General features: G+C 38.3%; 2 protein-coding genes, 2 long non-coding RNA genes and 1 pseudogene across 8 annotated transcripts in view; 2 read left to right on the top strand and 3 right to left on the bottom strand.

Annotated features, from left to right (window-relative positions):
• Nucleotides 1-4,259: 4,259 nt before the first annotated feature.
• LOC126589558 (uncharacterized) lies at nt 4,260-11,083 on the top strand. Its single transcript, XR_007611860.1, has 5 exons — nt 4,260-4,364; nt 9,505-9,860; nt 9,991-10,054; nt 10,140-10,786; nt 11,005-11,083. It is a non-coding gene; the product is annotated as an uncharacterized LOC126589558 (long non-coding RNA).
• Nucleotides 11,084-15,839: 4,756 nt separating this feature from the next.
• Nucleotides 15,840-17,528, bottom strand: LOC126590234 (F-box/kelch-repeat protein At5g60570-like; the record flags this gene model as incomplete). The annotated part of the gene is made up of 2 exons (XM_050255740.1): nt 17,353-17,528; nt 15,840-17,129 (listed from the first exon to the last, which is right to left on the bottom strand). A coding segment is annotated over exon 2 (903 nt), but the record flags the coding sequence as incomplete, so codon positions are not given.
• Nucleotides 17,529-32,247: 14,719 nt separating this feature from the next.
• On the bottom strand, nt 32,248-39,167 carry LOC126589757 (serine/threonine-protein kinase GRIK2-like). 2 transcript variants are annotated; one of them, XM_050255143.1, is made up of 13 exons: nt 38,953-39,161; nt 38,307-38,510; nt 37,543-37,931; nt 37,372-37,446; nt 37,241-37,285; nt 36,884-36,958; nt 36,446-36,533; nt 35,457-35,581; nt 34,561-34,656; nt 34,020-34,086; nt 33,132-33,247; nt 32,945-33,023; nt 32,248-32,829 (listed from the first exon to the last, which is right to left on the bottom strand). In XM_050255143.1, exons 3-13 carry the CDS (start codon nt 37,864-37,866, stop codon nt 32,669-32,671), a joined length of 1,251 nt encoding a protein of 416 aa, XP_050111100.1. In that variant the 5' UTR covers nt 37,867-37,931; nt 38,307-38,510; nt 38,953-39,161; the 3' UTR covers nt 32,248-32,668. The 2 variants fall into 2 exon arrangements, with proteins under 2 accessions (XP_050111100.1, XP_050111101.1); XM_050255144.1 differs by lacking the exons at nt 35,457-35,581; nt 36,446-36,533 and having other exon boundaries at nt 38,953-39,167.
• Nucleotides 39,168-56,459: 17,292 nt separating this feature from the next.
• Nucleotides 56,460-57,607, top strand: LOC126590233 (pentatricopeptide repeat-containing protein At1g62680, mitochondrial-like; annotated as a pseudogene).
• Nucleotides 57,608-63,433: 5,826 nt separating this feature from the next.
• LOC126589609 (uncharacterized) overlaps nt 63,434-64,745 on the bottom strand; it is a 3,550-nt gene continuing 2,238 nt past the window's right edge. For 2 of the 4 annotated variants that reach the window (XR_007611880.1, XR_007611882.1), the window contains 4 exons: nt 64,688-64,745; nt 64,170-64,599; nt 63,995-64,075; nt 63,434-63,898 (listed from right to left, as the gene is read on the bottom strand). The exon at nt 64,688-64,745 is cut by the window's right edge and continues 836 nt beyond it. This is a non-coding gene — a long non-coding RNA (uncharacterized LOC126589609). The remainder of the gene's footprint in view (nt 63,899-63,994; nt 64,076-64,169; nt 64,600-64,687) is intronic. The other 2 variants (XR_007611883.1, XR_007611881.1) reach the window with 2 other exon arrangements.

Genomic DNA, 64,745 nt, shown 5'->3' with positions numbered 1-64,745 from the left:
CGTTGTACTTAGCTCATTGTATTTAGATAGGACATCTCATTTGCTATTGATTTATTGGTAAAGATGTAGCACAACACTTACTCGCAACCACTGAATCAATATTAAAGACGTACCCTGAAGGTACTACAAATTTGGGCAAATCAAATCCCAACACATCTCGAGCGGATCCAACCCCCTGATCCTCGGAATGATGCTTGCCTTGTTTGTTATGCTGACACTGGTTACTTATCAAACCCGCGCAAGGCAAAATCCCCAAATGGTTATGTCTTTACCGTTAGGGATATCGCAATATCTTGGATGTCCACAATATGACGTTAGTTGCGAAATCTTCAAGTCGTTCCAAGACTCACCTTACTTCACTATTCCATAAGTGAGACATGGTTAGGAGTTATTGTTGAGCATATTCGAAGTACTTATTGTGTTTTCATCCATCATTGAATCCCAACATTAATCCATGAAGATTATGCCACATGTATCAACCCGACCAAGCCATGATACATCAACGAAGTCAACACCAGGACATATTGCGTCTACATCTACATCAGCAAAGCTCAAGAGATTGAAGTCATGCAAGCCGATCCTAGACAATCTTGTCGACCTCGACACGATGTCATTGTCAAAGTCAACCTTCCAGAAGCTTGTCCGAGGAATTGGTATGCCTAACTATCATATCTAATACTTGTAGTTCTCATTAGGAAGTTCTGTCAAACTTAGGGGAAGAATCTAGAAGTATACTCACTTGATCTTAATGTACTATTTTTCCTTACGATTAAGAGCATCTTTCCCACTGGATTTTTGCTACCTAACTAGATTTTAACAAGGCACCCATCATGGGCTGATTATACCATTGTAAGCTATTCTACTTGCGTCCAAAAGACGTATAGTTTTGACTTAATGCAACTTTTCACTTTTCTTCTTAGTCTATGAGTTTTTCTCCCACCTTGGGTTTTACCATATCGAGGTTTTGTGAGTTTTACTTTTTTATACATTCTTCCATTGATCTGAGACTGAATACTTCATCAACTATACTTGCTTCATTACTGAAGACCTGATGTGCCATTTACTTAAGTATTTACACACTCAATGGGGAGTGTTGCAGTCCTATTAGGGTGCGTTTGTTACACCGGACTGTCTCGGACTAAATTAGCTTCAGGGACTAAGCTGGACTGGGTTAGACTAGATTAAGCTGGACTAACTTAGTGAAGCGTTTGGTGCAATGTCGGACTAAGAAGCAAAATAATTAACAAACTCTAAAATTATATTATTTAATCCCTATCTTTTTTAATATGTTTTTATAAATTATCAAATTATAATATTATACTATTTAATCTATATGTTTTTTAATACTTTTTTTTCTTTTATTTTCATTTTCTTTTTCTTTTTCCAGAATTCTCTTGTCTCCTTCCCCAAATCTCTCTACTTTCCCGTCCATCTCCTTCTCAATCTCTCAATCTCTCTCTCTCTCTCTCTCTCTCTCTCTCTCTCTCATCAATTCCATTCTTTTCACACATTCTCAGAAAGTCGGGTAAGGAAGTCGACAAGTATCCGACGAGTGAGGAAGTCGGGTAAAAAACCCACCTCACCTTCAATTCGATTACTAATCAGTTGGGTGAGGAAGTCGACAAGTATCCGACGAGCGAGAGATAAGGCAGTTTGGTAATTACTAGACAGCAATGGCGGCAAATCCTGTATCAAACAACAAACCACCATCATCTTCCAAGGCCCCAGATCCAGCCAACCCAGACTCTTCTTAGAGCTGGAGCCCAGCGATTTGAAACCCGTTGGGAAAGTTAGCGAGTGAAACAGACGAACAAAGAAGACAAGCGAAGCTGACGAACAAAGCCGGTCTTTGCAGTCCTGTTGTTTTCGGGGGGTCTCGGTAAGACCACCTAAGGAGGTTGCTAGTCGAGGCGAGTCCCTCGTAATACCATTAAAAGTAGTCCGTGTTCCAAACAAACACTGGACTATACTCCAATCCAGTCCAGTGAGACTTAGAGAAGCCAAACAAACAGGCCCTTAGATTAGGAATGTGATTGTGTAAATCCTAGTAGATCTAGAAATATCTCTTATATTTTTATTAGGAGTTGATTACCTATTACGAGTTGTAATCCTAAAAGGGTAAGGATTTTACCTATCCTACTACTATAAATAAAGGTACAATGGGGTAGAATAGAACACATCTCAATTACACATCCCTAAAAGGGTAAGGATTTTACCTATCCTACTACTATAAATAAGGGTACAATAGGGTAGAATAGAACACATCTCAATTACACATCTCTTTCTTCTTTCCCTGGCCTCCATAATTGTTCACTAAATTATGCATACAACAATCATTTCAATTTCCGTTATTTTAAAATTCATTAATCCTTATTAATCTTAGATTTATTCATTCAAACACATATACATTTAAGATATGGAATACTATATCTTATCCATATATCACTTCTCTTCCGTTTAGGGATTCTACATTGTGTTAGGATTGGGTCTTTATTTTTCGACACACATTCTCACTCCATAACTTTTTTCAAGAATCTAAACAACCTATTTTCAATTCATCATTCGTAGATTATTTTTGTAAAAAAAAATTAGATAAATCCACAACTATTAAGAGTGGTAAAGAAAATGAATAAATACGATTATGCAAAGAAACACTAAAATTATTAACATTTAATGCAAACGGGAATATAATTTTGGATATAGGTGATTTTTGGTAAGGGTTCAGACATATCGGTGAAATGCAAATATGAACTAAGCATGGAAGAAAACAACAGATGTCAAAGTAACTTGAAGAAAATGGATAAATTGAGATAGCGTAACAATGAAAATTTGAACAAAAATTATGTAAAAGTCAGCGTAAGGCAAGTTAGCAATGGTTTTTTATTTACCGGGAAAATAGATGTTGAATTATTTGCAACATTGAAGATTGAAAATCCAGATGAATATGGAAAATAAGATGTTGATCCAGGTAAAGAAGATATGTTAACCCAGGAAAGTCTCACCGAAGAAGTATGCCGGAAATGCAAAAATCACATCTCAGTACCTAGACAAAAATACATCTTGACCACAACGTAGAATACCTCAACCTACAAGCTAGTAAAAATATCAAGCACACATCAAAATTAAACAAATTGAAGAAAAAACTAAGTTCCCAATTACAGAAATGGCTACAACAACAACAACAACAACAACAACAAAGCATTTTCCCATTAAGTGGGGTCGGCTATATGAATCCTAGAACGTCATTGCGCTCGGTTTTGTGTCATGCCCTCCGTTAGATCCAAGTACTCTAAGTCTTTTCTTAGGGTCTCTTCCAAAGTTTTCATAGGTCTTCCTCTACCCCTTCGGCCCTGAACCTCTATCCCGTAGTCACATCTTCGAACCGGAGCGTCAGTAGGTCTTCTTTGCACATGTCCAAACCCATTTTGTGTACGTGTTGATGATTCACCGCCCAACATTATGTGCCATAGAGCATCGCCGGCCTTATTGCCGTCCTATAAAATTTTCCCTTGAGCTTCAATAGCCTACGGCAGTCACACAACATGCCGGATGCACTCTTCCACTTCCTCCATTCAGCTTGTATTCTATGATTGAGATCTATATCTAATTCTCCGTTCTTTTATAAGATAGATCCTAGGTAGCGAAAACGGTCGCTCTTTGGTAATTCCTGATCTCTGATCCTCACCCCTAACTCATTTTGGCCTCCATTTGCACTGAACTTGCACTCCATATATTTTGTCTTTGATCGGCTTAGGCGAAGACCTTTAGATTCCAACACTTCTCTCTAAAGGTTAAGCTTCACATTTACCCCTCCTGAGTTTCATCTATCAACACTATATCGTTTGCGAAAAGCATACACCAAGGAATATCATCTTGAATATGTCATGTTAACTCATCCATTACCAACGCAAAAAGGTAAGGACTTGAGGATTGTTGATGCACAAAATCAGTGAGGACTTTGGTACAACAGAAAGTATTAAGTTTGTGATCTTCGCTAGATTGCTCTGGTCATTAGTGTGGATAAGAATGTAAATGGATAGAAACAGGAAAGCAAACACAAGATATACGTGGTTCACCCAGATTGGCTACGTCCACGGAGTAGAGGAGTTCTCATTAATTGTGAAGGGTTTACACAAGTACATAGGTTCAAGCTCTCATTTAGTGAGTACAAGTGAATGATTTAGTACAAATGACATTAAGAATTATTGTGGGAGAATGATCTCGTAATCACGAAACTTCTAAGTATCGAAGTGTGGTATCGTCTTCACTTGCCTTATCTATCTCATAGGTAGATGTGGCATCTTCTCTGGAAGTACTCTTCCTCCATCCAGGGGTGGTATCTTTAACTGGTGGAGATGCACAAGGTAATGTATCAATTTCACTTGAAGCTTACTTGTAGTTTTAGGCTTGGTCAAGCGCGATACAAACCATGTAGTATGAGTCCCCTAAGTCGCCGAGCTAGGGGATCTGCTGAAAGAGGTGACAGACAAGGTAAGCAATCAGAGCTCCAAGCAATCAGTCCTAGATTGGAAGTTTGATTTCGAGTTCTGGCTGATTGTTCTCATTCTCCCTATCTTGCAGGCATCATGAAGGATAAAGAGAAGAAAAAAGAGGATAGATGATATGAGATACTTTTGCTTTTGAAGAAGAAACTTTCCACAGGCTTATTCTTGAACTGGGCTGGAGGGTTTTCTGGTTTCCTCCAGAGTATAAGGCCGACTGAAGAATTTGAGGGTCAAAACAAGTCCATCAAATCTAGAGTACGTTCGATCCTGCTGATATGTGATACTTTTGCTGTTGACAAAGTAGTGGATGTATCGGCACGTGTTCTGTTACTCTTGTCTCCACATGCTTCCTTATATCCTTCTCACTTTCCCTATCTGTTCCTCAGGCAGATGTGGTATATTCTCTAGAAGCATAAGATGTTGAAGATGAGTAGTCGAGAGCAATGCCAGGTAAGTAATCAGGTAAGGGGTTCCAGGCAGTCAGTTCCTGACTGGAAGCTTGATTCCAAGTGCTGACTGATTGCTCTATTTCTTCTTGTCTTGCAGGTAAGAACAAGGCCAAAGGAAAAGACAGGGAAAAAGCATGATATGGGATACTCTTGCTTTTAACCTTGATGATATGAGATATTTTTGCTCTGGTGTAGCTTGTTTACAGAGGTATTATCGGGGGGAAAGAAAGCTGAGTATTTTGAGAGGCTTCGTTGGGAGTGCCCTCTCAGATATGAGGAAGGGTTGAGCATTTTTGCAGGTCTGCCTGTCCGTTGAGGATGGAGGTCGACATATATAGGAGTCTCCCTAACAACAAGTAGTAATGTTATTCCTTTACCCTGCTTGGTCATAGTACGGTAGTGGGAGCTGCCAACTTCACGTGTGTCAGAGCATTTTGAAAAAGTGGTCTGTGGTATCTGGAAAGCTGATGTTGCGTGTGAAGATTACAGACAAGCTTTATCCAAGGAGATCTGGCTTTCGAAGTTGAGAAAGCGATGCCTCTTCGATTTTCGAACAAGCAATCCTGTCGGGGATCTGGCTCTCGAGATTCGGAGAACGGTGCCTCTTCGATTTTTGAGAAAGAAATCCTGCTGGGAGTCTGGCTCTCGAGATTCGGAGAGCGGTGTCTCTTCGATTTTTGAGAAAGTAATCATGTTGGGAGTCTGGCTCTCGAGATTCGGAGGACGGTGCCTCTTCGATTTTGGAGCAAGCAATCTTGTTAGGAGTGTTTTCTCGAATGTGAGTAAAGGTTGGGCATGTTTGCTAGTTTACCTTGCCACGGAGCACAGAGGTTGACACACAGGGACTTTTCAATTATCCAGCAATGGTGTTGTTCCTTTACCCTTGTGGGTAATAATATGGTAGCTAGACCTTCAAAATTTATGTGTCTAAACTTTGTTAGTGCTGTTTCTTTGCTATTCTTTTACCCTTCTTGGTCATAGCGATGTAGTGGGAGCTGCAAGTTTCACGTGTCTAAACTTTGTCAGAGATCTTTAGCAAAGTTATCTGTGGTACCTATGAGCTGATTGTGCGTGTGGAAAGTGAATGATTGAACAGTAAGATTCACGTGCTTTCTACTTCACCAGAAATCTTCAACAAAATGCCCGTAATTTTAGCAAAGCTGAGTGTGCATGTGACAGGTGCTGACAAGGTTGGAAAAAACAGGTGCCTCTTTGATTTCTGAGATCGGCCCTCGTGGTCTATGAGCAGCCCAGCTTTTGAGAAAGCAAGCGCCTCTTCGATTTCTGAGATCGGCCTTCATGGTCTTTGAGCAGCCCAGCTTTTAAGAAAGCAAACGCCTCTTCGATTTCTAAGATCAGCCCTTGTGGTCTCTGAGCAGCCTAGCTTTTGAGAAAGCGAACGCCTCTTCGATTTCTGGGCATGTGCCTCTTTGATTTCTGAAGCTCCGTTGAGTGCAGATTTTTATAGAGGCTGACATTAAGTTCCAGATCACACTTGAATCTCCACCAGTAGAAGCTCCCTTCCTGCACTTCTAAGATCTTGATTTGTCCGACCTCTTCTCTCTTCAACACGTTTGAAAATGTCTGGCCCCTCCGACCGTCGTTTTGACTTGAACCTTGTTGAAGAGGCAGCCACACCTTCTCCAGACAACATATGGCGCCCATCCTTCTTATCCCCTACTGGTCCTCTTACCGTTGGGGATTCCGTGATGAAGAATGATATGATCGCTGCAGTGGTGGCTAGGAACCTTCTCACTCCCAAAGATAACTACTTTCCAAACGGTCTGATGAGTTGGCTGTTAAGGATTCTCTGGCTCTGAGCGTTCAGTGTGCAGATTCTGTGTCTAATATGGCCCAACGCCTATTTGCTCAAACCCGCCAAGTTGAATCATTGGCGGCTGAAGTGATGAGTCTCAAACAGGAGATTAGAGAGCTCAAGCATGAGAATAAACAGTTGCACCGGCTCGCACATGACTATGCTACAAACATGAAGAGAAAGCTTGACCAGATGAAGGAATCTGATGGTCAGGTTTTACTTGATCATCAACGGTTTGTGGGTTTGTTCCAAAGGCATTTATTGCCTTCGTCTTCTGGGGCTGTACCGCGTAATGAAGCTCCAAATGATCAACCTCCGATGCCTCCTCCTTCTAGGGTTTTGTCTAGTACTGAGGCTCCGAATGATCCCCCTCCGGTGCCTTCTCTTTCTGGAGCTCTACCGACTGCTGAGACTTCTCCTAAGCAACCTTTGTGAAAGCTTCCTCTTGTTTGTTTATTTTGATTCATGTATATGTACATATTCGTAACTTATCGAAGATATCAATAAATAAGCTTTGCTTCATTTCAACGTATTGTGTTAAATACACCAAAGCCTTCTTCACTGAGTGGGGTCGGCTATATGAATCTTAGAACGTCATTGTGCTCGGTAACGAATTAAAATTAAATGTATGGAAATCATCAGTAGTTCAGGTTCATGGCCACATGTATTTCACATTGTAGGCTTCTAGAATAAATACTAAGATTTAAATCTACACAGAAAACTGCACAGAGAATATGTAGATAGAAACTAAAAATAACAGACGTGTGTGCGTGTCTGTGTTTGTGGGTGGGTGTGCCCGTGCCTGTGCCTGTGCAAACAAAGGGTGATATTATGTTCCCAAACTATCAATCTGGAATACTGCTGAAGCAGATTCTCATTTAGAAGCAAAATTTTTTGACTAGATAACTGCTGGCAAGGGAATATTACCCTCTAAACAAAACTGAATATGTATTGACACATTTCTGAAGCACATACAGTAAGGCTAATAATCAAGAAGCTGATAGATTTTGACCCAAAAAAAAAAAAATCAAGAAGCTGATAGGTAACATTTCATTATCTTGGTCGAGAAAACTGTATATTGTGACAAAAAGAACATTATCAACTATCAGGCATCGAATTTATAAAAACAAATCATTAGACAATAACGCTTTCAGTTTATTAAAATAAACAATTGGGCTGTAGACGAGAAACACAACTTGAAAAATAAATAGGAAGCAGCATACTACCCATGTGTCCCTACTTCGATCATTTTGGAGCAAATCTTATGCAGGATCATGGAAGTATGAAACATCTCCAGATGCAGGCATGTTAAGAGAACCAAATTCTGAGCCAGGGAAATGCTATCTCAGCAACAATTAATTCTAGTCAATCATATAGATGCACAAGGAACCAACCGGGAAGTTCCACGTCAGATTGCAGAAACCAGTACCTTCTTTTGTGTTAATCTAAAAAGAATCTTCAACAACCCATAACCGCACAGTTGTACACAAACACCCCAACATGCTCTTTCACACCGATAACTTTCCAATCCAAAGTGCCATTCTTGATCCCTGACTTTGGAGACCATGAGTTCAGAACAATACCTTCACCTTCAGGACCTCGTTGCCCACCCACGACAAGAAGTTCCTTTCCGCAAGCCTTGAAGGCCAGGCCCCAGCCATTTGAAGAGTCAGCCCTCACTGGAAGTCTTCCTAAAACACCCCAGGTGTTCTTCCCCTTGTCATACTTCTTCACCAACAACAACAACAACAACAACAACAAAGCCTTTTCCCACTAAGTGGGGTCGGCTATATGAATCCTAGAACGCCATTGCGCTCGGTTTTGTGTCATGTCCTCCGTTAGAACCAAGTACTCTAAGTCTTTTCTTAGAGTCTCTTCCAAAGTTTTCCTAGGTCTTCCTCTACCCCTTTGGCCCTGAACCTCTGTCCCGTAGTCACATCTTCGAACCGGAGCGTCAGTAGGCCTTCTTTGCACATGTCCAAATCACCGGAACCGATTTTCTCTCATCTTTCCTTCAATTTCGGCCACTCCTACTTTACCTCGAATATCCTCATTTCCAATCTTATCATTTCTTGTGTGCCCACACATCCCACGAAGCATCCTCGTCTCCGCCACACCCATTTTGTGTACGTGTTGATGCTTCACCGCCCAACATTCTGTGCCATACAACATCGCTGGCCTTATTGCCGTCCTATAAAATTTTCCCTTGAGCTTCAGTGGCCTACGACGGTTACACAACCCGCCGGATGCACTCTTACACTTCATCTATCCAACTTCTATTCTATGGTTGAGATCTCTCTAATTCTCCGTTCTCATGCACGATATATCCTAGGTAGCGAAAACGGTCGCTTTTTGTGATCTTCGCTAGATTGCTCCGATCATTAGTGTGGATAAGTATATAAATGGATATAGATAGGAAAGCAAACACAAGATGTACGTGGTTCACCCAGATTGGCTACGTCCACGGAATAGAGGAGTTCTCATTAATTGTGAAGGGTTTACACAAGTACATAGGTTCAAGCTTTCCTTTAGTGAGTACAGGTGAATGATTTAGTACAAATGACATTAGGAAATATTGTGGGAGAATGATCTCGTAATCACGAAACTTCTAAGTATCGGAATGTGGTATCGTCTTGACTTGCCTTATCTGTCTCACAGGTAGATGTGGCATCTTCTCTGGAAGTACTCTTCCTCCATCCAGGGGTGGTATCTGTAACTGGTGGAGATGCACAAGGTAATGTATCAATTTCACTTGAAGCTTACTTGTAGTTTCAGGCTTGGTCAAGCGCGATACAAACCATGTAGTAGGAGTCCCTCAAGTTGCCGAGCTAGGGGATTTGCTGAAAGAGGTGACAGACAAGGTAAGCAATCAGAGCTCCGGCTGATTGTTCACATTCTCCCTATCTTGCAGGCAGCATGAAGGATAAAGAGAAGAAAAATGAGAAGAGATGATATGGGATACTTTTGCTTTTGAATAAGTAACTTTCCACAGGCTTATTCTTGAACTGAGCTGGAGGGTTTTCTGGTTTCCTCCAGAGTATAAGGCCGACTGAAGAATTTGAGGGTCAAAACAAGTCCATCAAATCTAGAGTACGTTCGACCCTACTGATATGGGATACTTTTGCTTTGACAGAGTAATGGATGTATCGGCACGTATGCTGTTACGCTTGTCTCCACATGCTTCCTTGTATCCTTCTCACTTGCCCTATCTGTTCCTCAGGCAGATGCGGTATCTTCCCTGGAAGCATAAGATGTTGAAGATGAGTACTCGAGAGCAATGCCAGGTAAGTAAGTTCCAGGCAGTCAGTTCCTGGCTGGAAGCTTGATTCCAAGTGCTGACTGATTGCTCTCTTTCTCCTTGTCTTGCAGGTAAGAACAAGGCCAAAGGAAAAGACAGGGAAAAAGCATGATATGGGATACTCTTGCTTTTAACCCTGATGATATGAGATATTCTTGCTCTAGTATAACTTGTTTGCAGAGGTATTATCGGGGGGAAAGAAAGCTGAATATTTCGAAAGGCTTCGTTGAGAGTGCCCTCTCATATATGAGGAAGGGTTGAGCATTTTTGCAGGTCTGTCTGTCCGTTGGGGATGGAGGTTGACATATATAGGAGTCTCCTTAACAACAAGTAGTAATGCTATTCCTTTACCCTGTCAGAGCACTTTGAAAAAGTGGTCTGTGGTATGTGGAAAGCTGATGTTGCGTGTGAAGATTACAGACAGCTTTATCCAAGGAGATCCGGCTCTTGTAGTTGGGAAAGTGTTGCCTCTTCGGTTTTCGAACAAGCAATCCTATCAGGGATCTGGCTCTCGAGATTCGGAGAACGATGTCTCTTCGATTTTTGAGAAAGCAATCCTGCTGGGGGTCTGGCTCTCGAGATTCGGAGAGCGGTGTCTCTTCGATTTTTGAGAAGGTAATCATGTTGGGAGTCTGGCTCTCGAGATTCGGGGGGCGGTGCCTCTTCGATTTTGGAGCAAGCAATCTTGTTGGGAGTGTTTTCTCGAATGTGAGTAAAGGTTGGGCCTGTTTGCTAGTCTACCTTGCCACGAAGCACAGAGGTTGACACACAGGGACTTTCCAATTATCCAGCAATGGTACTGTTCCTTTACCCTCTCTTCGATTTTTGAGAAAGTAGTCATGTTGGGAGTCTGGCTTTCGAGATTCGGAGGACGGTGCCTCTTCGATTTTGGAGCAAGCAATCTTGTTGGGAGTGTTTTCTCGAATGTGAGTAAAGGTTGGGCATGTTTGCTAGTCTACCTTGCCACGAAGCACAGAGGTTGACACACAGGGACTTTCCAATTATCCAGCAGTGATACTGTTCCTTTACCCTTGTGGGTAATAATATGGGGTAGCTAGACCTTCAAAATTTATGTGTCTAAACTTTGGTAGTGTTGTTTCTTTGCTATTCTTTTACCCGTCTTGGTCAGAGCGATGTAGTGGAAGCTGCAAGCTTCACGTGCTCAACTTTGGCAGAGAACTTTGGCAAAGTTATCTGTGATACACATGAGCTACTATTGCGTGTGGGAAGTGGGTGATTGAACAGTAAGACTCATGTGCTTTCTACTTCACCAGAAGTCTTCGACAGAATGCCCATAATTTCCGCAAAGCTGAGTGTGCGTGTGACAGGTGCTGCCAAGGCTGGAAAAGTAGGTGCCTCTTCGATTTCTGATATCGGCCCTCGTGGTCTCTGAGCAGCCCAACTTTTGAGAAAGCAAGCGCCTCTTCGATTTCTGAGATCGGCCTTCGTGGTCTTTGAGCAGCCCAACTTTTGAGAAAGCAGACGCCTCTTCGATTTCTGAGATCGACCCTCGTGGTCTCTGAGCAGCCCAGCTTTTGAGAAAGCAAACGCCTCTTCGATTTCTGAGCAGGCGCCTCTTCGATTTCTGAAGCTCCGTCGAGTGCAGATTTTTATAGGGCTGGCATTAAGTTCCAAAGCACACTTGAATCTCCACCAGTAGAAGCTCCATTCTTACACTTCTAAGATCTTGATTTGTTCGACCTCTTCTCTCTTCAACACCTTTGAAAATGTCTGGCCCCTCCGACCGTCGTTTTGACTTGAACCTTGTTGAAGAGGCAGCCCCGCCTTCTCCAGACAACATATGGCGCCCATCCTTCGTCTCCCCTACTGGTCCTCTTACCGTTGGGGATTCCGTTATGAAGAATGATATGACCGCTGCGGTGGTGGCCAGGAACCTTCTCACTCCCAAAGATAACAGACTACTTTCCAAACGATCTGATGAGTTAGCTGTTAAGGATTCTCTGGCTCTCAGTGTTCAGTGTGCAGGTTCTGTGTCTAATATGGCCCAACGCCTATTTGCTCGAACCCGCCAAGTTGAATCATTGGCGACTGAAGTGATGAGTCTCAAACAGGAGATTAGAGGGCTCAAGCATGAGAATAAACAGTTGCACCGTCTCGCACATGACTATGCTACAAACATGAAGAGGAAGCTGGACCAGATGAAGGAATCTGATGGTCAGGTTTTACTTGATCATCAGAGATTTGTGGGTTTGTTCCAAAGGCATTTATTGCCTTCGTCTTCTGGGGCTGTACCGCGTAATGAAGCTCCAAATGATCAACCTCTGATGCCTCCTCCTTCTAGGGTTCTGTCCAGTACTGAGGCTCCGAATGATCCCCCTCCGGTGCCTTCTCTTTCTGGGGCTCTACCGACTGCTGCGACTTCTCCTAAGCAACCTTTGTGAAGGCTCTCTCTTGTTTGTTTATTTTGACTCATGTATATGTACATATTTGTAGCTTATCGGGGATATCAATAAATAAGCTTTCCTTCATTTCAACGTATTGTGTTAAATACACCAAAGCCTTCTTCTCTAAGTTCTTTGAATTTTCTTTTGTTGGAGCTTTGTGAGTGGAGCATGTAGGTTGAGGTAGTGTTCCCTTAATTTCCTGAGTGAGGAAAACTTCTCGGTTGGAGACTTGGAAAATCCAAGTCACTGAGTGGGATCGGCTACATGAATCTTAGAACGCCATTGTGCTCGGTCCTGTGTCATGTCCTTCGTTAGATCCAAGTACTCTAAGTCTTTTCTTAGAGTCTCTTCCAAAGTTTTCTTAGGTCTTCCTCTACCCCTTCGGCCCTGAACCTCTGTCCCATAGTCGCATCTTCTAATCGGAGCGTCAGTAGGCCTTCTTTGCACATGTCCAAACCACCGTAACCGATTTTCTCTCATCTTTCCTTCAATTTCGGCTACTCCTACTTTACCCCGGATATCCTCATTCCTAATCTTATCCTTTCTCGTGTGCCCACACATCCAACGAAGCATCCTCATCTCCGCTACACCCATTTTGTGTACGTGTTGATGCTTCACCGCCCAACATTCTGTGCCATACAGCATCGCCGGCCTTATTGCCGTCCTATAAAATTTTCCCTTGAGCTTCAGTGGCATACGGCGGTCACACAACACGCCGGATGCACTCTTCCACTTCATCCATCCAGCTTGTATTCTATGGTTGAGATCTCCATCTAATTCTCCGTTCTTTTGCAAGATAGATCCTAGGTAACGAAAACGATCGCTCTTTGGTATTTCTTGATCACCGATCCTCACCCCTAACTCGTTTTGGCCTCCATTTGCACTGAACTTGCACTCCATATATTCTGTCTTTGATCGGCTTAGGCGAAGACCTTTAGATTCCAACACTTCTTTCCAAAGGTTAAGCTTTGCATTTACCCCTTCCTGAGTTTCATCTATCAACACTATATCGTCTGCGAAAAGCATACACCAAGGAATATCATCTTGAATATGTCCTGTTAACTCATCCATTACCAACGCAAAAAGGTAAGGACTTAAGGATGAGCCTTGATGTAATCCTACAGTTATGGGAAAGCTTTCAGTTTGTCCTTCATGAGTTCTTACGGCAGTCTTTGCTCCTTCATACATATCCTTTATAGCTTGGATATATGCTACTCGTACTCCTTTCTTCTCTAAAATCCTCCAAAGAATGTCTCTTGGGACCCTATCGTACGCTTTCTCCAAATCTATAAAGACCATGTGTAAATCCTTTTTCCCATCTCTATATCTTTCCATCAATCTTCGTAAGAGATAGATTGCCTCCATGGTTGAGCGCCCTGGCATGAACCCGAATTGGTTGTCCGAAACCCGTGTCTCTTGCCTCAATCTATGCTCAATGACTCTCTCCCAAAGCTTCATTGTATGACTCATTAGCTTAATACCCCTATAGTTCATGCAATTTTGTACGTCGCCCTTATTCTTGTAGATAGGCACTAAAGTGCTTGTTCGCCACTCATTTGGCATCTTCTTCGTTTTCAAAATCCTATTGAAAAGGTCAGTGAGCCATGTTATACCTGTCTCTCCCAAAACTTTCCACACTTCGATTGGTATCTCGTCTGGGCCTATTGCTTTTCTTTGCTTCATCTTCTTCAAAGCTACAACCACTTCTTCCTTCCGGATTCGACGATAAAAAGAGTAGTTTCTACACTCTTCTGAGTTACTCAACTCCCCTAAAGAAGCACTCCTTTCATGTCCTTCATTGAAAAGATTATGAAAATAACCTCTCCATCTGTCTTTAACCGCATTCTCTGTAGCAAGAACTTTTCCATCCTCATCCTTGATGCACCTCACTTGGTTTAGGTCCTTTGTCTTCTTTTCCCTTGCTCTAGCTAGTTTATAGATATCCAACTCTCCTTCTTTGGTATCTAGTCGTTTATACATATCGTCGTAAGCCGCTAACTTAGCTTCTCTCACAGCTTTCTTCGCCTCTTGCTTCGCTTTTCTATACCTTTCACCATTTTCATCAGTCCTATCCTTGTATAAGGCTTTACAACATTCCTTCTTAGCCTTCACCTTTGTTTGTACCTCCTCATTCCACCACCAAGATTCCTTTTGGTGTGGGGCAAAGCCCTTGGACTCTCCTAATACCTCTTTTGCTACTTTTCGGATACAACTAGCCATGGAATCCCACATTTGGCTAGCTTCCCCCTCTCTATCCCACACACACTGGGTGATTACTTTCTCTTTGAAAATGGCTTGTTTTTCTTCTTTTAGATTCCACCATTTAGTCCTTGGGCACTTCCAAGTCTTGTTCTTTTGTCTCACTCTTTTGATATGTACATCCATCACCAACAAGCGATGTTGATTAGCCACTCTCTCTCCTGGTATAACTTTGCAATCCTTACAAGTTATACGATCCCCTTTCCTCATTAGAAGAAAATCTATTTGTGTTTTTGACGATCCACTCTTGTAGGTGATCACATGTTCTTCTCTCTTCTTAAAGAAGGTGTTGGCTAAGAAGAGATCAAATGCCATTGCAAAATCCAAGATAGCTTCTCCATCCTCGTTTCTCTCCCCAAAACCATGGCCACCATGAAAACCTCCATAGTTGCCTGTCTCCCTGCCCACGTGTCCATTTAAATCTCCTCCTATAAATAACTTATCCGTCTGAGCAATTCCTTGCACCAAGTCTCCAAGATCTTCCCAAAATTTCTCCTTCGACCTCGTATCCAACCCTACTTGAGGTGCGTACGCACTAATCACATTGATAAGTTCTTGTCCTATTACAATCTTGATTGCCATGATTCTATCTCCTACCCTCTTGACATCTACAACATCTTGTACCAAGGTCTTGTCCACGATGATGCCAACACCGTTTCTCGTTCTATGTGTGCCCGAATACCAAAGTTTAAACCCTGAGTTTTCTAGATCCTTTGCCTTACTACCAACCCACTTAGTTTCTTGTAGGCACATAATATTTATCCTTCTCCTCACCATAACTTCCACTACTTCCATAGATTTTCCCGTTAAGGTTCCTATATTCCACGTTCCTAAACGCATTTTGCTCTCTTGAACTCTACCCTTCTGTCCTAGCTTCTTCACCCTCCCCCGTCTAATAGGATCAAAGTACTTCTTTTGTGTGTCCCGGGTAAAGTTGATAGGAGCATATGCTCCCAAACAACTTTGAGTGGAGTCGTTCGAAAAGAAGTTTCTATGGCCCCCTTGCTCATTTAACACTGCATCCGGGTGCCGATGGAGATACAGCGACCCTTGCTCACTTATCACTGTGCTCGGGCCGCACAGCGCGCCACTTACGGGTGACGCCCTAGCTTTAGCGCTATTTTGTTCTGGATTATCAACAACTGCATACAATTGGTTATCAACAACTGCACAAAGAGGAGGAGCCTGTGCGGCTATATTGACAGATGGATACATACCCTCAATTTTCCTCCATTTCCCGGTCTCAAGATCATATTCCTCCCCACAAGTCAGTGAATCATTAGGACTTGACATCCCACCCATAACGTAGAATTTGCCATCCCAGAAAAAACCAGTGCACAATCTACGTGGTGTGTGCATGTTGGGTAGCATTTCCCACCTACCCGATACAGAATCATATATCTCCGCTGATTTCAAAACATTTCCGTTTCTATCACTCCCACCCGCAACAATAGCAATTGAACCAAGGCTACCAGACCCAAACAAACAGCGGGGCTGGTTCATTCCCTGACATTTTATCCAGCTACGATATATTGCACTATACTTCCAAATAGCAAAATCCAACAGTTCACGGCCGAAAACCAACAACTGACTTCCTACAGCCAAAGACTCCTTATCCGCATGATTGAAACACTCATCACAAGGCATCTTAGGCAATGTCATCCATTTCTTTCTCACTGGATCAAATGCCTCCCACCCTTTTAAATCACACACCAGATACACCCAATGCTCCACAATTCCCAACTGCTCCCTCAACCCATACAAATACCCACTTTTAATTAACTTATTAAACCTTGTATTAATACATGACAGCGAAGCATAATCCGATCTAGAAGCCCAAGCAAGGCAATTCAAAGCTACATCGTCAACAAGACCGGGGACAAATGAATCACTTGATCCATACCTACGACGACCATCACTCATTCTCCCCTTCAAATTCGAAATAACATTTGCTCTCTCATCTTTTTCTTCTTTCCCATAATGAGCCATCGGGGAAGGCATGTTTCTCATGTTAACAAAACTTCAGTATATCCCAACCAAAATTCCTAAACAAAAAACAATCTTTATAAAGGTTCCAAAAAAATCCCTACTACACAAATCTCGAATCAATCAACCCCCGATACCCAAAAAACAATTCCTTTCTTTGCAGGCAATTGATTTCCGTTGATTTAGTCCTTCCTATCAATCAAAGAGAAGTCAAAATTCCAAGGCAAACTCCATTCTCAATCTCTATATCGAAAACGAAATTCGAACAATCTCATTGCCATCCCCAATCGGATTCACAGCACAAACAAACATTGCAAACAAAATGGTTCAGAAATCTGCTTATTTCACCAAACGATCGAGAATTCCAACAACTCTTTCTCGGATGATTTCCATCAATCCAAACACAAAAATCTGCATATTTTTCACAAAATCAAGCACAAATTCAATACCAAAGACACAAATTTTACGAAAGAAAAAACACACATCATCAACAGCAAGCAAACAAAATCAATAAAACTATGCACAGAGCTAAGGTCCGATCCGAATCGGTAGTGGTTCGGATCTCGCCCAAAAGAGCTGAGAAAAACAACAGCTTCAAGGAATCAAGACGAAAATAAACGAAATGTTTGCGTACCTGGAAAGTGCGAAGAATCGGTTTCGGATCTCAACAGTCAGGTCGCCGGCGAGTTTGGCCGGAAATTTTCCGTCGGCATATTGCCGGAGTCCGGGAGGGAGAGAAAGAGATGAGGAGATGAGGAGATGAGGAGATGAGGAGAGCGAGAAAGAGGGTTGAAGTAAGTAATATATAGCTTGAGCAGAGGACAAAGGATTGGGTAGATTTCACTTTGAATATAAAAAGGCTTAAATGTCAAAATGTTACATATGTTTTATCATATCGGTCAATTTAGACCTCATGGTTTTAAGTTGGTGGAATTGATATCTGTTTACTTTCATTAACCAGTCTTAAACAATCCATTAAAACACCGGTAAATTGACATGTGCCTTTGCCCATGTGAGTATAAATATATAATTCCACCATATGCTCATTAAATCCAAGTAAGTTCAGATGATTGACGAAAATGCCTCAGTAATGTACTTTGTTTTCTATGTGAATGACAAACTTTGTCAAGAGTCTTCGCTGTATATTTTTTTTATACAATCATATTTTACTTTGAAATACAGTAATTTTTTCAAAGATAAATTTCATTACCAACACAACAAATATACATAATAGAAGGCTCGACTACAAGTTAAGCACAAAATAAGATATGAGCCCTCCAAGCAAAACAAAGCCGAAACAGCTTCAAGATCCTTGTTGTACATTCACATGCTTTCATGAATAACTCATTAAACCCAATAATACTTTAGGCATACCCAAACTGGAGTGTGACATGTTGCATCATCAAATGATTAAGAAGGTATCCATAACATAACCATAATGTCTCGAAACCTATTAAAAATAATGAAGCAAGGCCCGATCGTGTCATCATTTATTTTGACAATTGATAGCATTAGTAAATTAAATTGTTAAATGTTAAGAATGACGATGATCAATATAGGTCGAACTCGTATCAAAATACATAAAATTATTACTTTTAATCACTGCAGTAAAATGTCATACGAATCATATCAAATGCAAAACTATATTTTTGTATAGCATGATCCATTTCTGTACGACTTTGAAGACCATAATATTATTGTAATCCATAGCAAGGAGCCGCATGAACTTTTCTTAAAGTTACAAAGCACACGTTTCTCCGCCATTCCTCAAGATAATCGTCACATGTGGATAAAGTAATTGTTTTGCAGTTGGTCAAATCTGAATGGCAATATTTGGTCAAATTACGCATCGCAAGTCGGCAACTATAGCAAGCAGTCAATATGGCGGCGTTGAGTGGGTTTTGAAAATGATGGTAAACAGTAACTCGTCACTCAACCAGGAAAAGGATCCTCTTCAGATCCATTTCCCCAAATCCATATAATCATCTCATTCGAACTTTTGAAATTTGATCAAACGGCTAAAGTTATTATGACTTTTAAAAGGGCCCCTTATTTGTAGCCGTTGAATCAAATTTTAAGGATCCGGATTGATTGATTTGGTGGATTTGGTAGAAGGGATTCAAAGATGATCTTTTTTCCTCAACTAGCTAAACAACTACCACATGTACAAAAACTTTATAGTCACCCATGCTAATCTGTCACAAAGCGATAGATATAACATATTTGTATTATTGACTACAAAAGGTCACTGCCGAATAGTAGCGTCACATAAAGTCATCGCAAAAGCGAAACCACATAAAGTCATCGCGAAAATGAGACCACATAAAATCATTGTAGGTAAATGAGACTAAATAACACATCCCTTAATGCCAAAACCATATATAGCCATCGCAGCAACACAATCACAACACTCATTAGGCAAGACAACAAACGGCTACATTATGTGATCCACAAAATATGTTTCAAATAAATATTCCTCTCTCTAGGACAAGCCAATTAAGTACAATGAGCAGTTGTACTGTAACCAATGGAAAGCATACAAGTACAAGAAACTCATCAAAATGTAAAAAGACGGTGCCTTTTACGGTGCAAAGTACAGTTTCGAGGGTGCCAAAGCCACCATAACTTTTTTTTCTTGGTTGGTAAATAGGTCGGTCACAGAGGCAGATTCTCTGCGCTCCTACTTTCTATGCCCTTCTGTTTTGTGTAGTCACGGTTAAGAAACATTTTATATTATTTTTTTATAGAGATAATAAGACAAAAATAAATAGTAATATAAAATATTGACGTGGCTTAACCGTGACCACACAAACAGAAGAACACAGGAACTGTGAGGGCAGAGAATCTACCTCCGTCGGTCACCAACGAAATCCGCTTATTAATTTCTTACCATGTGAAGTTTCTGATTTTCCTTGATTGATTTGAGTGAAAAGAATACATTATAAAGATGTACAATGACCCTTCATATTCGAAGGTACATAGAATAGAACCAGGATTCTCTCCTGAGCATTTCCCTAGGGATCCTAGGGATCCCGCAATCTTGTCCGTTCATTTTATATCGTGCGGTCAGTTTTCGTTAGGTACTATTCATATTAGAATTTTAAAATTTAAATTTTAAATGATTTCTGACCGCACGATACACGATGAACGGACATGATTGCGGGATCCCTAGGATCCCTAGGGAATGCTCAAGAGAGAATCCTGGTTCCATAGAATACTTCCAATTGCTAAATACAATGAATAAGAATAATTAAAGAACCATACAATTAATTACAATCAAATAAACTGATAAATAGGAAAATTATCTCTAACTAACTGCCTTTACTAACACTTTTTTTTTTGGTAACTTTTTTCAATACTCACTCCAAATGTCAGTAGGTCGGGCTAGATATTTTTCTACCTCTTGCATAGGGATGGGCAAAATACCCATGGGTTTGGGTAACCGCGGTTACCCATCCATTTAAAGTTCACAGTTACGATTATAGGTAACCGTTTAGATGAATAAACGCTTATGGGAATAACAATTTATCCGTGAAATTTAAATGGGCAGTTATGGGTATTACCCATATTATAACGAGTATCCATTGGTTATGGGTATTACCCACGGTTATACGGGTTTCCATTTACCAATTTAATTTAATATATGTAAAAATTTAAAAAAAAAATTATCGCAAGGATTTTGAGGGGTTTTAGAAGTAGGCTTTCTCTCTCTCTCTCCCCTCTAGTCCGGACCCTTTCCTTACTAGCTCTACTGCAGGGATTTTGGGTATGCTAAAATTCTAAGTACAGGTTCATGGTGTAGGCTCCGCCCATGAACTCTTTCCTGCAAAGTGCAAATGCAATAACAACATATATATATATATATATATATATATATATATATATATATATATATATATATTAATACAAATTACACAATATAATTAATCAATTAAAATACACATAATCATCCAATTGATCTGGCCACCAAGTCTGTATGTGCTATCAATAGAACATCTGCGACTTGCCATCTTGATGGTTGATATGATGATATATCACTTTGTGAATATGATCTCGTAAACTATTATTTCAATTATTGGAATTGTATGAGGACTTAAATAATTAAAATATTAAAATGCATGATAAAATGTACTTATAACAATGCCTAATTGTCAGAAAACGAAAATTATGACAAATTTTTCTTTTGTAATTTTCAAGTTGTTAAAAAAAAACATGTAGACGGGGTGAAAAAAGGGTAAATGGGTTCAAAAACGGGTAAATGGTTATGGTTATGGTTAAATGGGTACATGGTTATGGTTATAGATAACCGTTTATAAACGGTTATGGTTATGGGTATAACCGTTTATACAATTGCCCAACGAGTAAATGGTTATGCGGGTATGAACATAAACGGTTATGGGTAAATAATCGTGGTTACTCACCCGCCATAACCGTTGCCCATCCCTTCTTGCATTCTCTTGTAAAACTTCCGTTTAAACAGTGCGAGAAGAGAATATTTCATCGTATATAATCGACACTCACTAGTATATAAGTAAGTAACATGCATCTTGCTACTCTATTAATTTTTATCCAATAACTTAAACTTGGTGCGTAATTTTATTAACATATTAACTACTTGTTTGCATGAAAGTGTTAAAACACATGACCTCGAGTAATTTATTAGCAAGCATATATTGCTTCTAATTATCAGAAAATAAAGATGAATTTGGAGCATGTAAGTAAACTATTAAAAGCATCTTTAATGGGGTCCTAAATGAGCTCTTAGCTAAAATATAGGGTAAGTAGGAAAATTTAATTTCCAATCATACTATCATGCTCCTGGAATTGCAAAACTTCTAAAAGCTTCTAAATCTAGAATTTTTTTTTTAAATCCTTCTTAAATTTTAGTTAGGAGTTCATTGGAGATATTCAATGATTTTGATATACAAAAACATTATGTGAATGTGAAAAAATAAAAGAAATATTCAAGGGAAAACTTTAGCAATGACTCATGAACTGTAGACCTTGTTCCACTTAACTTAACCCGACGAACATTCAATTTGGTTTTGAGCTAACTTAATTTATGCTAACGATATGTCACAATTTTTCATAATTCCATTAAGTGTTAAGTACATAACCAACTTTTAGAGGCATATGAATTCCACAATTTCTCATAAGAACTTAAAAGACTTAAGAGCTATCAAGACGAAATTGAAAATTTGAAGTTCAAAATGGAACAAAATTTATAATTCAGATAGCAGACCTGTACTTTGGTCAAGTGACTAAGAACTAGTTGACGAAATTATCCTATTATTTAATTGACAATAATTTTTTTTGGATGAAAATAAAATATAAAAATATAAAAAAAAAATTGAGACAAAATCCTCTTTGTATAATTTTCTTTGTATGATCAATATTTTGGAATTAGTATGTAATTCTTGTGGGTGGAGTGATGGACATGGAATGGGTCCATCGGAAAGTATCTGTATCGTATGCCCTAACGGTTCTTCTTCTCATTCTGCGCCTATATGTCAGAAAATCCCAGTGGTTTTCCTGGATCCGAAGGCTCTGACACAATCTGCATGTACCGATGCACGCCAGCAAGGCTCCACAGTATCTTCTGCCACGCATGCGGATGGTCCCACTCCATGTGGCTACTGCTTACTGGTGTACCTGCACCACACCAGATTTTACTTTTCATCTTTGATAGTTCTCAGAGAATTTCCATGTAGGCAAAAGAAATAGGAAAAATTGTACTATAATTGTTGACATGACAAATTATCTACTCAACTACCTCATTAAAAAAACATGTCACTTTAATAGAATATGAATTATTTTTGCTCATCATGCTATTTATCATCGTTTAATGAGTTCAAGTAATGAGATGTGTAATGGATAACATAAATCTCAAAATTTAAGCTAAACCAATAACGATAAGTAGGGATGAACATAGGCAACATTGCCTACTTTGGGGAAGTAGGCAACATTTGCCGACCTAGTTGACTACACCAATGAAACATGTTTTTGCTTACGTGGCTCATCAAAATGAGTTTGACTACCCATTTACCTACTCCATTGGAGATTCTTTATCTACGAGTGTAAGTTAGATAGGAATATCCGATTCCGATCGATTTGAGCCGAAAAAGTTTCAAACTATTCTATCTGATTTGAATCCAAAACCGAAACTTCAAAATATTTGAAAAAAAAATGACAGGAATTAGATAGCAATTGGAGTTATTTGAATATTCTGAATCACTTTGTACAACAAAAAAACGTGCCTAACTCTATTACATATACTCAATTATGTACTTATTGATTATTGATTGTAGGAGATGCGTCTTGCGTTGTTAAAATGATTATATTTTCTCAATTACAAATCTCTTAATATATATTAGATACAAAAATAAGCACTATAAAATATATATTATATTGAGACCAGAGGGAGTCATGAAGGTAGGATACTCTTGATTTTGGTATAGATCAAAGCCATACAACACCCATAATTTTGAAATTCCAAAAGTAATCCAATTCTTAAAATTATGAATTCGTCTTGAGTTTATAAAATTTTGAAATTCCAATTCCGAAATTGGAAATGATATTCATCATTTTCAAAACCTTTTTTTTTTTTTTTTAAAGAATGGGAAACATGTTTTTCCAAAACCGAAAATCATCCCTAGTTCTACATCATTGTGGTACGTTCGACAAAAAAAAAAAAAAAATACTTGCCTAACATCATGGTTGTTCAAATTCGCCTACATTCGAGATTTCAAGTTTGAATATCTCCCACGTATGATTCATATAGAAAATTAATTATATATATTCTTAAAGCAGTTCCACCCCTAAAAAAATAAGCCAGCACACAACCCATTTAATCCACTCAGTGAACAATGATAGACCCCAATGAACAGTAATAGGCTAAATGCATTTCCACCCCTAATACTAAATAGCCTAGTCAATTTTATTAAACTATTATTAATTTTTATTATAAAATAATAATTTGACTTTTATTTTCTAACTTGGTTTCTCTCTCTCTCTCTCTCTCTCTCTCTCTCTCTCTCTTGCTCGACTCAGTCTCTCGGTCCCTTTCTCCCTTGTCCGACTGCTGCATCTGCATTGCACATGCCTCTACCTCAAGTTCAAGGTAAGAAATTGCACCTTCCTGTTCGAATTAGGACTAGGGGTTGGGATTTCGAATTCAAAATCAAAGGTAAAGTTAAGTATTGTGATTTTGAATTCGAATTGGGATTAGGGATTCTAAATTGGCATTAATCAGTATATGTTATCAGTTTCAATTGGCATAGGTTTTGACATTTTTTCAGTCATTCATTCATCCCTTAATTCTGGGATCTTTTTGTTCATTCTCCTTTCCTGAATGCTTTCAGTTCAGTTTTCAAATGGCCCTTTCCCGAATGCTTTTGGTTCAGTTTTCAAATGGCCCTTTCATTAGAAATACAATCACATAACCAGCTTCCGTCCTTCTCCCTCCGTGGCTCTTTCCCTCCCGACACCCTTTCCCGCCTCGACGAGCTCCGCTCATGTAGGTCGGGCCATGGCTCTGTCGATTCTGGGTTGGCCTGGAGACCAGCTTGGCTGGGCTGGAGTGGATTGGCTAGGTACCAGGCCAATAATATGGCTGGGTGCAGTCTAAAGAGTGCCCGGTGGAACTGCTTTTATGTATTATGCATGTCCTTGTCTTCTTCTTCAACTCCTTTGTCATTCTTTATCTTTCTTGTTTTAGAAATTGTGGCTGATTGACGGGCCACGCCATGCAAAATTAGTAACAAAAGATTAATAATTCAAAAAGGCTAAATAGCCAAAATGGTTCTTGAGATTTGCATAACTCATCACTTTGGTCCCTAACATTTCAAATCGATAAAAGTGGTCCCTGAGATTGTCCACCATCCATCATTTTGATCATTCGTTAAAAACTCCATTAAGTGTCCCGGAGCTCTTGGTCGGAAGTTTGGACAATTTTCAAAGCTTCATAACGCAATCGTTTCTTAACCAAATTCGACCCATAATATATCAAAATGAAGATAGGAAAGTGTAGAATAGGATTATAACTTTTTAGAAGCCCAATGGCTGCCGGAGATAGCTGGAAAATAGCCTCAAAGTTGACTGGTCTGAAGGAAAACTGGAAAACTCGCCGAAAACTGAGTAAACTTTAAACGTTCATAACTACTTCAATACTCAACGAAATCAAGTGATTCAAAAACAAAAATCATACTTCTCGATGAGACGAAGAGAATGGTACCTTTTCCGATGGCTAACTCATCTTGGTTTGGCCTAAAAATGGCTTTCGGTCTATTTTGGCCCTCTGGCCCTCTGGACCCTTTGGTTGGAGATGGCCTTAGCATGCTGACTTTGAATGATTCCAGGTGGTTGAATAAAAATGGAAACAAACAAAACTTCTAATCAAATTAAAGGAGTCAAATTAAATGGCAGGCATGCAACCTCCAAAATCTTGTTGACTTTATCTCTTCCACTATAGAGAATGATTTTTATTGCACGAGTACACTGAAGAAAAATGGAAACAAACAAAACTTCTAATCAAATTAAAGGAGTCAAATTAAATGGCAGGCATGCAACCTCCAAAATCTTGTTGACTTTATCTCTTCCATTAAAGAGAATGATTTTTATCGCACGAGTACATTGAAGAAAGTTAATAGCTAAAAAATGATTTTTTTGGCCCAATCTCTCTTGCGAGGAGCCAAGCTCGAAGCTACTAAAGAATAAGGTAGCACACACTTTGTCGAAACGAAAGTGAACTGGCTTTGAGGGGTACAACAGCTGCAAACAGCCCTATTACACTTAGGCTGAGGAGCAAAGTTACGATCACGATACTATTCTGTTTCAATAATATAATATTTTTTTTCCTATGTGTTCGTGTTAATAAACAAAGGATATTACTAACAGTGTATTTGTACCCGCACCATACAAATTGCTCTTCGCTCATCAAATTTAGGCTATTATTGTTGTCATCAAGCATGAGCCATTCATATTTTATCATCAACTATATTTGTAACCAACTCCACGTGTTGTCGGTTTTGCTTTGCTTTCATGCTTTCCATTTTCCAAACGAAGAAAAAGAGACTGAGAGGATGAGGCGTGTGGAATAATTTGACATAAAAGGGAGGTAGAGTTAGAGAGACGTGGAGAATATGATGTGTTTGTTGGCTTAATATTTCAATAATTAATTAGCTTGCTAAGTCAAAAAAGCAAATTAAACCATAAAACAAGAAGTTCAGAGCTGCTAGTGGCATTCATTTTCTTTGTATTTATTGAAAAAAAAGAAGGAAATAGTTGGTGGAGAACATGAATCATATGGTTCTTTATTGTTATATTTTGTTGAAATTTAGAAATAGTTTTGTACATACATCTGAATAATCCTTGGTAGTAAAGTATAATAGCCTTTTAGCACGTTTGATGTCGTTTTTAGAAGGACTAAAAGCGTTTTCAAACAACTCAAAATGCTTTTTACAATATAAAATTAGAAATGGTTTTACTTTTTTTTTTTTTTTTTGAGAAACTGGAAACGATTAATAACCAGGGCAAAGATGCCAAAGAAACATAATGAAGCCTACCCCAAGGCAAGCAACAGAGAAACCCGGGTAGTGCAAGGGGTAGAAGGAAACAGACGCATCAAACAAACAACAAGTGTCACCCCTTCCATTACCAAAGCTAACTTAAGGAGGACAAGGAAGTCCATCATTACATAATACATGAGCCAAAGAAGATGGAGGCCTATCGACCCAAGTAAAATCACACATCTCCCTATTTCTTTGCGACGCTAAGATGTCCGCCGCCATATTGGCTGATCTTGGAGTCCAAGACCAGCAACAGTCTTGAAAGGAATCTCCAAGCAACTTACACTTCGTTAGCACTGTAAATGCCTCCCACCTGCCATTTGAAATCTTACCCTTAAGGCAAGAAATAGAATCATGGGAATCATATTCAATCACAACAAAGTTGAAACCAATAGCAGCTCACATCTCATAGCCATGACGGATCGCAACCGCTTCTGCAGCTGCCGCAGATTGAGCAACAATACTACTCCTCCTAGCAGCAATAAAGGTGCCAGAAGAGTCCCGAGCAACAACCTCCGAGAAACCCAAGTTTGTAGCTTTCTCCCAACTAGCATCAACATTGAGCTTGACAAACAGAGGAGGATGAGGAACCCAACGGGCTGGCACCTGGGCAGCAAGGTTGGCCTGTGATGAAGTCAGCACCGGGACCCTGGAGGCTTTATGGAATGCACGGGCAGTAGTATCAATGGCAGCGATCACATGTCTCGGGTTGATAGATTACTTCTGGAAAAGGAAATTGCATCTAGTTTTCCAAATTTGCCAACACGTGAATGCAACATATGATAACACTCTATCCGCCTCAACCTTCGAATTCAAAGTGGAGTTAGTAAGGGTGATAAGCCAATTCACCCAAGTTGTGATAGCATTGCGATTAAGTCTAAGATTCAACGTACCACCAAACCATATTGATTCCACCCATGGGCATAGAAGAAAGAGATGCTCAATGGTCTCCTCGTGAGTTTGACATATTGGACAAAAAGGTGAGGGCGCCACCATTCTCCTAAAAAGGCCTGCCGACGTAGCTAAAGCATTATGAACTGTCTTCCAAAAGAAACATCGAAGCTTAGGTGGGGTATGTAGCTTCCAAATAACTTTCCATAAATTTCCTGGAACAGACAAGGAGGAAGACGAACCCAAATTGACCATTTGAGCCGGCTTTGCATGAACATAGTGATAGCCCGATTTAACTGTATAAATCCCTCGACGATCATAAGGCCAAATCAACCTGTCCCTTAAACTAGGATCACCAATCTGAGTATCCACAATGGCGTCGTACTCCATCGCCGAGATGAAAGGTTTTAGAAAATCTATATCCTAGCCACCAATTGTAGGACACAATAATGCCGCCACCCGAGCATTCCTGCTAACCTGAACACCGCCTCAAGGAAGAAGGTGTCCATCTGGGAGAGTGGGGAGCCACCTATCAATCCAAACCCGAACCTTTTTCCCATTGAAAATCTGCCAATGGGATTCTTTCAGCAGTAGATCTCTTCCTGAAAAAAGGCTTGACCAAGCCCACGAAGCTCTTCCACCACACTTAGCTTCAAGGAAAGAGCAATGAGGGAAAGAGCGGGCTTTCAGAACTCGAGCCCAAAGAGAGTATGGATCATGAATCAACCTCCAACATTGCTTAGCAAGGAGGGCATCGTTGAAATCCCTGAAGCAATGAAATCCTAAACCCCCATCGGCCTTCGGTAAGCCCATAGTGTTTCTAGAAATCTAATAAATACGCCTTTCATCTCCTTTGTGACCCCACCAGAATTTTGAAATGATAAAGTCAAGATCATTACACACATTAGCGGGAAATTTAAATATATTCATCAAGTAGGCCGGAATAGCCTGAACCACCGCTTTGATCAAAACTTCATTTCCAGCTGGTGATAATGTTGATTGCTTCCATCCTTGAACTCTTCCCAAAACCCTTTCTTTCACATAAGCCAATCCCCCCTTCTTAGATCTTCCCCAGATGGCGGGCACTCCTAGATAGATCCCAGGGTTCTCCACCGCAGGCATCCCCAAAATACCTTCTAGATCCACTCTTAGAGCACTAGGAAGATTTGCACCAAAGAACACATTGGACATTTGCATATTAACTTGCTGCCTAGAAGCCAGACAATACTCCTTGATTAGATTCACAATATTGGAGCAGTTCTTCTTATCAGCCTTTAAAAAAATTAGAGTGTCATCCGCAAAGAAGATGTGAGAAATACTCGGCCCCTGGGGATTAAATTGAACACCATTGATCTTGTTTGTATCACTCGCCCTTTGAATCAGTAAGGATAAGACTTCACTTACCAACAGGAACAAATAAGGTGAAAGTGGATCACCTTGTCTGAGGCCACGAAAGGGAACAAATTTCGACCCAGGTTGGCCATTGAGCATGATAGCAAAGTTTACAGTTGAAATACACCCCAATACAAGGCTGTGCCACTTAGGATCAAACCCCATCTTCTCCATAATTACCATAAAAAAATCCCACTCCACCCTATCATACGCCTTGTGCATGTCAAGTTTAATCCCAAGTTCGAATTTCCTCTTAGCTTTCCGAGTTTTGAGAAAATGGAATAGCTCATACGCAATTCCAATATTGTCCTGGATTTGTCTTCCAGCTACGAATACATTATGCGAAGGAGAGATCAAATCCGAAAGCAGGGGCTTGATGCGGTTTGCCATGATTTTTGACAGAATCTTGTAAGAATAATTGCACAGAGTGATTGGTCGGAAATGAGAAACTGTATCCGGGTTTGGGACTTTTGGGATTAGAACAACAAGTGTAGCGTTGATTTTGAGGGGGTTGCCATTTCTGTTCATTATTTCCTCAATCACACCATTAATCTCCCCCGCCACATTCTCCCAGAAAGAGTGATAGAAAATGCCCTGGAAACCATCAGGGCCAGGGGCTTTTAATCCACCCATTTGCATCGCTGCATCTTTTATTTCCTCCACAGTTATCGGAGCTACAAGGGATGCATTCATCTCAATAGTCACCCTTGGATTAACACAATACAAAATAGACCCTCACTCCCAAGCCCCCACCGAAGTGAATAGGTTAATAAAATGGCTATCAATGGTTTCCCTCAACTTCCTTGGACAGTCAATCCATACATCATTCACATCCTTAATTTTTATCACTTTATTTCTCCTTCGCCTCTGTAAGGTGGATTGGTGAAAGAAAGTCGTGTTAGCGTCTCCATCTTGAAGCCATTTCACTCTAGATCTTTGCTGCCAAAAGCTCTCTTCTTGGCTCCATAGTTTGTCCACTTTGAATTGCGAAGAAACCGATCTTTTGATAGCCGAACCCTTTTTTATACGTTGTTTTACCCCAGAAGGAAATTAGCCCCGAGCTTTTGACCGACCAGCCCATTTTTATGTGTTGGCTATGCTCCTTCCTCAAGAAGGAAAAGTGGTGCGTCCTAGCAAAATCGATTCCTATAAAAGCACTTCTAAGCAGAAGTATTTCTTAGAAGAGCATTCCCAATACGACCTTCATTTGAATTGTTAAATTCCCAATTAGGGTGAGGATATAAAGGGAACAAATTCAAATGCCACTCAACATGGTAACTCCTACTGTCCAAGGGTAATGCTAGGTAGATCAAAGTTGTAAACCAAATAATGTGTCAGTAATAAGAAATAATCATCTTAATCAAAACTTAAGTAATAATTCAATCATCAACATCCACATAATTTGATTTAAAAATTTGGTCTACTAACATTGCTCACTGCCCAAACAATGAAGGTTCAACCCTCTTTCTTTCAAGTTTAGCAGTTGGAAACCAAATCCAATCCTGAAAATTTGTTTCTCCAGTGGGCTATAACTCCAGGCTACATCACTAGTTAAAGAACACTCCTAATACAACAAATAATAAAAATCGATAGCATGAGTGAATTTCATTTATAAGCCTTTCCTCAAAATGCATACAAAAAAATACAACAAAAACAAGAAACAAACATACAATGCAAATATATATGTACAACAAAAGCAAGAAATTGTTTCTACACTACACACTAATCTAATCAGTTTGTAGTGGAGAAAAAAAATTGAACATAGTATTTAGTTACAAGTTGTTTAATCAAAATCAACTACCTTATATTATCTTCTTAAAATATTGTAATGAGAGAAAATTCTATTCCTTCTTTGTATATATGAAGGAAAGTGATATTTACATATTGGTTTTTACGTCCACACAACTTTATTAATTTTTTATCATTGATCTTTTTCAATTTATTCGATTCGATGACCGAAAATTAAGAAGGGAGTGTGAAATACATTGGCAATGAATTTCATTGACCCACAAGGTTATACTTCCCTAACAAAGTAGGGTAAGGTGGTAGGTGCGCCTTTGGTTCTGATGATGAATGGGAAACTGTTGTTTTCAAGAATCACCATGAGTCTACGCGAACGTTGACCTATGGTCATTTGTGGACAGAGAGTCCACCTCGTTGTTTCTCTATGAATTATATAAGTGGTTAATTAAACCCCAATATTTTTCTACCGAACAATTAATAACCACAATAGTTTAGTGTCACAATTACACCATATCTCATCCAAACTATAGCTAATGACCCTAAACTATTGATGCGAGATCATTATCGCGTTGTGATAAATTAGTCAAGAGTTCATGAATTACATAAAGTTTTGAGATTGTTGGGATTACGATTAATTTGATTTTTTTTCTTTCTATTTAGTTTAGGATTTCTTTCCTGCGATACGGATCGTAGGATCATACCTTGGCGAGAGGGATGTGAAGCCCGTGCAATCCTGAGAAGAAGTTATGGGAGAGAGTCTTTGTTTTTATGTTTTGCCGAGTACAAAATTGACGGCACAGTTGTTTTTGCCGTTCGTTCTATCGATTTGAGCGAATTGTTATCTTCATCGCCCTGCAAAGGTAGTTTACGCGTAGCATGGTTTGTTCATGGCACCAATCTTCCGGTCCACATGGGTTGCGGTGTTTATGGCAACCACATTGTTATTGCCGGCGGTGCGAGAAGCAGATACGATCCCGTAAAAGGCCAAATGAGATATCATCCATGCAAAGATGTCTGGTATATTGATACACGTAAGTTCGGCACACAAATGGAGCCAACCTTAGTACAAGGGAAGTTCCAGCCTTTTCGCTCTTTCTTATCGTCCCATTAGCCTTGCTGGTGTCCACTTCGTCCCCTCTTTTGAGGTTTTCTCGACAGAAATTCGACGCTGGTCTGGTTAGATCCGCCGGAACCGTCAGTTTTGAAGCCGTACTATCCAGGCCCAGAAGAGCGTGGCAGTCCTATTGCATTCAACCATGCAATCTTTGTCTCGTCTTTATATTCTAAAATGTTTTACTTCGACATGGCGGATGACAAAAACGAATGGAAAATGTGCTCCGATCACCTTCCCCCCTCACACAAGTAGAAAATCTTTGATTTTGCCCTCTACTAATGCAACGCCATGTTGGACAAACTGCAGCTGCCACCAGATGTCTTACCTCCTAATTTCTGTGCATCAACAAGAAGTCATAATTTTGTCCGTCTAGAAGGACAATGGTGGCTACAAAATTCGAGTTTTCCTTGTGCGACGATTTGTTGCGTGCCACATACCACGTGTTGCAGGCCCTATCTCTATTAAGGAGGTTGTACAAATGTGGCAAGTATAGCAATACTTTTCCAAAGACAGTTCTAAACTTCAAATACTTTTAAATTACACAGCACTTTTCTAAAGAAAGCGCTTCAGGCACATTGGTTGTAGTGTTTACGGCAACCAGATTGTTTGTGTAACAAAAATTAGCTTTGCTTCAGGCACTAGCTGGTACAAAGAAAAGCGCTTTTGAGCAAAAGTACTTCCTACAATAGATTCCAAAGTGGCCATTCATTTGACTTGTCAGATTCTGGATGAGCTTATGCCGAGATAGGAATGGTCCACTATTCAGACCAGGTAAGTTGTTCTATAAAACTAAGTGTAGCAGAGGAAACGAAGCAACACAAAATACACAACAGAGAAAAAGGTTCTGTTTCTCCTTTAGGTAGTCCAAAAACGATAAGTTTCCAAGGGCCGGATGCAGTATAACTTACAACACCATTCTCTCACGAAAGTCATGACAATTCCAAAAAGCCAGTATACCGGAACAATTTTTGCAACTGGAAAACCAAAATTGGAAAGCCGAAACATCTTGCCTCCTTTTTCGGTCAAGGCAAGGCGTGTTCCAGGCTTCCAGAAAAGTTTCGTTGAGAGTTGGTTTTGTCACGATTTACCTCCCTTGCAGTTGCAGATAGTTTCTTTGAGACTTGTTTTTGCCACGATTAACCTCCCTTGCAGTTGCAGATCATATAGCAAGCCCAAAGAGAGAAAATAAAAGGAGCAAAACCTAAGTTTTCTACTGTACAATAAACAAATCCAACCTAAACACTCTAGCCGGTATTGGTTATGCTACACTCATCTTTCATCCCATTAGATTCCTCTCGCAAACTCTTACCCTTGCACCAACATGAATACTGAGGTATCGGCCCATCATCTCCAATAACCCAAGTATGCTCTGCGACAGCCTCCAGTGTCAACCTCATGTTTGGGTCTACATAAGATACAAATGGGGGGGGGGGGGGAAGATGTGGAAGAATTAAGGATGACAGAGTTGCAAAAAAACTGAAAAGCACCAACCGCAAATCAAAATATTGCTTGTCACCAACCTTTGCAAAGAAGACCCTCAAGTAAATCTTTTAACAGTGGGGTCATATCATCTGGAAGTACTAAAGGGTTATTAACAATCTGCAAGGAGAAAGTTCCAATCAGATAAGTTATAGGGAACACCATAAACACCGACTAAAAACTTATGACATACTTAGGTTTTGCATAGGAATACTGGTGTCTTCATACCTTGTCATATGTATCCTGAAGTGTGTCTCCAAGGAATGGGTATTGTCCCAATACCATACAGTACAAAGTAACCCCTACTGCCCATGTGTCAGCAGCTCTACCGCGATAGGTTAGCCCTGTTGATCAGAAAATAATTGTAAGGTAATAATCTTCCTGAGTTACAAAACTATAGATTTTCTATCATCTTTCTTTACTTTAGCAGTTGGATATCAGATCAAAACCTGGAAATCTTCTTAAACTTAGACTCGAGATAATGGAAAAATTCATGGCCAACTGACTTGAGTATAGTTGAAAAATCAATAATAGCATAGGCATACTCATATTACTTTATATGATTAATTAGCCTTCTAAGACCACAAAATAAAAAATTTATATATTATTTTCTTATGAAATAACACTGAACAAGGTTTGGACTCAAGTCTTACTTGAGGAAGTTATAACATTAACCACTAGTATATCCCCTAAGGAATAAAAATTAGATGTGTGTATGTAGTATAAACTGAGATTCATATCAAATTTAGACTTTTTTGTTTTGTTTTTATGGATCTGAACTCAATTACAATTTGCAGATACATATTCAAGTCCACATTTAAATCTAGTAGGCACTGATCAAGCTATAGGTCAAATTAGGTCAACTGAGAACTTGCAGTCAAAGCAGATGGGTACTTTTTATATGCCATTTTTCTTTATTCACTGCAGATGAATATATACTCGTTTTTTTAATTAACTGCATGCTCACGCTAGATAGATTGAATCCAGGAGCTTCCACCAGTTTTCTTGAGGAGAAGGATGTGCCCTTAGGCCCAAAAAAGCCACTGGAAGACCTACTTGCATATTTTTATATCTTGCAAAGAAAATTTGACCTATCTTATAGCAAGAAAATCTAACCTAAACAACATTCAGGTGCAGTAAAAACAGGAGTTCCTGGAGATCGCCGCAGCTCGTCATGATCATCCTGCATGAAGCCAACACAACACTTAATTGTAACTGTGAACTGTTATTACTCCAAATAACATGGCTTAAACAAAAGTAAAAAAAGAACTAAACAGATAAAATCAGAAAAGTAATTTATTGCTCTAACCCTATGTTTGGATAAGGGACTTCAAAGTTCCATGGAACTTAGGCTAAGTACCTTCAAAGGTGTCATTATGAAAGTCCTTTGTTTAGTGCATAGTTTTGTAGTGCTTATGTAGTTCATTGGTAATCTTCTTATACCGCATTTTTACCAATTGACTTAAAATTTCCTTCGCTTTGAAAGTCCCCCACACAAACATAGGATTACAAGGTAGCAATACATCCACAACAACAATAAACTCAAGTCAATGACAATTATACAGAAAAATAACTCTTATGGTCTCCTTCAGCAGATTTGAAATAAAGAAAAATCCTAAGAGTGTCTAAACTGTACAACATTCAGAAGTTCCATTACCTCAAAAACCTGACTGACACTAAAATCCCCTATCTTCACCGTACCATCGCGACTAACCAACAGATTATCAGGTTTGATATCGCCATGCACTATATTCTGTTGTCAAAGGAACCACAAGAAAATCACAACAGTAAAAATGGAAAACCAATGTGCATTAAAGTGAGATACATATCATATGTGGTGGAAAAAAACTACAGTGCTGTATGCGTAGTCCTGTTTTTCTGGGATAATCTAAATTGTTGTCATGCATTCGCACACAATGGAACATCAATCATAGTTATAAAATAAGTATTCAACAGTTTTAACAATCAAATAGGACAATGCACAAGAACTACCTAAGAGGGACCACCCCAAACACAATATACAAAAACAAGTACCCTAATGTAAAGAGCAAAAAGCAATGTTCTGCGACTCAGAGAACTCAATTAACAGATTTAACAATCAAATAGGATAATGCACAAGAACTACCTAAGAGGGATTACCCCAAACACGATATACAAAACACAAGTACCCTAATGTTAAGAGTAAAAAAAGCAATGTTCTGTGACTCAGAGAACTCAACTAACATCCCCATTTATAGTGTACATGTGTGTGAAAAAAGAGTTGTAATGTTCTTTCTATTTGGCTTCAGCTGTTTCTATAACCAATGCAAGCTAGTAAGCGCACATACGTTGACACTAAAAAGGATTGAATTCTGTGCCTGCTATATTAAGATGGTTTTATTATTCACATGAAAATTAAATAAAATCCTCCACGTGTTAACCACCAGAAATATGGCCAAATGGATAAACAAGGATTAAACTTATTTCCTTTACAATATGTATCCCCATCAAAAGCAGAAAAAAGAGAAGGGCTCGGCCAAGCATATATACAAAACTGAATTTTAAAGGTCATACATGAGCATGGAGGTACATTAGCCCTGAAACTATATCCCGCAAGTACTTCCTTGCAGTATGTTCTCCTATGCCACCTGGTGGACCAGAGCCCTCACAAACCCATTTGCCTTCAACATATTCAAGAACTGATAACAGAATATGAAAAAGAAAAAGAACAACTTGCAGTTAAGCATGGGCCTAAACAAATGGTACTGGTTAACATTTAACATTAAAGCATAGCGATTATTAATTAGTCTAAAGTCCCCTCGCCATTTTTTTCCGATGGAAATATGATTTCTTTTCCTTTTTAGTTATGTCCGTTGTCTAATAGAGTTTGTAAGGTTTAATGTCACCTTCAGCGATGCACATGCTTATTTATATGGGCTGATTGTATCAACTTGGAAAATTACCAAGAAAACCATTGTCATTGTCTATCTTGTTATCTTCTCAAAATTTAACATATGATGACCTTTTGACCTTTCATTTTATTTTATTTTGCCATAAAATTTGTAATTTTTCAAAATATGAGGAATAACATATCTGTTATGTGATCATGAAAGTAATCCTAATGTGAAAATATATTGCATTAGGATAATCTCACAAACACAAGATGTTCACTTTCTTTTTCCAGATAATTTTTTACATACCATGTGTCTTATTCAATACATCTCCACGTATGTTGTCCAAAAATACAAACTTTGTAAAAATATTGATACTTCAATGTTCGAAATAACAATAATAATGCTGATGAGAAAAATTAAGACATGACAATGGTGTCCTTTAATTTTGGCAACTGGGTCATATATTGTTGATTTTTTTGTACTTGTATGGTGAATTTCCGTAGCGACTCAGACGTATAAAAATTAAAAACCACCAGAGTTTCCAGAAAAATCTTGTAAGGGACGACATTCTGAAATCATTTTTCTTTTTGAGATAAGTTTGGAACAGCAAACATCATTGCAGGATCAAGCAAATAAGTTTATTGAGAGAGAGAGAGAGGCAGTTAGTACCCATGTAGAAATGATCTATTTCTGGGTCGTCAATCACCTCAATGAGATTAACTATGTTAGGATGGTGCAACATTTTCATAATATGAACCTATACGTAAAGGAATACAGTATTAGTGAGCATTTATCAATAGAGTGAATAAAAATCGAACCCTAAGTTATCTTTCATTAATATAAAAGCAAAAGAGCAATCAAACCCAAAAGTATAACAAATGTTAGGCTCTAGTAGAGTAGAATATGCAGCATTGTTGGACAACTACAACAACATAAATATAAATTACGGACCCAAGATATGCACACAAATAAACTTATATGACACCTGAACAAGAAGAAATAAAAGAATCTAGAAAATACAATAGTCATAATCTACAAGGCAACTGTTTAAGAGTTCCCATTATGAACCTAGAAATGTACTCACACAAGAAGACATAAAAGGCATACCTCGCGAAGAACATCTGTCATAGCTGTCTCTGAAGGTGCAACTCGAAGCTTTAATAAATGAGATTTATGAAAGGCCTGCAAAAATTCAACTTATTTAACCTCTATAATAAAAAAATAAATAGCTCATATCATATAGTAACACAACCAAATCTCTACCTTGAACATACCAAGAAAATACTAAACGCTATCTTAGCCTTTATCTAAGTACTTTAGTTTTACAAAGTTATCATCAATCAAAACTGTTTTTCATCTACTGCACAGAAATTTCCTAGGAGCAGGAAAAGCACTTTTCATGACTAGAGTTATCTCTTTCATCCAAAATACTGAAGCCAGTAATTTAAGACAAAGAAAAACTACCTTAATTGCATAATGCTGTCCATCTACAAGGCTTCGATACAGAACCTGTTGCACATGTCAACACAAAAAGAGTGAAGAAACATTTCCAGTAAGAAGTAGGGAGAAAAACCACTATCAGTGACAAAAATTACCACTTTTCCATAGCTTCCTGCACCAATCTTACACTCACGAACGTACTCATTGACCATCTTATTCCCATTTTCATCCTGAAATTGCATGCAAAAATGTATAACTGGTACGAGAAGTGAATTCAAACCTAAACCTATGGTACCTTGTACCCCAAAAGAACATAAAATATTTACCTCTGTGCGAACAACTTTGCAGGTTTCCTTCACAGGGCTTGGCCTACAAATCATTCCATTCAGTTCTCTGATGTGTAGAATCTCCTCAGAACGATTACCGCAGCATTGTGGCTCACTTTCATCAGCGTGAGTAGTTCTTGTAACCTCACCATTATATGAACCATCATCATCATCATCTTCTATATCATCATCCAACAACAGCTCCTGGGAACAGTGATTATTAAATCCATAATTAGGCATTGGTTTCCGCTTGGGTTTTCTGATGAAGCCAAAGCAACTGCAGCAGCCCATCATTCTAGCAAGAGAGGAACTCTTAAGGAACATTAGAAACTCAATATTTGTAGTAATAACTATAGCTCCCACCAACAAACGAAATGTTTTCCAGAAGCCTGCACAAGAACATATCAAATAATTATACAAATCATAGATTTCACGACTGACATATATATGTAACGCGTCCACGCACACACACACATATATGTAGTAACTTTAACATATTAGCCTTCACAAAATTCAATTAGAACTGAAACAGAAAGTCAGAAAGAAAGGTTCTTGTTTGACCATCAAGTTGTTTCTGCAAAATCATATCAAGCAACAGCCAAACCAAACCATTCCGTTAGAATTTCTTGTTCTTCATTTTACTTTTCAGATAAGTACATTCCAAATTCTTCTTCATGTTAAACTAAATACTAATTCCAACCGGGCGAAAATCTACCGTACCAATCACAATTTAACAACTTGGGTTTGTGGCAGTGAATCCAAACCTGAGTTTACAGAGGGAGAGGAGAGGGCGTCAATAGCCCAATTGACCTCTGCTATTCAAGTGGATGCCATTCAGCCAAATGAAAGAAAAAGCTCGCGATATTGAAGCCATCACGATTCAAACCCAGCATCGCGATGACTCCAGTTTATATATCCTCCAATGCAGGCTGTAACCCACACCTCCCCCAACCAAAAATACGTTGACCCTGTCCGAAATTACACAAAGACACAGAATTTCAATAATTTAACATCAAAATTGAAAATAAATCTAACAATAAAATAAAAAATTAAGAACATAGCACACCCCATTAAACAAATACAGCAGAAATTTACAAAAGGACAAGTTTGCGTGGAACTCTCAGACTACAATCATCAAGCAACAACGACATCGATATACTTTAAAATAAACAAAGAATACAAATAAAAAAACCCAATTCTACCATTTATTTTTCAAGTGAAAATATGGGTGTGATTGATGGAAAATCCAAACTTTTAAAATCTCAATACTTTTCACTCCATCAGAAATCAACCTAATTTGGAAAATCAAAAAATTCAGAAACCCCACAACGAAACAGAAAGAAGAAGCAAAATTTGGGATTAAAAACCCTAAATTTGGAATCAAGGGGGATGAGATTGGAATAGATTTACCTGAGAAAGAGAGGACTCCGGAACGGAAACCCTAGTTATGGTGTAATCGCAAGAACTGAATTCTCCCCAGGGTAAGGGGTGGGGGTTTGGAGGAGCGAATTTGAAAAAAAAACCTGAGGGCAGGAGAGCAAATTGGGGAAAATTTATTTGTAAGAAAGATGGGGTTATTTGGGAGTGTGCATATATAGGAGGGGCAGGAGTGGGAATATGAAAGTGCTTTTGCGGGAAACGCGTAGGGGCTGTAAAAATGGTTGCTTGGCTTATGGTTCATCGGGGCAGAGAGAAAAAATTGGAAAAATATGGAATGGTAGGTGGGCAGGTGAGTGACCGTTACATGTCATTTTCCTGAAGTTTTGATTCGGAAGGCGGCTCACGTAGTATGGATAGATTGTCATTATAGCATTTCAGTTGAAGTCATGCAGAGGAAAAAATTTACGCATAACAATGTATGATTAGACTAAAACTTCACATGAGAGTCCATTTCATAGAAGTCTTCCTTTGAGCTAAAAAAGAAGAGACGCACTTTGATGGAGTAAACCCTTTCTAGTGAAAAAGTTTAGAAGAGGCCACAATTTGATCCTATCCTGCAATTCATTGATATAGATTGTGTGGAACAATCTATCGATCTCAATCCGTTTCTATCAACAAATGACTTAATTATAACAGTAATTGCTGAATTTATCCCTAGTTTAGTTTTAGTCTTGAACTCTCATTTAGTTTTTTAGTCCTTAAACTTAACAATGTGTTGTATATTGGTCTTTTCACCATTGCCGTCCATTTTTTCATTATATTTAGGGACATATTAGGAACTTCATCCAACATAACAATGCATTTATTAAACTAACACACACCACATGAGAGTGAGTTTGTTTCATAGAAGTCTTTTTCTTTTTAGCCAAAAAAAGAAGAGACACACCATGATGGAGTAAACCATTTTCAATGAAAAAGTTTAGAGGAGGCCACAATTTTTTTATCATATCCTGCAATTCATTTGATGTAGATTGTGTTGGAACACTCAATCAATAAATGGCTTAATTATAACAATGGTCGCTGAATTTTATTCATAGTTTAGTTTTTGAACTCTTATTTAGTTTTTAGTCCTTAAATTTAACAATGTGTTGTACGATTGGTCTTTTTTTACTATTGCCGTCCATTTTTCCATTATATTTAGGGGCATATTAGGAACTTCATCCCACAAAACAATGCATTTATTAAACCAACACACGCCACATGAGATAGTTCGATTTATAGAAGTCTTTTTCTTTTAAGCCAAAAAAGAAGAGACACACCTTGATGGAGTAAACCATTTTTAGTGAAAAGGTTTAGAGGAGGCCACAAATTTTTTTATCATATCCTGCAATTCATTTGATGTAGATTGTGTTGGAACAATCAATCAATCTCAATCCGTTTCCATCAATAAATGGCTTAATTATAACAATGGTCGCTGAATTTATCCCTAGTTTAGTTTTAGTCTTGAACTCTCATTTAGTTTTTTAGTCCTTAAACTTAACAATGTGTCGTATGATTGGTCTTTTTTCACCATTGCCGTCCATTTTTCCATTATATTTAGGGGCATATTAGGAACTTCATCCCACATAGCAATGCATTTATTAAACTAACATTCACTACATGAGAGAGTTCATTTCATAGAAGTCTTTTTCTTTTAAGCCAAAAAAAAAAAAGAAAAAAAAAAGAGACACACCTTGATGGAGTAAACCATTTTTAGTGAAAAAGTTTAGAGGAGACCACAATTTGATCCTATCTAGCAATTCATTAATTTGATTTAGATTGTGCGTAACAATTGATCGATCACAATCCATTTCATCAATATCAAATGGTTTAATTATAATAATGGTAGCTGAATTTATCCATAGTTTAGTTTTAATCCTTGAACTCACATTTAGTTTTTTAGTCCTTGAGAAATGAGAAGAAAAAAACACCCAGAAAAAACCAGATATTTTTTGTAAGAAAATTGAATACATAGAAATTTGTTTTTCATAGTTCAATATGTGATTTGTTAGTTGTTCAAGTCTAGCCCCAGTTCGATCTCCTACCAACTTTGAAATCACATTGCCTAGTATTTACAAGTTGCTAAAGTCCAACCATTTTCGTACTTTTATAGTTCAAAGTTCATTTTGTTTTAAGTTTTAGATATTAATTTATAAATTTTTATTTGCTTTTTAGCTTCTTTTTAATTCTTTTTTTTTAAGTTTTATGTTGAAGTTCCTAATATACCTCTAGATTTAACAAAAAAAAAAAACGATGAGGTTAGTGAAAATGACCAATGGTGCAACACATTGTTAAATTTGAGAACTAAAAAAAAAAACGAATATGAAAGTTTATAGACTAAAGTTAAACTAGAGGTAAAGTTTATAGACCATTACTAAAATTAACCTATATCAAATTTATTTCACACTTTGATAAGATATATCCTGATAAAACGAAAAGTTACGACAAATATATGAAATGTGTGTAATGCATTCGTGTTTCACGTAAATAATGTGAAATCTATTAGTGCTCACGAGTAATAAATTCCTAGCTTAGTTTTTGAACTCTTATTTAGTTTTTAGTCCATCAATTTAACAATGTGTTGTACAATTGGTCTTTTTTACTATTGCCGTCCATTTTTCCATTATATTTAGGGGCATATTAGGAACTTCATCCAACATAACAATGCATTTATTAAACTAACACACACCACATGAGAGTGAGTTTGTTTCATAGAATTCTTTTTCTTTTTAGCCAAAAAAAGAAGAGACACACCATGATGGAGTAAACCATTTTCAGTGAAAAAAGTTTAGAGGAGGCCACAATTTTTTTTATCATATCCTGCAATTCATTTGATGTAGATTGTGTTGGAACAATCAATCAATAAATGACTTAATTATAACAATGGTCGCTGAATTTTATTCCTAGTTTAGTTTTTGAACTCTTATTTAGTTTTTAGTCCTTAAATTTAAGATTGTGTTGTACGATTGGTCTTTTTTACTATTGCCGTCCATTTTTCCATTATATTTAGGGGCATATTAGGAACTTCATCCCACATAACAATGCATTTATTAAACCAACACACACCACATGAGATAGTTCGTTTTATGGAAGTCTTTTTCTTTTAAGCCAAAAAAGAAGGGACACACCTTGATGGAGTAAACCATTTTCGGTGAAAAAGTTTAGAGGAGGCCACAATTTTTTTGATCATATCTTGCAATTCATTTGATGTAGATTGTGTTGGAACAATCAATCAATCTCAATCCGTTTCCATCAATAAATGGCTTAATTATAACAGTGGTCGCTGAATTTATCCCTAGTTTAGTTTTAGTCTTGAACTCTCATTTAGTTTTTTAGTCCTTAAACTTAACAATGTGTTGTATATTGGTCTTTTTCACCATTGCCGTCCATTTTTCCATTATATTTAGGGACATATTAGGAACTTCATCCAACATAACAATGCATTTACTAAACCAACACACGCCACATGAGAGAGTTCGTTTCATAGAAGTTTTTTTCTTTTAAGCCAAAAAAGAAGAGACACACCTTGATGGAGTAAACCATTTTTAGTGAAAAAGTTTAGAGGAGGCCACAATTTGATCCTATCCTACAATTCATTTGACGTAGATTGTGTGGAACAATTGATCGATTGATCTCAATCCATTTCCATCAATATATGGCTTAATTATAACAATGGTCGCTATATTTTATCCCTAGTTTAGTTTTAGTTTTTGAACTCTCATTTAGTTTTTAGTCCTTAAACTTAACAATGTGTTGTATGATTGGTCTTTTTCACCGTTGCCGTCTATTTTTCCATTATATTTAGGGGCATATTAGGAACTTCATCCCACATAGCAATGCATTTATTTAACCAACACATGCTACATGAGAGAGTTCATTTCATAGAAGTCTTTTTCTTTTAAGCCAAAAAAAAAAAAAAAGACACCTTGATGGAGTAAACCATTTTTAGTGAAAAAGTTTAGAGGAGACCACAATTTGATCCTATCCAGCAATTCATTTGATGTAGATTGTGCGTAACAATTGATCGATCACAATCCATCTCATCAATAGCAAATGGTTTAATTATAATAATGGTAGCTGAATTTATCCATAGTTTAGTTTTAATCCTTGAACTCACATTTAGTTTTTTAGTCCTTGAGAAATGAGAAGAAAAAAAACCTTGAAAAAACCAGATATTTTTCGTAAGAAAATTGAATACATAGAAATTTGTTTTTCATAGTTCAATATGTGATTTGTTAGTTGTTCAAGTCTAGCCCCAGTTCGATCTCCTACCAACTTTGAAATCACATTGCCTAATATTTACAAGTTGCTAAAGTCCAACCATTTTCATTTTGTACTTTTATAGTTCAAAGTTCATTTTGTTTTAAGTTTTAGATATTAATTTATAAATTTTTATTTGCTTTTTAGCTTCTTTTTAATTCTTTTTTTTTAAGTTTTAAGTTGAAGTTCCTAATATACCTCTAGATTTAACAAAAAAAAATTTGATGAGGTTAGTGAAAATGACCAATGGTGCAATACATTGTTAAATTTGAGAACTAAAAAAAAAAACGAATATGAAAGTTTATAGACTAAAGTTAAACTAGAGGTCTTAGGTTCGATTCTCACCAAAGACGAATTTAAATCACATTATTGCTAGTCCATTGTGAGGCTAAAGCCCACCCCTCCCTCTTAGTGTAGATAATATCGTTTGTTAAAAAAATCAGACACTTTCATTAAGAATGTTTTCAGTCATTTGAAAAACACTTCTAAACACATCCTAATACTCTCATGCTTACTTCAAATTCTCACCAAGGCTTACACATTATCTTTCTTCCTTTTTCATATTTTCATAATGCTACTACAATATTCAAACTTAAAACATAATATTTCCTGTTATAGGCATAATTTACTGAACAATTATGGAGGCCTTAGAGAGAGAGGGGGTGCGGCAATAGAGAGAAGAATAGAAAGATGTGTAATTGTGGGTGTGTATTATTTCACCCCATTGTGCCTTTATTTATAGTAGTAGGAAGGGTAAAACCTTTCCCTTTAGGATTACAACATTTAATAGGTAATCTAAAACTAATAGGAATATAAGATACATTCCCATATTTCCTAGGATTTACACAATCACATTTTTATTCTAAATAGGACAGCAACACTCCCCCTTGAGTGTGTAAATATTCAAGTAAATGGCGCATCAAGTCTTCATTGATGAAGTAAGTACAGTTGATGAAGTCGTCGGCACAATAGGCAAATGCGAGTCTCAAATCAACGGAAGAATGCATAAAAAGTAAAACTCACAAAACCTCGCTATAGTAAAACCCAAGATGGGAGAAAAACCTATAGTCTAAGGAGAAAAGTAAGAAGTTGCATTAAGTCAAAACTATACATCTTTTGGACGCAAGTAAAAGAGCTCTCAAGGGTATGATCAGCCCAGGATGGGTGCCTCATTAAAACCTAGTTAGGTAGCAAAAACCCAGTGGGAAAAATGCTCCTAATCGTAGGGAAAAAGAGTACATTAAGATCAAGTGAGTATACTTATGGATACTCCCCTCGAGTTTGACATAACTTCCAAATGAGAAGTACAAGCATTGCATATGAGTAATTAGGCATACCAATTCCTCGGACAAGCTTCTGGAAGGTTGACTTCGGTAGTGACATCGTGTAGAGGTCGGCAAGGTTGTCTGAGATCGGTTTGCATGACTTCAATCTCCTGATACTTTGTTGATGTAGATGTAGACGCAATATGTCTTGGTGTTGACTTTGTTGATGTATCATGGCTTGGTCGGGTTGATACATGTGGCATAATCTTCATGGATCGTCGTTGGGACTCAACGATGGATGAAAATATAGTAAGTACTTCGAATATGCTCAACAAGAACTCCTAACCATGTCTCACTTGTGGCATAGTGAAGTAAGGTGAATCTTGGAACAATTCGAAGATTTCGCAACTAGGGTCATATCGTGGACCTCCAAGATATTCCGATATCCCTAACGGTAAAGACTTAACCATTCGGGGATTTTGCCTTGTGCGGGTTTGATAAGTAACCAGCGTCAGCATAACAAACAAAGCAAGCATCATTTCGAGGATCAGGGGGGTTAGATCCGGTCAAGATGCGTTGGGATTTGCCCACGTAATACCTTCAGGGTACGTTTTTAATACCAATTCAGTGGTTGCATGTAGGCGCGGTGCTGCATCTTTACCAAGATCAACAGCGAAGGAGATGTCCTATCTAAATACAATGAGCTAAGTACAACGCAGCGCAAAGTTGAACTTTTAGATATGGAATTTCGGATTCCATAAACTCTTCAAGAGTCTCATTTGCATATAACGAATGGACGATCATGGGTATACTCAAAGGTGACACATTCCGGGTGTAGTTCAACTGGTAGACCAAAATACCGTAAGAACAATGCTTCAACTTCAGGTCAAGGCATAAACGAGTTTTCCCAAGATCCTTTATCTCAAATTTCATCTTCAGGTGTGAGGCAGTTTTCTCAAGCTCTTCCAGAGTCTTAGTGAAATTCGTGTTAACGACATAAACTGTAACTCTAGCAATTTGGAATAAGACTTCATAGTTTAACACGCAAGGGCATAATTCATATCCTTGACTGCTCAAATAATCACTTAGGCGGGTATACCACATCCGTCGGATTTTTCAATCCATAAGTAAACGCCTCAAAACGAGTTAAGATGGTGTTCCGTGGTTTAGAACTATTTGAACTAGTCCATGTAATTCTTTGGGAACTTACACGTAAATCTCCATATTTATATCCCCATGGAGAAATACTAAACACATTTCATAATGTTGCTATCAATCACAGGACGTTTTGAGAGAAACCTTGCGCTGTAAGGCGTGCATTATATCGCACTATTTCATTCATCTCATAACGTTTCCTTTCCCACTTGTAACTCAACAGGATTACCTTGGGCAGTGTAGGAACGACAGGTCCAATACACACTTTAGTAAGGAATTTGACCTGGATTGTAACTTTAGTTGTCCAATCAGTTCTACGTTGTCACTTAATCAACGAAACACGGTTCGATATCGTCGCTTTTCATTTATGTCGGTAGCTACCATATAAGTGAAAACATCATCAATGATAATCTCATTTCAATTCCCTTTTCTCATCCAAACTAGTATACTGGACCAAGAACTTCAAGTCTCGGGAGTAATCCGAATTAATCTCATGAGATGGAAATGATTTGAGACAGCGATCGAGTTTAGATTCATTGTTGTGCCGTGTCTTCCTCTTCCAGGGAAGTGAATCCTACGAACCGAATGATATGTCGTGCTCCAGGCCAAGACATATTGATTGGCTATCCGCCGGTGTACCGGACCGTCCAACAGGGGCGTCCAAACCATCTAACATGGGCGTCACACCCTCCAGGGATGTTGACTCGACGTCTGTTAAGTACGTCTATCATTGTAGGCATGTTTGCAGCTGGTATATGATCTCGTCACTTTAGCTAGATCAGAGGAATGCGTTTGGAGCAACATTCTGAAATCTAGAATTCGTCGCACTTGCTTATCACACTTGTGCGGTATGGGGATCGAGATGAGACATAGTGGGCAACGTCTATGCAAATTCGCATCGTTCTACAGGAACGTTGACGTTCTTATCTCCCCCTAACGGTGGGAATACTGTCTCATTAAAGTGACAACCCGTAAATAAGCGGTAAAGAGATCGTGTGCAAGGGCTCGAAGGGAGCTAGTGTGAAGGAGAATCATGTTCGACAAAAGATACACATCCTTCTTTGAGGACCCATGGCGGTACGTTGCGGCGGCGCAACTTGGCACATGGAATGTGCACCCAAATGCGTAAATACGAAAGTCGTCAGGTTCGTACCCAGTAACCAACTGTAACGTCATATAAGTTGGGTGGCAATGGGCATCAAGGCGGACCAACATAGCTGCGTGCAAGATTGCATAGCCTTAGGCAAAGATCAAAAACTTGGTACGTTTACCAAAATTCGGGCGATCATTTAAATTACGCTTTATGATCGCTAGGCTAGGCTATTTAGGGTGAACATGGGAATGCAATGTTCAATTAAAAACCCAAAATGACATGCAATACTTTATCGAAAATCGTCGATATAAACTCTCTGGCATTATCCAGTGTGCCAGACCTTAAGGGATAAGTAGGGTGGTGAACCTTTAATCGGCCAAGAGGTTTAGCAGTAATGTGTGTGGACAAACATGTGACCAGTTTGTCGATTCATCAACCAAAACCATAAATATTTATATGGTCCGCATTTTGGTTGGATTAGTCCACATATATTCCCTTGAATCCACTGCGAAAATGGAGTCGTGTCGTATATTTGTAAGAAATGATATAGAAAATCAATTTCCCTAATGAGCAGGATTGGCAAAGTGTGCTTGTAGGCACAAAATCCTTACTTCAGATAAGGAGATGCGTTGTAGCATCATTGTTTGACCTAAGTGTCCCAAAAGGTCGTGCTAAAGCAAGTAAACTGCTCAATCACCAGGCTATAGGCCGGCCACATGTGGTGTATCCCTAGTTGGGAGACAACCCATTGGCCCCAAATCAAAGCTTCAGGCTCATTTTTGGAGGTGGTGCAAAGATATTTCACTCTATTTTCTTCAGTGGTTTCATTTATGATCATTGTCATCTCGAATATCCTTAAAAACTCAACGTCAAGAAGAATTTAAGGTCCCTTAAATGATAATTCAGTATCATTCATACAACGAGGAGCGTGCCAATGCTCTTAATCAGGTTGGATAGACCTGAAGTCATTGTTAGAGATGTGATTTAGGTGTAAAGTTAGTGTGTGTAGTACGCATTCATCCAGACAACTAACTTTCCCACATTCCTACCTAATCACGTGTTTAATTGAATCGATCACATGTATTAAGAAACATGATTCAATTAACTCATATTTGAGGACAATATCAATAAGATTATCCATAAGTAAAACATACACCAAACTTGAATCCAAGAACATGGAAAAATGTTCACAAAGTAAATTTACTAAGGGGATTCGGCCAATAAGGCCATCCATGTCGAAATTTTGCTCTGCCAACGATGTTCGGTGGAGCAAAATCAATCTCACATATTGACTACTAGAATGGTACTCTTCAACAACATTGGTAGGGGCACGAACAGGTGCATAACCAATGATCTATTCCATCAAGACGGGAGTAGATTCTTGCAAGGTTGAGGTTCGAGAATATTATCCCTTATTCTTGAAGTTTTAGGTATTATGTACGAATGATCATGCTTCGGGCATGATGCCACACCTTGGCAGACCCTGATTATATTATATGTTTGTGAACACAAACTCGAAATTGTATTGTGAAAGAATATGCCATTCAGTGTATCCATGCCGAAGCAGTGTATCACCATTTGGTTAGGTTTTGACCGAACTAGGTCGAGCCATTCGGTAGACTTCAGCCGAACTTGGTCCATACCTTTCTCTCACGTTTGTGGTAGTAATCAGATCCGAAAATTTGGTAAATTTCCACTTTCTACATTGCTGCTTCATGAGCGAGTTAGAAACATGGAATGACGAGAAAAGTATTCTCCAGTCAAGATTCGATCGGATTTATAAAATTCAGAATTGTACTCATTCATGGACGTAATCATGGTTTGCTTCGGGCAATTTCTTTCATGATTAGACGGTCTATAGAAGCGAGCCAAAGTGCCATGGAATCCTCTTTCGGGAAGTATTTCCATTTGTAATGCTTTGAGCATAAGTCTTCGAATGAAGATTATGGCGGAGGCTTCTTTAGCTCTTCCTTGCCTATTGTTGGCATCAATGGTTTCTCAGCTTCTTGATAGTCAAGTGGAGATTCACGTCTTGTACCCCATCTAAAGTGGTTTCTATTAGAAAACGTCCAAATCAGGAAAATCAAACTTGTGACGGTTCGACAATCCACTGAATTTGAGGGAACAAGATTGTGATTGGTGTTATGGGAATGAATCATCGATAAGCATCAAAGTTAGAACATTCGAGTTCTAAGACATGGTTTTCATGAAGAACGTCGGGTTTTCATGGGTGTATTGTTTTATGAAATCTTCGGGTTTCAAAGGCACTAAATTTGAAACTACAGGTTCAATTTAGTTTATGAACGTTTAGTTCATAAAGGAGAGGTTCCTGCAAGAAACTCAGAATGTAATATGCTAACTTAGTGTAGTGGATTTGAGTTGTCTTTGGGAACTCAAGTGTGAGAGCATTGTTACTACGAAAGTGTGTGACGGTTCAAAGAAGAGAAATAAATTATTGAATCGTTAATGTCCAAAAGTGATCTTCAGGTCAATAATTTTGGATTCATTATCAAATTAATGGATTGCAGGTCACTTTTAATTAATTCAATGGATCGGGACCATTCGGGGTCGATCGTAGAAGCAAAATAATATTAAAATAATATTATTGGATCGAAAATAGAGCCCCAAAAATAATTGGGCTTAATGCCGAGGGTTAAGAGGCATGGGTTGGGTGCCTTAAGCATAAGGCGATGCCTAAATGTTCCTTTGGTGGTGGCTGCAGGCCACGGGTGAGGAATAGGAGACCCTAGCCGCAGCTGGGTCATGTTTTGGGCCACAAGGGAGTGCACGGACAGGTCTAGCGCAAGTTGGCCTGTGGGTTGTCACGGGGATCCCAGCGAAGGCTGGTTGCGTGAAAGCAGCCCTATAGTGACTGCAGGTCACGGGCTTGGGTATGGGTGGCGCAGTGATAAGCCCAGCATATGCTGGCTATATGTATGCGGGCCAGAGCAACAAAACCCAGTAACCAAAAAGGTTGCAGCGTGTGTATGGGAGGACAGCCCAGATAATTAGGCAGGTTGGATGGCTGCGGGCCAAGGCCAGTGTGCATAGGCTCAGGGCTGCAAGCCCTACCGAGGTAAAATCCAGGCCTAGGCATGGTGATTATTTGCACAATGATGGTGTGGTGGTGTGCCGCACCATGTCCTGATTCCCCCATTTTTTTTTTCAAATCCTTTAGGGTTTAGGAAAACCCGAAACATGCTTCTAATTTAATTGAATACTTTGACTCACAAATTCCACATAGCAATTATTGCGTAATGTATGAAACAAATATATATATTGACCAATATATGAACATATACAATATATATATCGGAAGGTAAATATAAATGTAGGGGGTTCATGCATCATGGGGAATGTTTTCATGCTTCATGGGTTGTTTCAAACATCTTCCTTTATTTTAACCGTACCTGAGTAGCAGAAAACAACAAAAGCCTTTGAATTTGTAGAAGATCCTTCTTGAAAGCCGGAATTCTCCAATGCGTTGTATCACGTTCAACATAGAAAAATTAAATTGAATCAATAGCATGTAGATCAATTTAATAAAATAATAAATTAATCATGAAAAGAATGATTAAAACGTAATACTCCCCAAATTGAAGATCAAACTCTCTTGTTAGCGTAGCGTCAAGAGCGTGCTGATAACATGTTGTAGGCATAATTTACTGAACAATTATGGAGGCTTTAAAGAGAGAGGGGGTGCGGCAATAGAGAGATGTGTAATTGTGGGTGTGTATTATCTCACCCCATTGTGCCTTTATTTATAGTAGTAGGAAGGGTAAAACCTTTCCCTTTAGGATTACAACATTTAATAGGTAATATAATCCTAATAGGAATATGTTGACCCTAAAAACCACCAAGCCTACGTGGCGCGCAGGCTGAGTAATTAGTAAGCTAACTACGTCATTCGGTTGTGTGCGGGGCGTGCCAACTCGTCGGCCGAGCTCGGCCGAGGATTAAAATTTGTTAATGTTGCGTTGGGTGCGTTGCTGACTTCTGAATCTCACGACTGCGGTCGAGGAAGGAACACTCTCGGCCTTCGGGTTCTAGAGCCTAAAGACAAGGATGCTAGTTCTGGGAAGTTCAATATCAAATTCGACTTTCAATGTGCCGAATGTAATAACTTGTAACACCTCAATTCGCCGAGAAGGATAATGAGATGACCTCGACTAATAAGGATTCGGAAATCCTTCTCGATCGAGACTTGGATAGATAACCAACCGTCCTCGCCGCAGTGTTGTTGATGCCAAAGGAAGATGCTGCGAGATCGGCTGATTCTACGGCGACAGAGCTATCTATGTCGACTGAAGATATCACCGGTTGCTTTCACAGTGCTATTGATGCCAATGGAAGATGTGTCAGCGAAAAGAGAAAATAAAAAATCTCAAGTTGTTGAGAGAGTTTGCGCAGAGCAGTTGTGTGTTGAATTGGAGCCCTTTGAATGTTGCCTGCGACTCTGTATTTATAGTGACGAATACGCACTGGTTGATAAGGTGAGAAAGACTCCCAAACTATTAAAACTCATTTTATCTCATCGAATCCAAGATAACCTGCATGCTTGGATAACGTCCATCTAATCAACCATCAATTACATACATACATACATAATACATACATATATATATATAAAACAAAGTTTGCACCTTTCCAATGAGTTCGCAAACCTAATGTCGCCAATTATATATATATATATATATATATATATATATATATATGGCTGGTAGCCTTTGACACGACATGCATGCCATGTCCATCATCAATTCACTTCATCTGACAACATCCATAAACCTAGCCCTCTTAGGTCTCCTATCTCATCCTCACCTCATCAACAATAGCCATCATCATTCTGATCAAATGAATTTTAAATCCATTTTACTTCCAAGTGTTGTCAGACATCCCAAATCAATTCGAATTGTACTGCTTATTCGGGACATGAATCGCATTCTATTTATCTGGTTTAAGAAGATACCGAGATAATTCATATTAAAAGATAATTATAATATTATCCTTTAATAACCAAATTATCTCCACTTTCTCATCTGACGGTTGAGAATCATGCCCACTCAACGGCCTTGATCGCTTGGGCCGATGGTGTAAAATCGGGTCCAAACAGAATATAAGATACATTCCCATATTTATTAGGATTTACACAATCACATTCTTATTCTAAATAAGACTGCAACATTTCCTTATTTTTTGTTCAATTTTTCTTTAATAGTCCGCATTATTCAATAATACAAAAAATAAATAGTCATAATAGAATTAAAGAAATAATTTTATTTTCTTACTTGTCAATATAATGGATAAAAAGCCGGGCGATCCAATAGAGAGGACTACTAAAAGACAAACCTCTTTGTCCCAACAATCCCACAGGCACTAGGTTAAAGCATGGATTTCCAAGAACTACTAGAAAAAATAAATAAATAAATTGGCGTGATGAATGACATTATTATTCAAGTGGGCTTGGATAAAAGTATTAAAAGGGCCCACTCAAAAAACTAAGGCATCCTGAAAATGCAATCAAATTAATCAACAAAATTCCACTTATCTGATAGGTAAATTAATATCAGTTTGATGAGGATAAGATTAGGTTTGACAAATTAAGGTTGAAGAAGTATATGCTAACGCTAATATATGGTCGAATTGATAAGTCTTTGAATAATTATTTAATTGTTTCTTTTTAAATCGAAAGTAACTATCATGGTGGAAAGTGACCAATGAATTATTAAAATCCAATTTTCCATATTTTAATATGAAAATGTTAGAGAGATTACAATTTTATATCACCTTGAAGTACTATTTCACGTGGTAAGTGATGTGAATATGCCCCGTAAATTACTAAATTTATGAACGTTAGTTATGTGCAGTTGTAACTTGTTAAGATTATATGCATGATACCCTTTATTATTTGTTTAAATTGTTTTACAAGTTGGTAGATATATTACAATTGTTTTGGTTTTACAGTAGGCTCCCTTTCTGCAGTTTGGTTTAACAACTGTGTCGTGCCCATATTCGTAAATAAAAACTATTTTTGAGCTAGAGTGTGAATGACATTTTAGACTCTTTGAATAACTATCTATAATAAGCAGAGGGGGAGTTGGAGTGTGCAAAAGGTGCAGTGGCATAAGGTCCCGAATTTTTTAGGGGCCTCAAAACTTTTCATCATCCTTCATTTATACTACATATGTGTATAAATTTCTAATAAAAAAGTTTTAAATTGAAAAGAAAATTATCAATCATCTGATTTTATCTATATTACAATTTGATTAAGTTGAACTTATACTTAATATATAAATTTTCTACTTTTATCTGGCAATAAAAAATTTGTGTATTATTTTCTTCCACTTTTCTATTAAGCAATAAAAAATTAACTTGTGTATTACTTTATTCCACAAATACAGACGTATTTTCATATCTCTTTTTCAGTTGTGCTCCATTTTTTGTTATAGATGAACCATAAATCATGATTTTATATTGGAGATTATTTAATTAGTAAGAGTAATGTGACAGCCCGTCCCGAAATAAATTTTTCGATGGTGTGAATTGACTAAATTGCCCTTGTACGTCGAGTATGTTATGTGGTGTTGTGGCTTGAGTTTGGGTTTTAGACTAATTTAGTTAGTTCCTAAGTTTTTGGAACTCAAAATTTATGGTTGTTGTGATTGGCTGCAAGTTGGACCACACACACATACATACCCATCCCGTTGACCCTTTCTCTCTCCTCCTTCTCGGTTTTTCTTCATTTTTCGTACAATACGTACGGACAAACCTCAAACCAAGCAATTTCTTTACGGATTGAGGTTTTTGAAGTCATCTTTGTGTTCCTTGTTAGCTTAGGAACACATCTATGCCGTTTTTAGATGTGAAGACCTTATTTTCTCGAGAACTCGAGAACCCAGTTTTGGGTTACTGTTCATGCACTCGTGATTTCGAAGTTTTCCAGGTGTTTTAAGGTTATAGGAAGCCTTAAAACATCTTCACGAAGCTCGGGGAAGAAAGTTGGAGTGTTTTGGACGTTGGGAAGTCCTAGTTCACGAGTTTCAATTTTTGGCCAGATTATTGAGGTTTCTCCGGCGAGATTCCGTTGGGTCCCCAAAGTGGTAAGGTTTTGTTCCTCTCATCCTAAGCTTCAATTTGGTATAAATTTTGTGAATTTTGGTTGAGAATCGAAGGAGATATGAAGATTTGAAAATTTTCCAGAAATCGGAGAGTGCAGCGGCGACTGGCAAACTAAGGAAGGAGAAGGGGAATATTCCATCAAGTTTGACGGAATATTCTAACGGCATCAGGTAACGCCGTTAATTTCTGTTAAGGTTTTAACGGAATATTCCTAACGGCAGTTAAGTTTCAATTAGGGTTTGGCCGCGCGTGAGTGGTCGGAAATTTTTTCTAAAAATATGGGAATGTTCGTGGTGTTGAGTAGATCATGTTGGTATATTTAAACACCCCATTTGAGCATTGTATGAGAAGTTATTTCCTAGTTTTGTGTATGTGCTTTAAATAACGTTTATTCAGTTATTTTGCATATAGGTGAGACCTATCCTGAGGACGAGCGCCATCAATCTAGGCTCTGGGGCTACGACCCTTCGACATATCAGTGAATGGGTTTTTGGTTTTCCGTATATACCTATATACTTGAGATTTTCCCAGAAAATGTGTTTAAATGAAATTACGTTTTGGAAATGCCATGCAAGTATCCATCTATTTTAATTATGCATTAGTAGTTGCATACATTCATGATTGGTGTTGTGGACGCACAGGTAAGTACCAGGTAAGTTCATAAATTAAAGATATGAGATTGCTTCAGTTATGTGAGATATGATGTGATGTATTGAGAGCTCATAAATCTGCATCCCGGTGTTAGTGCTCCCACCCATAGTTAGGGCATAATCCTTCACGTGATGTTCACCTCCCACACCATATGCTCACCTTGGATCCAAGTTAGGTGCACAGACTTGTCATACAAACCACTCTAGGTGGTTCCGACTCGTCATGTGATCGTAGAACTAGGGCATATTTATATTACACCTAGTCCTGTCGTACAGACCACTTTAGGTGGTTCCGACTCGTGTGCAGGATTTGATTTGATATGATTGAGATTGGTTATGAGCTATGTACTCAGCCGTGCAGGTCAAGTTAGGTAGATCTGGCTGTTAGGATATCTAGCACTGATATATTTAATTGGATTCCTTATGGCATTTCATTGAGATATTTTGGCATGATATATTTTATGGATTTTCATCCTGAGCATGAATTCTGATATAACATATATTATATTTTTCTGGAAAAATTATACAGGTTTTACGGCGAGGGGTTAAAACTTTTGAGAAATGAAATGATTTTGAAAAGCTTTGGTTTTGCCCACTCACACTTTTTGTTTTGCGTCTCTCCAGGTTTTAGATATAAGTGCTTTGGTGGATCACGAGGATTTTGACGGGGGTTCTGACAAAACATCATAAATGTAGGATCACCCTTGGGTGTTGTACAATTAGTACTTGTCCTGCTTGACTGCATCTAGGATATTTATGCTTTGGTTGTGTATTTCACATTTAATCTCGCACTAACACTTTATCTTAGCTAGTACTGCTGGTAGTTTGGTTTTTATTCATTCGCATTTCCCTTATATCTTTATTGCTTCCACACTGTGCACATGATTACGTCACTCCCACATGACGGCCATCATACCTCGATCTAGGTTGGGGTGTGTCAGTTAAATTGTCGCATCCCGACCTCGGCCCCCACCATATCCCGGGCTCGACTCCGCCATAGCACGATATTATCCGCTTTGGGCCCCGACCACGCCCTCACGGTTTTGTTTCTGGGAACTCACATGAGAACTTCCCAGTGGGTCACCCATTATGGGATTGCTCTCGCGCGAACTCGCTTAACTTCAGAGTTCCGATGAAACCCGAAGCCAGTGAGCTCCCAAAAGGGCTCGTACTAGGTAGAGATGGGAATATATATATAAGGCTTCTAGGATCCACACCCCTAGGCGATGTGGGATGTAACAAGTGATATGCTAATTTCAATTAAGTTTGAATATTGATTGTTGAGCTTTGTAAGAATATATTGTCCAAAAATATATTTTTTAAAATAAGAAGGCCTTTTTATTAAACTCGCACAAGGTCCCCAAAATGTCAGAGACGGCCTTGATAATAAGATAGATGAGTAATAATAAAAATTAATTATGTATCACAAATTGTATTATACATAATAAAAGCTCGAATCCACAACAAATTATATTTATAACAACAATATGAATAAGAAAATGTCACCTTAACATTTTTTTTGGGTAATACTATGGAAACTAAATTTGGAGACAAAATTTGCAAACTAAATGATGCATCACCAATAGGAATAAACACATTTATCAACGTTTAAGTAACAAACGAATCATCAACTTTCACGTATTTAGTTTCCAAAATTTTATTTTCAAATTTAGTCTTTCTGGCTCTTAAAACAAATCCCTTCTTTAGTTTTTTCTCGTGTACTAAAGTACTTTTGCATAGTGGAGGTCAACTGTAGAGGTTAACGCACTGAATTGCTGAGTTAGAGATGATGAGGATGATGCGGGCAATGATTGCTTATTCTTCTTCTTTGAAGGTTGGTTAAGGAAGCAGCAGCACCAGAGGTATGTTGCCTTGTCTTCTTCAATCTTCTTCCGTTGTTGTTTTCTTCAACAATTACTTGGCTTTCTTTCACTCTCGCGCTTCTACACCGACGAAATGCTCTCAATGTGTTCAACTTTCGGTACCCTAGTAAAAGGCCTTTGCGCAAAAGGTGACAACACTGCCGCAATCCAATTGCTTAAGAAGATGGAAGAAGGGGCTTGCAAGCCTAACATAGTTATTTATAGCATGATCATCGACAATCTTTGCAAGGATATTCTAGTTGTCGATGCACTAAACCTCTTTTCTGAAATGACGAGTAAGGGTTTGCTCCCAACGTCATTACGTATACCTCTTTGATTCATGCAAATTACAGAAATGGAAAGAAGCTACAAGATTGTTGAATGAAATGGTAAGGATATCTTTCCCAATGTGTGCACCTTCAGTGTCTTGGTTGATACATTTTGTAAAGAGGGGATGGCCCAAGAAGCAAGGAGCATGGTCGAAATGATGATTCAAATAGATATCGAACCTTAAGATTTCTTACAATTCATTTATGGATGGGTATTGTTTGCGAGGAGAAGTGGACGAGGCGAAAAAGGTTTTTGAAGTAATGCTTAGCAAAGGTTGCATGGTTGATGCTCATAGTTGTAACATATTGATAAACGGCTATTGTAAGCTTGAAAGGATAGATGATGCTCGGATGCTTTTTCGAGAAATGTCCCATAGGGGAGTGGTTCCAAATACCATTACTTAAAACACTCTTATTGATCGGTTTTGCAAGATGGGAAGAATACAAGATGCACATAACTTCTTCTCTCAAATGCAAGCTTTAGGCCAACTTTCCAAATATTCTTAACTTATTCTATTTTACTGGATGGCCTTTGTAAACACCAACAATTTCCAAAGGCAGTTGAATTGTTGAAAGAGATTGAGGGAAAGAAGTTGGATTTTGATATTGTAACTTACACCACTCTTATTGAAGGTTTGTGCAAAGCGAAAAAGTTGAATACGCATGGGATCTCTTTCGTAGTTTATCATTTCGAGATACAATATACACATCCGATCAAATGATGCATCCAAATTCCATCACGATAGGAACTGTCTGCATCCGATCAAACGATGTCAGATGTGATTAAACGAAGAATATACAAATTCCATCTTTGCTTTAAAAATTTTCTATGTGCCCTTGAAATATTGAAAGAAGAGAAGGCCATCTCTCAGTATACAGAAACCAACTTACATATTTTCAAGTATTCTGAAGTTTGCTTTCAGACGTATAATTGTGCAATCTCAAGTGCTAGATCATACCGCCTACCAGATGCCTTGCCACACCATCGCAATTTTTCTTTCACTCCCTGCCAAACCAGCCAAAATCAACAGAAAAAATTGAACTCGCCTCTTCTCAGTGCCGCACACGATTTGCAGAAAACTTCTATTCAGACGTTACTCTCCTAATGGATTAATTTGACCTCTCAAATCCAAATTTTAAATCCCATCCATGGGCGGATCCACTCTTGGACCCAGGTGGTTCGGGGACCACCAGGACGTCAGAAAAAGCATCTGTAAGAACCTTCAAGTACCACCCAACAATCTAAACATTTGGTGGAAGAGAGAAACCATCTTGAACCTTGGTTACAATGAAGAAGAGAGACTTTTCTTTCCATTTCCCACGTAACAAACTCTCATTTTTTTAATTGTTGTCCAATCATGTTCTGTCACCCTAGCATTTTAATTAGCAAAGGAATGGTGTATTTTTCTTTTTTGAACAAAATATATTATCTACACAAAAGGATGATGTATTACTCAACTAATGTTTTTACACCATATGTTTGACACCATTATTTTTTTTAAACTCCATATGAATTCATACAACTACTGAAAAGTATTTCGTAAAGTACTATGAACTCGTAGGGCTTGTTCGGTATGGGATAACAAACCGAAAAACATGTCCTGATTCCCAAACCGAAGTTTTTGGGAATCCCAATTTCAAGACCGATCCCAAACCAAATTTTCGGGAATCCCAAATTTCGGAAATCCTGAAATAGTTTCTGAATTTTGGGACAAATCGGGAATCCCGAAATTGTTATGATAGCAATCCATTGGTAAAATCCATGGCAAAATTCCTTAAATCATCACACAAGGTGCACCTTAGTAATTTTACATATGACTCATTTGACTACTTTTGGCATACTCAAAGCAAACGAAGTAACAAAAGACTTGGCCGTAGTCACAGTTAGCTACAACAATATGCTTCCCCCTCTACATCCAAGTTCGAATGCCCCTCCCCATAGTATATATTAGATTAGAAAATCGATCGAATACAAATAAAAGAAAAACAAAGTAATAATTCATGTTCTTTTCTTAAACCATACCTGCTACTATTTGATAAAGAGAATGATCTAGTAGTTTTGTGCACAATCTATTTAGCAAAATGTGCTTGGTGTGCTAGACACAATGTCTCCAACTCTAGTAGAAGAATTAAAGGGGTTCCTCATGTTTCTATTAGAATCGGGCACGCTACGTAAGGGATACATAGAAAACACTCCTGATTTTAGTTAATTTAAATAACATTAATATTTGTAGTTTTATAGACTTTCAAATGAACGACAAAATGACTGCAATAGGATAAATAGTTCTCAAAATAGCTGCCGGAAATGAAATTAAAGAACAGAGACCAATATATTGGTGTTGTTTCCATATTCATATAGACTTTCTTTCCTGTTTCTTATATTTGAGAACAACCAACTTGTAACTTCCACCCCATTTCCTCTTTATAATTCAGCTGCCAATAGGAATCAAATTACCAAGATTGATAATTATAGTGTAAAAAGACTCATCCTTCTGATCTATACAAGGCAAATGAAAATCACATATCCGCAAAAAGTTCTAAACATTGGTGAGAAGAACATGCTCAGAGGGTAGAAACACTAAAATTTCTAATACTATCGTTTAGCCATTACATAGCTTCTACCTCCATATCAGTTCCAAGTGCTAAATTTCACAAACCCTAATCTAGCTTTCACAAACCCTAATCTAAATTTCACAAACCGTAAATTAATCCTAAAATTTACCTGGTTTGGGGGGAGAATCGGTGCACAGTGCACTGGAATCTGGATGAAGAAGTCGAGAAAGATCAAAGAGGTGAGCGGCGCCGGTGGCCGTGGCTCTGCCTTTGTGCCGTGAAGGAAGGCTCCTTCACAGTGAGGGTCTGAGGGATGAGAAGTCGAGAGAAAGAGAGATCAGAGAGGTGAGGTTGTTTGAGGTGAGGTCGAGGAGGGTGGTGAGGCTGTCTGAGGTGAAGTCGAGTCAAGAGACGGAGAGAGAGAGAGAGTGACTGAGTTGAATTCTCTGAGGGTGTGAACTTTGATTTGTATTCAACGGTTGAGATTAAATCTCAACCAAATCCAACGGCTGTTACAATTCCAAGTATATATTTAAAATTAAATAATATATTTTTTTTATTTCAGTTTGGTTCGGGATTATCAAACGAATGAAAATGTGACACCGATTCCAGTACCAAAAGTTCGGGATCGGTTCGGTATTGGGTACTGAAATTTTCGGGATTTCGGTTTTGTATTTTTTCGGTTTGGTTTCAGGATTTTTTCGGTTCGGTTTGGAATATTCGGTATTTTTTTTCCACCCCTGTGAACTCGTAGTTGCTTGCACTTTCATCTCATACCATCAAATTCACTAAAATGCTAAAGCAAAAATGTTGATATTTTTGTATGTTATATGTTGAATAATAAACCTAATTAAAATAATAAACCTCAAATTCTCAATACAAGTATATTATTCTGTAAGTGTAATTTACATAGGCACTTGTATAAAATATAGTAAGTTTACTTAAATCCGTCTAGTCCACCAAGGTCTTTGTCTCCAAGCACATAGGCACCCTAGCCCGCCTAAGGCCATCTCTAACTGAATGAGGGCTAGATGACTTGTTTTAGCCCTCTGGCCCTCTAAGAAATTGATATTTTAACAAACAATTCTGGACCATGTTTCTTACCATCTCCAATCGAGGGGCCAAAGGGTCATAGGCCAAATATAGCTCTATGACAAAAAACCATCTCCAACCGAGGGCCAAATGGCTATAATATGGAATGTGAAGAATTGAAATAAAATGAGGTAAGATAATATGAAATTGTGAAAAATATGTGAGAGATGGTGTAAGAAAAAAATTAGAAATTAAAAAAAAAAAGTCCAAAAAAAAAAAGTGAGCTGGGCATAAAAAAAAAAAAAAGTGGGATGGGATAAAAAAAATAAAAAATCCAAAACCATAAACCCTAAAGTGGGCTGGGCAAATGGAAAAGAACAAAAAAAGAAAAAAAAAGAAAAAAAGTGGGCTAGCTAGCGGGTTGGCTGAAGATGGCCAGCCGGTTGGCCCTTTGGCCCTTTTTTGTCCCCCTAGCCCACTAGTCATTTGACCTAGCCCTCGGTTAGATATAGTTTTCGGGCTATTTTTGACCCTCTGATCATTTGGACCCTTCGGTTGGAGATGGCTTAACGTCCCTTAATTAGGACCACCCAAAGTTATAATGTTGAATCCGCTATCTTAAGTTTTCAAAGTCTTTTAGTTAAACTGGTTAGATTTGGGGTTTCTAGCTGTCTTCTGAAATGCTTGTGGAGTGTGAATGGTCGGGTTTTTAGACCTTGCTTGATTGGCTTGTGAGAAAATGGAAGCAAATCAAGTATCATCAATCAGTTTGGATGCTCTGCGTTTTTGCTATTTTGCTGAGTATCATTTTTTCTGTATATCTTCCCTATCCATTTGGGTTTGAAGAAATATCGTTTTATTTGACCAAAAATAACTAAAAAATTCATACGAGTATGAAACATTGCGTCTGGGTTTTCATAAACAAAAAATTAAATAATATCATTGCGATAGAAAACCTATGCACCGAACATGTGGAGGAAGGATGGTAGGACGGACGAGACCGCAATGTTTGTGTTTTGTTTTTTATATTTGGATTTAGACGCTGCGTTCCAGTGTCTGGTATCGTTTTCTCCATCACTCGCACACCTCCTACGTGTCCTTTTTTAACATTTGGTTTCATACACTACAATGTAGTGTTCATTTCCTAGTTATGTGTTTTACTTTGTATTCAGATGTGGCGTTGCAGTGTCTATTTCCTGGTTTCTTTTCTTTCATCACTCACAAGCTTCCTACGTGTCTGTTTTACATTTGAATTCAGACATTGCAATGCAGTGTCCATTTTCTGGTTCTATTTTTACATTTGGATTCAAACTCTACATTGCAGTGTCTATTTCCTGGTTTTGTTTTCTCCATCACTCACACACCTTCTGCGTGTTCGTTTTTACATTTGGATTCACATGCAGTGTCTTCTGTTTTTTACTTTTGGATTTAGACGCTACGTTGTAGTGTCTGTTACATGGTTTTGTTTTTCCATCACTCACACGGCTCCTACTCTTCACATCGTAATGGCTTAAAGCGTGCATTTGACATACTTTAGAACTTAATATGTCAATAGCCAATTACAAACCATACACTAACAATCTCGCTTTTGATCCGCTGAACTGCCAGTTTGACAGGATAAGTGTGTGCATCCATGGAGCCATACATTGTTGGAATTTATATATTATAATATTAATAATTATAATATTTAATTCAAAATATTGAATGAAAAACACATAACCGTTTGAAAGGGATCAAGGCATTCCTTGGTAAAACGGTATCATCTAATAGATGAATGTCTGTATCTCTTAATCAACCATTATCTTAGGTTTTATATAAACTCATGAAACCATCATCATTAAGATAGAAAAATTAGAGTTAATTTTTACTCTTGAGAAATAGAGTTTCCCCACTTTGTTTCTCAAATGATACGTGTGTCAAATTCCGAGTCGTGTCTTGAGAGTACAGAATATATAAAGTTCGCCAGAATCCGAAGATTGAAGTGCTTTGACTTTGGATTATAGATTGTTGAATCCTGGGAGATGGACGCCTACCGAACTACAAGCACAAAAGTAGGGGCGAAATTCTATCTTTAGGACATTGCATTTATGCAAGCCTCAATTTTCAAATTTGTCAGGTTTTCTAACTTTATCTCTAGTTGTTTATATTAATCTCATATATAATTATAATTGATGTTGTGAATTTCTTTATGATTATTATCATTGGAATTATATTGTTATTTTTCATATTTGCTAATATTGCTCCAACATACATTGGATACATGCCTCAACACAAATTATTATGGCGGTTTTCGACCTTGAAAACGAAAGATTCAAAGTCATCCCACTCCCAAAAGATTATGCTTAAGGAATTCATTGTATTATCGATAAGCTTGGAAATATATTGAAACGGAAGTGTGTTTGGCTCTAATAGGTGACAGACAGTTGATGCAGATGAATACAATGGAATTATGGATTTTGAAGGACTACCAAAATCAGGTGTGGGTTAAGCAAACTATCATCTTTCCCATTAGTTGGAGGCAGTTAGGATACCCTATTCCTTTTTATATGATTCACGCCGGTGAGCGCCTCCTCATCCAATATTCGAGATTAATCTGGCAGGACTCGGCAAAAGCACAAGTGTTTATCTAGAATTGATACTCCATAATGATATTCGGTTGAAGTTACTCTCTAATTATGATGACAACATCCGCTACTATGTTTAGCATGACGAACAAAAATTGGTGGCACAAAACTCATAATTGTCACACAAACGTATGCGCGACGAAAACTTCATTGCGCAAAATCCGTCGTGCAAAGATCGTGAAGAAAGACTTTGCGCGACTAACAAAAACGTTGGTCGTGGAAAATAAGGCGCGATAGTTCCTCATTCATCGCACCAAATTTTTAGGAACGAATGCATTCATCTCATAAAATGCCAGGATACAAACATGGGACGACTAATATTTGTCTCTAAAAACTTTGCGCAACGAAAGTGGGTTATTGCAAAAAAATATGCACGACGAAGCTATTCGTTGCACAAATTTTTTATTTTTTTTAAATTATATTTTTTTGGTCTGTTTAATTTTGTAATAAAATAATAAAATTATATTGGAATAAAAAAATGTAATGAAGAGAAAAATAATTCATTTAAAATAAAAATGAAATGTATGTACAAGGAAAAAGTTTTAAAAGTAAGGGACTAAACAACTAAGAAAAAAAATGAGGAATAATCTACCAGGTCGTTGTTTGCATACGGCTGGAAGGATTAAGGCAAGAAGGGTTCGGGGTTGAGGATGGGCTCAAAGATCCAATGGGAGGAGTTCTTGGCATGCTTGGGTTAGAGGGGCTCGAATGTTGACGAGGGTGAATATCCAGGAGACGAATGCCGGATTGACTGAGGGCTTGTACAATTAGTGACATCTGGCTCTTATACAAGACGAGCTCAGTCCTAAGGCCGGCCACCTTTTTTGTCAAAGCTGTGACCTCGCCTTTCGACTGCGAAGATGAATAAGCTCTAGGTTCCCGACCGTCGGGCATTCCCCATCCTCGGGGGTATCCATAGACTCGAGCGGAGTCTCGGGAGGAAGCTAAGAGGCAGACTCCTGAAAAACCAACTACCTCTTCTCCATCATCGTCACCTGTGCAATATAACGTGAAATATTAATAATAACATTCAAATAATAACCATGATACTTGAATGCGTAAGATGGTAATTACAATTGAAGAATACTTACATGAAGGGACTCAACCAACTCATTCCTGGGTCGAACATAAACGTTTGCAAAGACATCGATCTCCGAGAATTTTGAACCCCCCTAAATAGAACAAGATAAGAAAAATGTTAGTACGAAAAAAAAAATTAATATTACTGACATATTAAAAATTGAATATGTAAAGCTTTATTACTACCTGCCGCCGCGCCTCCATCCTATATGAGAAGGGCCTCAAACCCGAATGGTGGATAAGAGTCTTTTTCTCCTGATTGATCTTGTTGGCTTTCGCCTTCTTCTATTATACACAAAATAAACGTATTATTTGTAATTTAAATGAAATATAAAAAAAAATCCATAAACATTAGTAAGAAACGTATAGTACTTTTAGACTTAATATAAAAAATGTATCACATAGTCGGGCTCCTGAAAATGACTGCAGCGCCACACCTAATTTTCTTTCCGGTCCTCAAACTCCTTCGGGCAAGCCTCCTCAAGAGTGACTTGCGGATCATCAAATGTCTGAAAATATTGGTGCAGGTCGCTCTTCCACTGCTATACCGTTCAGCGAAGAGCATGTTGATGTACGCCAACATATTGTCGTTGATGTCGTCGAAATTGTAGTTTGTCTGCAATGTAACAAATTAATTACATACATTAATTAATATAAATATATAAATATTTAAAGGAAAAGTAATAAAAAGTCAGGATACTTACCGACAAATAATCGTGCACCTTTGTCCTCACCTTGTCTGGCATCGCCTTCCAAAACTTC

This window comes from Malus sylvestris, chromosome 11 (assembly GCF_916048215.2).
Source record: "Malus sylvestris chromosome 11, drMalSylv7.2, whole genome shotgun sequence".
NCBI lineage: Eukaryota > Viridiplantae > Streptophyta > Magnoliopsida > Rosales > Rosaceae > Malus > Malus sylvestris.
The sequence above is the reverse complement of the archived record's forward strand: the minus strand, read 5'-3'. Positions and strand labels throughout refer to the sequence as shown.

Coding starts and splice junctions, on each gene's coding strand:
- LOC126589757 (XM_050255143.1), bottom strand. CDS start 37,866: ATGTTCCTTAAGAGTTCCTCTCTTGCTAGAATGATGGGCTGCTGCAGT. Junction 34,657..35,456: donor TAATGTACCTCCATGCTCAT/GTATGACCTTTA, acceptor CTTTGACAACAG/AATATAGTGCATGGCGATAT. Junction 34,087..34,560: donor GTGTCAGTCAGGTTTTTGAG/GTAATGGAACTT, acceptor GGCTTCATGCAG/GATGATCATGACGAGCTGCG.